The 72,089-nt window shown below is 38.9% G+C and overlaps 1 protein-coding gene across 6 annotated transcripts; it reads right to left on the bottom strand.

The window, feature by feature from the left end:
- Positions 1 to 16,008: 16,008 nt before the first annotated feature.
- On the bottom strand, positions 16,009 to 33,558 carry AADAT (aminoadipate aminotransferase). 6 transcript variants are annotated; one of them, XM_065837478.2, is made up of 14 exons: positions 33,471 to 33,558; positions 31,994 to 32,062; positions 30,187 to 30,355; positions 28,997 to 29,129; positions 28,285 to 28,359; positions 26,673 to 26,882; positions 26,235 to 26,300; positions 24,978 to 25,060; positions 23,638 to 23,734; positions 22,169 to 22,230; positions 19,768 to 19,832; positions 18,159 to 18,265; positions 17,389 to 17,490; positions 16,009 to 16,231 (listed from the first exon to the last, which is right to left on the bottom strand). In XM_065837478.2, the coding sequence occupies exons 2-14, from the start codon at positions 32,058 to 32,060 to the stop codon at positions 16,190 to 16,192; spliced, it is 1,278 nt and encodes a 425-aa protein (XP_065693550.2). In that variant the 5' UTR covers positions 32,061 to 32,062; positions 33,471 to 33,558; the 3' UTR covers positions 16,009 to 16,189. The 6 variants fall into 6 exon arrangements, with proteins under 6 accessions (XP_065693550.2, XP_065693546.2, XP_065693547.2 ...); XM_065837474.2 differs by lacking the exon at positions 33,471 to 33,558 and adding an exon at positions 33,270 to 33,463 and having other exon boundaries at positions 31,994 to 32,095; XM_065837475.2 differs by lacking the exon at positions 33,471 to 33,558 and adding an exon at positions 33,270 to 33,463.
- Positions 33,559 to 72,089: the final 38,531 nt, after the last annotated feature.

Raw genomic sequence — 72,089 nt, 5'->3', positions numbered from 1 at the left:
GTTGTCCATTACCTGTGTTCCGTAAGTGTCAGTAATGGTAGACTTTGGTCTATAATGCACCACTCTGATTACATGGAGAGGATGGTCTTGTTGCTGAATAAAGTCAAATGGTCTAGGTTGCCATGTCTATCACAGGCTGCCTCAGGAACCCTGGACAAGTTGTTATTTTTGTGTCTCAATATTCCAAACTACAGAATAAAAATATTTAAACTATGAGGTAAATGTACCATTTTTTGGTAAAGAGCCCACATGTTGCATACCTACATCCATCTGGGCTTGTGAGCCCAGGCATGATACAGTTCACTTTCTTACCTGAAAATAGGTACTTTTCCTTACTTTTGCTTTGAAGTCGTGCCTAGAGAAAAAGAAAAAGCATCAAAACATATGTGTATAATCTACAGCAGTTTATATTTGACTGAGGTTTTGCTTTGTTAGAATCTGTCAGATAGATTTCATCATATTTTGGGAAGCTGATGAGCCACTGCACTTGCAGTGTTCTTTGTGGGTTAAATTATTGTTTCCTATTATCTTATACACATTGCATATTATGTGAAGTAGCTCTGCCTTAATTTACTCTACCATCAATCACTACAAGTAAAAATTAAATATAGAAGGAGTTTGTGCACATGGTGTTTAAGGTTTTATTGATAGACTCAGGAGTGATTCCTGTTTGATGTTTGCCTTTGCTAAGTAATATAAAGGCTGCTTGCCAAAGATGAGCCCCAAAGGAATCACAGAACTACAGATTTGTGTTTTTAGAGTGTAATCAGTAAGAGACCACTCTGTGGTCACTCATGGGTGAGTCAAGAGAGAACAGTACTTGATTCCTCAAGGACGTGGCAAGGTGAAGGACTGTCACAATCAGCCATGCTGTTTGAAGCACTGCAAAGGGCATAATGCATGGGAGTGTGGCATCAGGGAGAGAAGGAAGATGTTCTTAGACCTGTGCAATGAAGTACTGCTCCTCCACTGGCCTCGACTATGTAACTAGAGGTTTGCTTCATATAGGACTTTATGTCCCAGCTTTAAAACATTTTTTCAGCAATGACTATTGAAGACTTGAGGTTCTCTGTTCATGTGAATAGCACAGAAATCATCAACACATTCTGGAAGGTGGTAATATGAGAAAACATTGTGAAGTTGGCTTGCCCAGCAAAGATGATTTTGGGAAAGAACCTAAACCCAACCACTTTGCCATCAGTGCTCATGGAAAGAAAAGATAGTGTCTTAGGCTTTTAATATTATATTAAAAAAGCCTGGATGGCTTTTCTGGGATAGAATAAGGAGGCAACCTCTTTGACTTTGTATCTCTGTGGAGGGTTGGGTGAAGCTTAGAAGAACCTCACTGTGCTGAGTTAGTGTCTGTGGGAGCAGAGGTTTGGGGAAGCTGAATTCTAAGGCAAGTTCAGTGATGACTCTATGGAAATTCTCCTTCTCCAGCTAACGTGACGAACTCCACCTGCTGGGATCTTTGAGGAAGGGAGTGGTGCATTCAGCATCCCTTACAGTGTGTGTTACCGACCTCCCTGCTGTCAAGTGCACTACTCGGTCCACAGGAGGCCCTCAAGGTGAGTATTGTGGTAACCAGCAGACCTGTCAAGGCAGTCTGATAGGATCAACACCCACCACCTACTTTTCTTTGCACAGGTCCATGCAGTGGTTCTCCTTCCCAAACATCAGTGAGTACAAGTGGCTCTTGAGTTTCCATATATACAATTGCATACATTTCACTCTTGCAATAATGTAAGTGGGTTTCATGGCACAAATTTGACCACAGGTGAATGACAGCTTGTGTGGCCTCCAACTGAAAATATATTTAAAACAAAGGATTCTTTCAATGTGTTTTACTATTTGCACGGTTTAACTAGGGCAGATGAAAATACACTGCTCCTTGTGAAAGAAAAGTTGTTCATGACAGGAATGCTAAAAACCACAAGCAAGTACTTACCTATTCCTACTGAAGAATATAATATGGTTCACCCTCTGTCGTAAGGAAATCAAAGTCTTGCAGACAAAAAGGAAACTGTATTTTAAAAGGAGCTATACTCTACATTTTTTTCATATCACCGAAGCATACTGACAGAGAAGAGGTAGTGTGATCTGTGATAGTGCAACAAGAACCAGTTGAATTAAATTATATTACTCCTGGAGTTGTTTTATTCCTCCCACTATAGAGCCACTAGGGAAACTGAGGCAAGCTTACAAGCTGGGCGAACTGGAGGGTTTTCTAACACCTGCATGTGCAGAATCAATGTTTGTTTCTCTTGGAGTTATATTCTGGCTATATTTCCCCACAGGAGGGACAGAAAAGAAACTGAAGTCTGGTCAAAGTTGCATTGCAAATTTATCATTGACAAAAGGTGCCTTTCATTTACACAGACTTATCACTGCAAGTTTTCTGTAACTCAGCAAACTGACAGGTTTGGCTGTCAGAATAAAATAGTGTCTCGTGGTGCAATGCCGGAGTTCAGTGTGCGTTCACTTAGTGTTATCAGATACTGAAAGTCAATAAAATTTACAGCAGCAAAATTTTCCAGCACATCCACAACCTTGCTGGAGAAAGTTGTGCATTCAGCAGTGCCAGCAACCGTCTCTTTTTCGGAGGTTGAGTCCTTGCTGTAGTTTTTATCTAGAATACCTTTGTAGGGGAGGAAAAGGATGGAGTCTCAGGACATTTTAAATTCTAGTCTTATGATGTGGTGCAATTTAAAATAGATTATATATTATAAAAACATTGCGTGTGGAATTGGTCTCTGCATCTTGCTTTATCAAGAAGTGCAAGACAGCACTTGCCCATAAGAACTTTAAAAAGGGATGATTTTCCTTTCTGCTGGGGGAAGAAAAAGCTTCGTGGGGCAGAAATTTGGCTTATATTTCTGGACATCCTGTGTGTTGCTTTCTAGCTAGAATAAGTTCCATTACTTCATTATGAGCCCAGTCCCTCGGTTCATGAAACTGTTTGATTAATTTTCTGAAATTATTCTGGAGAATTAAAACCAAAATGTGAATTCAAGAAATCCCATTCACAGGTTACACAGCCTAGAGAGTGTATCCCTTTTCATTTCAACAGGCTGATGAAAAAGACCCTGCATGGCCTCGCTTCAGCTTCATGCTATTGGCCTTGGCTATGGTGGGGTTTCTAAAGTTTCCCATCATCTGGATGCTCTGTGCTCTCAGTATTCCATTCTTTTTCGATCTCTTCTCAATAGGATGATTCCTCTTTCTTGTTAATAGGATGATGATGATTCCTTTGTCTTCAATAAATCTAATACATTGCTCACAAATCAAGTGGCGAAAAACATCATACCCATTTCTGCTGTAGAAATATTGAAATGATGCTGGTGTTCTGCTCTATGTTTTTGGAACATTTCCCATAAAGCATTTAATTATGTTTTCTCTTTCTCTGATTATCTTCACCTTTATCTTGATCATTTTTTTGGCTGCTTCATCTGGTTGTATAAACTAGATAGCAAAGCAGCATAATCCTTGGGCTGGCAACAGTGTTCTATGTTGTTAAGGGACCACTTGTTTTGTAAATGTTGGACTTAGGTCCTGTCCTGGTTTTGTTAAAAAACAAGTTTCTCTTTTAGTGAATTTGCCTGTCAGCTAAAGCCTTCATATTAGCTGCATTTTCCTGGAGAACCAGACACGTTTTGGTAAACCTAGCAATGGAATGCAAACTTATTGATAAGCATGGATGGACATCTCGCGAGAGGGGCAATGAGAAACTGGTGACCGAGAGACTGACCAATGGTGTATAACATTCCATTCACGTGAATACTTCATATAAAAGTGGGAGATCACGAGGATCTCGGCCTTTTTCCCTTTTTCCTCATGGCTGACATTAGGAGAGGACCTTGCTGGTCGTCTCTGCGAACTGAGGCCTAGTGACAGACTGAATCCAGCTCCGGTTGGCTACAGAGTCTAATCCAGGACTTTGGGTGCTGGCTCTGCAGTTGCTGAGACTTACAAGATTGGTTTTGTATATTTTGTATTATTTTCTCTATTCTTATTAGTAGCATTAGTAAAACATCTTTAACTTTTCCAACTCTCTTCTCTCTGTCCTTCTTTCCCTCCCGATCGCCTGTCCTGAGTGGGAAGGGGGGAGAGGGAGGGGCAAAAGGGGGAAGTGGTGGGGAGAGGAGGTTAACAATACATCTGCCACGGTTTGATTGTCACCCCACAATCTTAACCCTTGACAGGTCCTGAAATGCATTCTGATTAAAAACTGTGCTGTTGGATATTAACAGATGATACTTGCCAGAGATTGGCATCAATAGGCAGACAAAGGCAAGAACTTAAAAAGTGCTAACTGCTTGTAAATTCTCTTGAAAAGCCTCCGAAATGAGGTGGCCCCTCAAGTAGATGAGCACATAATTTCAGTGAATAATAAAGGCAATTAATATACAAGTGCAAAACCACCTTCCTTAAGCTATAGCTGTTGCAGCAATTGCCTAATTTACTACCTCAAAGCAAAGCAAACCAGACTTGGTTTGATGCTGTCTGTGGAGAAAATAAAATCTTATTTTGCAGATAAGACTGAGTGAAAAAATAGGACCCCAGAACACAGTGTAAACATAAACACCTTCTCCTGAATGACATTATCAAACACATCTGTTCACCCAGAGCTATTCCTATTCAGCAATATTATGCTTGCTTGGTCCATCTGGTCTAGAGATGCACTCTGAAAGAAGATTATGCAGAATAAATGGGATGTGTGCTACCACTAAATGCATGACCAGAGAACAACAGTACTTCAGAGTTAAGATACTGCAACAGTTTTCTTAAGATGTACCTTAATTTGAGATGATTTGCTTTATAAAATGAGTTGTGAAAATAACTTGTGAGGTATAAATTTAAAAGCATCGAAGTATATTGTTCATTGACAGCATACATACAATGAGTTATTTTTTCTTATTTGCTGCTCTTTCCAATACCTCTTCTGATAAGATGCTTTCTGAAAACTTGAGTTTTCTTCTTACGCAGCCAGGAAGAAACCATGTAAGAACAGAATTCTTTATCTGTGATTGCAGTGGGACTGGGCTGATTCAAGACAAGGGAAATTTTAAGCATGTGATTAAAACACGTGAGACAAAATATAAAACAGTTTCTTAGAAATGCTGTCAAGTAATTCCTGATGTAATTTTCATTTTTAAATGACAGGCAGTGTTCCAAGCAGCAGATGTTTAGAGACCTCCCCACTGGGAAGTTTACATCGAAATCCATGTTTATTGTTACTTCACCTTTTATGTAACTAATGCCAGTTTCAGCAATGGAAAAGGAAAATGCTATATAGTGTTATAATACAAACACATCACATACCTACATACTTCAGGAAGCTTCATTTTCCTGTCTAAAGAAGTTGGGATAATTGTACCCAAGAAAGAAGTATCATTATTACTGCTTAATAATTTGAGTGCTGCTTTGTCAGACAGTGATCTTGTCGACATTTTGAGTGGTAGGACAGCAGTTCTGTGTGCTGAGCTCTATCTAAATATTGCCACCTGGAGACTTACTAAACTGTCTTTCTGCTTCTTCACTGGTGTGGTGAGTGATACTTCAGTTTAAAACCACTCATTGCTTTCCAGCCTGTTTTATCTTTCAATGTGAACACCCCAAAGCTCTACATATTCATGTTCTTCTAACACAGGTGTTGTAGATCATATGCTTAATTCTTAAAGGCTTCACAGAAAAAGCTTTTTTCCTTTAAAATTTTCCTTTACTAGCACAATATTTTTTTTCCACATGTCCTGCCCTTTTGACAGCTCTGTAACCCTGCTCCTGTTTAACCTCGTGCAAGAAAGCAGAGCTGGCATGCATAAAAAGGAAAGGCATTTCTTTTTGATTCACACACTGGTATCATCTATGTGAAAGTGCCAAGATATGCTCTCAGATGTGCATTCGTAGAACTGTGCTGACAATAAGAGCGTGGGATCACTTAAAAGGCCCAATTATATTTTTAATAAAGCTCAACTAAGTAGAAAAGTGAACTCTTTAGGACTGCTATGAAAAGATACCTTGAATTGCAAAGATGAGTGTACGGACTGAACAATATGACCAGAATAGAGTTTTATCTGTTCCAAGGTTTTGATTGCAGGGTGACAATAAAACCGTGGCAGATGTATTGTTAACCCCCTATCCTTCTCTTTCCCCCTTCAGCCCCTCCCTCTCCCCCTTTCCCACCAAGGACAGGCAATTGGGAGGCAAAGAAGGACAGAGAGAAGAGAGTTGGAAAAATTAAAAATGTTTTACTAATGCTACTGATAAACTAGAGGAAAATAATACAAAATATACAAAACCAATCTTGAGAGTCCCGGCAACTGCTGCGGCAGATTGTAGGGCTGGCACCCGAAGTCCCAGATTGGACTCTGCAGCCAACTGGAACTGGATTCAGTCTGTCACTAGGCCTCAGTTCGCACGGATGACTTGCAAGGTCCTCTCCTAATGTTGGCCATAAGGAAAAGGGACGAGATCCTCGTGATCTCCCACTTTTATATGAAGTATGATGTGAATGGGCTGCCCAGGGAGGTTGTGGAGTCTCCTACTCTGGAGGCATTCAAGACCTGCCTGGACGCCTTCCTGTGTAACCTCATCTAGGTGTTCCTGCTCTGGCAGGGGGATTGGACTAGGTGATCTTTGAGGTCCCTTCCAATCCCTAACATTCTGTGATTCTGTGTGATACTCCAGTTGGTCAGTTTTTGGTCACCTGTTTCTCATTGTCCCTCTCATGAGATCTGTATCCATGCCTATCAATGACCTTGCATACCATTGCTATGTTTACCAAAACATGTATCTGGTTCTCCAGGAAAACACAGCTAATATGAAGGCTTTAGCTGACAGGCAAATTCACTAAAAGAGAAACTTGTTTTTAACAAAACCAGTACAATCTGTGAGAAGAAAAATACTGGGAAGTGCTGGGAACCACAGCTGTCTGCACATTGGAGAGTTATGTCCTGATCACTGTTCTGGAGCAGCGCTACTTGGGAGAAAAAATAGCAGATGTACCAGGCCCTCAGCTTCCACTAACAAAAATATTGGTGGCTAAGACATGCTTTCATTAACCAAGAAAACAAAAAATATCGCAATAATTTCTAAAAGCTTTCATTAGGCTGTCACTAATACACATCTCTAACAGGAGATCCAGTGTGACATTGAACAGCAAAAACGTAATGTCATGAAAAGAACTATGGAAGATGATATTCTTCTCATAGAGCTTTTGATAGCTAAAATATAGTCCTCTGTAATGAAGCAAGTCACTGTCTACAGAAGGAAAAATAAACCTTAGAAATATGATTCATCTGACCGATTTTACACCTCAGCTATACAAAAGATGAATTGATTATGTGAATAATTCAGATGCTTATGAGGGGATCTACAGATGACAGGCACTGTGGTTCAGCAACACCGCTGATGCTCTGCCAAGGTGAGACTTGAGCAAATGCTGCTTCAAAATCAGTCTGCTTAAGAATGTGAGAACCACTACGGCAAGTTGAGAGTCATGTATACGACCCTGTAGTACCCAACTGCCTCATTTAACACAGGTTTACCTCAAATGCATCTCACTTTCTGCATTCAGAACTGCATGTTATGGGAAAGCTGGGTTAGGAGACCATCTTCATGAGCCCCCGTGTACGTGGTGGAGAGGGATGGGCTAATGACCTTCAGTGCAGCTGGAGTGACTCAGAGCACTGAAGCCTCCGCATCTGGACATGCCTCTCTTCCTCTGTTGCCTTCAGAGTTACCAGAGAGATGACCCTCCTGGCATGGAAGTGATACAAGAGCTACTAGTTTAGATTGTTGAAGACAGGGTGTATGCTCTTACCTTTCTGCTGTCTTCTTCCCCTCCCCTGAACACTAGTAAATTCAGAAAAGGACTTTTACCCCTTTGAATTGCAAAAGATGATATAGGTCATCCTCTTCCATAAGCAAATCATAATACTTTGCAGCTGTGAATAAAAAGAATCTCAAATAAATCTGCATTCTTTGTCAGGTTCTACTAAGTAATTAGATGATGTAAGTACCTGAGAATGTCAATAGCACCACTGCATATCAAAGTTCTTCACAAAGGATGATAGCTCTTCTTATCCCCATGGGGATACAGAGAATGAAGGTACTTGTTCAAAGTTACTCAGAAAGGAGCAGGAAATCTGGGTCAAACCCATTTACGATGCTTTGCCCACTTGGCAGCACCATTAGGATTTTTTTCCCTTTTTCTTCACATAACCAACATGTTATTCCAATGCAGCTATTCATTCCATCCATACTCAACTGCAGTTAGAAACTGGAAATAAGATACTGTATACAGACTCTACATTATAATGTAGCCACTGGCTTAAGTTGAGCACACAGAGGCCAAGACAAGGCTGGAAAAAAATGTGACCTAAAGAAAAGCTTGAACTTACTCAGCAGCAAAGTGACTTGGTGCCCATGTCTGAATTGATGATTACTTCTAAGCCTTGTTCCTAGACTTTAATTCTCACTGTCACTAACTTCATACACAATAATCTGTCTTACTAGAATCATCCTTGCTAAAAGCAGAGACACAAGGTAACACTAATATCTGTATTGCCATTCTAGTTTAGACAAGGTTTTTTAGTCCAAAATAATGTCTCTGACAATTGCCAAAGCAAGAGCATAAGAAATGGGGAAATATTTAGAGATCCTTCGAGCTCTTCCCTCATTCAGGCAATCATTGGATTAGGAACTCCTGATCTGGACCATGTAGGTCATTGTGTTTAATAATCTTATATGGAGTTGTTCCCAGTTGTGTTTAATCCCTTTTCCAAACCCGTTTGTATATTTGGCCTGCACAAAGTCCTGTGTGAAGTTATGGTGCAGATAACACTTTCTTCCCCTGTCCCTCCCTTCTGCTGATTAAATCTCCCCCTACTTCTTTTGTGGTGAGAACAGTGCACACCACTCCCTACGTGTTTTGCTTATGCTGTTGCTGGTCTTACAAAGCTGTCTTGCACACCTTCAAGCTCTTTCCAAACTGCAGGGCCTGGCCCATTTTGTGCATCCTTTAGGGAAGCTGCGTTATACCTCTGTATGCTGTGATGCTGGCTGCATGCATAAAACAATTCTGATTTTCTGAATGAAGAGTGCTGCATAAAAGCGAGAGAACAGGTTTTGTTGCAGGTTTTGGTTTTTGGCAGGGACAAAACATTTGTGTAGCTCATTCATCACAGGATATTGTACTCTCTGTGCTCTGTGAATCTGTTACTGGCAGCAAGCTGTGGCAGCTATCAAATCTCTAGTTTGGTAGTAAATATGTTAGCAAAGTTATTAGAAAAATTCTGTTATAGCCTGGGAAAAAACAGAGCAAGTAGTATTTTCCATGAGGTTCCTCAGTGTCAGATAGTCATATATGATTGTTTGGGCCTGATGTTTATTATCCTTAGTAGCAAAATAAATTTTAGGGAAATAAAATATTAATCTTCTTGTCCCTTGAGAAAGAAGGCCATTTCACAATCAGAAAGTGTGGTTAGCACTGTGAATGAGTATTAGAAACATCCCTGAGAGTAAGTCTCAACAATGTGCATGTGGCCTTGGGGAAGATTTCTTCTCTGTTATGGCTGCACTTTTCTCATATGCTTTGTCCTACTCTCCTCCTCTGCTGTTGGACTTCTCTCCAGTGTCATCCTTCTCACTTCGTTTGTTCTGAGTATCACCAATACTTTATTTTGAACAGTCAGATAAAGGTCAGGGCATGCTACTAAGCTGTTTGCAAAGATCTTTCCCACTCTCATTAGACCTCAGAGGCAATGGATGGGTATATGCGTGGTCATGGTGTTGCAACATTTCATTCAGGAGGCTCACAAAAATGTGCCTAAAATTCCCTCTTGCCCTTATAGTTCTGCGTAATGAAACTTTTCTATGGGATTTTACTAAAGGGGACATCAAAACCACATAACTGTCTTAGAAATTTTAGTTCCATTTTAAAAACTAACTTGATCATTCAGGAGTATAATGCACAAAAATAAGTTGTAGGACTTCACCTTCCTAAATACTTCGCTTACTTTGAAAATCAGTTTTCATTTAAAAACACTTAGGTGACTCTAGCAACTTTTTACCCCAGTCCACCTTCATTGCTTTGGTACCACAGTTAAGCAATTCCAAATATTTTTTTTCTGAATATCACTTACAAAATAGAGCAAGGCCTAAACTGCCAGGATGCAAAATAGTCACATCCAATGGCCTTTCAAAATAAAATGCTACTGACATCAGATGTCCTTGTTTTTTGTAATATGATTATCACAAAAGGCTCCAAATCAATTTCCTTATTTCTGACACTGGACAGGAAAGGACAATTTGCCAGTACAGAAACTATTTCCAGTGGTGTTTTTCCCACCTGCTCTCTTTTCTACTTTACAAAACCTTTCTGTCTAAAAGGGAAATTTCATATTTCTCTGCTTACGATAGGTTTTGAGAAGACTATGGAGACTCTTTGGAAAACTAATTAATTAGGGAATCAGCTCGAGACTTCTGAAATACATCTTTTTTATCCCTTACTTTTGGCTTGAGGGAGTTAGCTGAATTCATACAAGTGACATGACTGGAGAGAACCCCATGTAATAACGGGCTCTTTAATCTGATAGATTATTCTGGTGGTTTTTCTATCATTTTAAGATGTAAAGCCAAGAGAAGATATCTTTCTCAGGGATAATGAAAACGTGTGGCCTTCATTATAAAGCTGCTGATGATTTCCTCTGGCTTTGAAACTCATGAGTCACTGGGATTCTTGTTCACAGCAAACACCACTTGCAAACACGACTGATACCCACAGAGTTCAGCCCCTGAATCATCTGCGCATGTTGCTTTGTAAAAGCCCTCTCTGCGGTGATATGTTTTGTGGGAACTAATTTAATGTCTAAGAGTTATTGTGGAATTGCTACAGAGAGAGTTAAACTTGGCCATAGAATATTTCTATTATAATAGCCTTCATGAAAATACTGTTGCTGAGTAACCTAATTCATCTTGAGAGTAAAAATAAAGAGTTCCTAAAGGTATAAAAAAGTTTAAACAGAGCAACATACAGTAGTCAGTTTCTTGATGAATATATCTAGTTCCTAATTTATATGACTGATAATAAATAACAGTAATGAAACAGCAAGGAGTAAGAAAGATAAAAAATGGGAAAAATTTTATTATGCCAATTAAGAATAATATACTTACTCATTTGGTATAACCGCTGTTATATAGGCAATATTGTGTTCCTGAAAGTTACCCTTCAGAGATCCATCTCCCCAAAGTCAATGGTGGTCTCCTATAGTGATACTGATTGCTTTAAATGAAAAACTTCCCACCATACAGAGATTAACTACAGATGGGATTACAAATGATGTGACCTACAAGAAGTGTAGAAGGTAATAACATACTAGGTCATCAAATTAACAAAAGAAAATAAATAGGCCAGAATCACTGGCTTTGATTATTGAAAAAAATACGTTACCTGGGGGGCTTGTGGAGGGAATGATTAGAGAGATCCTTAATAAGATATGGAAAAACAGATAAAAAAAAGATGCATGGAGATGCAAAAGTGTGGGTTAAATACTTAGGGCAGAAAAGGTATGAAAAACTTGGACACTGAATAACACATCTGTAAGTACATGGCTATTCTCTTTTGGTTTAGGTTTGTGATAAAGTATTTCTTTTCTTAGGTGTTTCTAAAGGGCCCTTGCTATTTTCCTTCATGTTTGTGGGATGCCTAAAATGGCTAAAACGGGCTATGCCTGTATTAAGACAGCAACAGTCTTTCTCAGAGATGCAGGAACTTGTTTATTCGCTTATTAAATAATGTCTTCCAGCACTGCGCTGGAAATGGTACTTTACATAATCTACTAGGAGGATTTTAAGGCTGACATCACAAGCTGGATTTAGTTACAAATTTCAGCAAACAACATTCAGGAGCCAAAATTTTGGGCCAGGCCAATAGTATTCTACCTCTGTTAATGCCCAATTTTCTTTAGGAAAATATTTTTAATCTTTTGAACCTTCTAGGTCCAAAGTTCATCATTAGCCAAACATAGAGAAAGATACAATTCAAAGTTCTATACAACTCAAGAAACGATAATACCTTCACACTGATTTTTTCCAGATCACATCCTGGCAAATTCACTTGCTGTATCAATCCAGATCTGATTTCATGTAAGTTGAAAATAAAAAGAAAATATAATTTTGAGATATTCTCCAAATTCTGTACAGCTAGAGTGGAATCTTCCAGCAGCAGTCAGATTTGTTAACACATTCCTGGGATATTTGTTCTTGAAAAGAATCAGCAAGACCTTTATACTTCTCCCATAATAATATCCTAGCTTTGCAGGGCTACACAGTGAGAAAAGTGAGGTACCAGTATTCCTGGTAGCAATGTTGGAAGAATGAAAATGTATGTTGCTTTGTATTCACAGAGAACCTTCCATTCAGAATGATTACAGTTCACACACTGCAATCGTTCTGTTCGCGTCTAAGACACAGCCTACAGTGGGCTGCTCAAGAACTGTTATTAAATAATAAAGAAAACAAGACAGATTAGGGCATACATCAGCACAGCTCAATGCAGTTCTTTTAAATATTTACCCCAGGGTATCACAATCCAGATTGTAAATGCAGAACTGTAAGTACTGCAGATCTGTAGGCCACAAGGTTTTAAAATACAAAGTTCCACACAAAGGAAATTATTTTTAAAGAATGAAGTTTAAAATGAAACTTCCATTTAGAATTTAGGGGAAACCCCCTCAAAACTGAATGAAGTATTTTCCTCAAAACCGCTATAAATTCTTGGACACTACCACTGGTGCTTGGGGAACTGACATTCAATTAGACAAAATAATTCTCTGCATGCTCACAGCTTAATGTAGTAACTGTCCTATTGTATATACATATACATTCTCTCTTCTAATGAATTCCCCATATATATATTTTCTCAATAATTCATTAATCACAGCGGTGCTGAAGGGCTCTTGTTTGAAAGTAAGAGGGGATATTTTCTTTCAGATCAATGACCTGCGTGGACCTAAAATTTCTAAATGTATTTTATGTGGAAGATGAATTTAAAGTTAATATTTCCATTCTTCCAGGAAAAAAACTGCTCCCTCTTGCTACATCTGTACCATTCCCAAAGGAAAAGCGGGATGCGTTGCACAGTGAATCTTAATGTGTGTGACGACACAGGCACACATAATGTATGTAGGATGGGTTGTGAGTTATATCCCTTGTATGGCAGAATTGTTTGGGTCATGTACAGTGGTGATTAGTCCAGAATTTCTAGGTGGTTTCTGTCAACCAAAAGCCTGGAAATCCAGTGGAATCGAAGTGTAGGTACACCAGAAAGGGCAGTTAATTGCCACTCAGAAGCAAGTCTGGAGACCCAGCCTGGCCAGAGCTGCCCAAATGTGGGGCAGCTCTGCAGCGCTGCTGTCAGCTCTCCCACAGCTGCCCATATTTTGGTATCATCAGAGGATGTGTCTACCACACCAAGTCCTTTCCTTCCTGTGTCCTCTCATCCCCAAAGATGGATGGTGTCGCTTGTACCAGATGGCTTAAATCCAGCTATGAATGAGAGAGGTTATTTGGTCTTAGATAGATGAAACCGAAAGGGAAAACTAAACTTTAATTTGCCAGATCATTTCTTCCTATGTGAACATGTTGCCCAGTCTTTTCCTTTTGTCTTGAAGTAGGTTCCTCCAGGAATGTTTAATCACAGCAAATGCTCTGCCCCAGAAGACCAGACACTGTGCTTTAGGAGGTTCAGGGAACCACTATGTGCATATGAGATTTCACTGCCATTGTTCAGTTTGCATTGTTCAGTATGTTAATTTAATTTTAGATGCTTCACTACAGTCAGGGAAAAAAACAAAATCTCTCTAAATTAAATTAGCTGATAGCAAAAGTGTCTAATGTGCAGCAGATGGAATTACATTTTGCTTACATTGAACTAAATTAATATTTAGAACTCTGGAAGTTAAGAGATGTATTATTCAACACATTAGCAATATAAAGCTTGCTTAATAATTATATTTTGAATATATTTTACTAATTCAGGTCTGGCTGAATGACAATATGACAATAGCATTTGACAATGACAATAGTATTTGCATGAGAACTAAAATCAGTCTTAAATGATGTTTACATTTATTCCTGTGTAAAAATATATTAATTAAACAGACATGTTAAGTCATTCTGTTGGATAAAATGATTTTCTAAACTGAGCCCAAGATAAAAATTGCCTTACTGATGACAGTGAAGAGCTTCCAAAACATCTATACGTGGTTAAGAAACTGAGTTGAAACATGAAAACTTGCTGTTAAGCAGCACTGCACAGAGGACACTGCTAGTTTAGACCCTTCCTTAGCACCATCAAACAGTGTAAAAAGGGACCGGTTCATCTTCAAAGACAGTGTCGGTGCCCTGAAAGCAACATGGGGACTGTGGGCTCTCCCACACCATGTCACCCTGTGGGTCCGGGCTGCCCAGGCCCAGCGCAGCTCCACAGTGGGGCTTGTCTTGTCCACAGCACCAGCTCACCCGCCAGCGGCAGTCCCAGCCCTGCTGCTGACAGGGCACCTTGGAGGGGAATGTGGAGATGCAGGTTGGGTTGCAGTTGAGGTGTGCTGGGACAACAGACCCAGACCCATGTTTGCAGAAGGAGGGCGGAAGTGACAAACTAGCTGGGACCATAGTTTGAATGGGCGTGAGAGGAAAGGCATTATATACTGATACCACGTTGGAGAAAATTAATCCGAAAATTATGTGGACTTGACTAAAAGTGGCAGTAATCTGGGAAGAGGGGAAACAACTGAGCTTGGATATGCTGCAAAGAGCAGGGATGGCTCACATGTGTGACTAAATTAAAAAGCTTGAGATAAATAGCAATACTGACTGAAGGCACTGGAATGATCCTGAGCATACATGCTGGGAAGGCAGGCATCTGTGCTAGTTTGTTATAGCACATGCTATTTATAACTAAGGGGGAAAGAGGTAGTTGAAATACTGTTACTACTAAAACCATGACTCTTGTGAAACTTCCAATTAAGCAAGGTTTTACCCAGCCCATATTTGGTTGGGTCACCCAAGCTGCCGACGGTTTGGCTGTATCCTTGAACACATATTTTCACTTAAAATTTCTGAACACTTGCATATAAAGAAACAAACATCTACTATCGGTGGAAAACTACAGCGCTTTCATGAAACAGTAAATAAAACTGAAGTCACTAAACAAAATGGAGAATCTGAACAGTTAAAACTTACTGAAAGTTTTGTACATGCTGCCAAGTATCAAATGTTTCTGATCACAATGATCAGGGATTAGAGATCAAAACATTTCTTAATTTTTTTCATTTTGCTTGCTTTGTACATCTGGCAGTGTCAGGGTATTGTCCATCTGCTACATCCCCTGTTCAGTTACTTATGCTCATGGTTCAAAACCACATCTGATGAACTAAGAGCACAGAGCAGTTCTATTAGCACATCTACTCTACATGCATTTGCACACCAGGGATTTTCTAACACAGGTACTGACATGGATGCCAGCAACCAGAAAACCTTTTACAAATTAGAGAAAGAGCTGCAAAACCCATGCAAACTGCAAGGGACCTTAGGCCAAAGAGTTTCATTTGTAACCATAACCTAATTTTGCTCAATCAGTTTCTGTTTCTTTAACATCCTTACATCAGTTTTATCTTAAAAAAAGCTTCAGTAAAATTAAATACTGATCTTCAAATATTCCTGATGCCATACAGCAAATCAAGAAGGAAAGTGGCACACAAAACCAATTCCAACATAGTATGTTGGAGGAATGTATCAGTTGGCATCAAGTGACAATCCCTAAGATCACCTCAGGTGCAACTTCCTAGGTAACTGATTTACCTGTTTCCCAACCCAAACGGAAAACAAAAGCCACAACAAAAATAAAGTCAAATCTAACAAAACCATTAATTTGATGGGAAACAGAAATTTCTGGTTTTGAGTGTTTAAACATTTCTGAATTGGAATAAATTTAGGAATGCAATGTTTTGTCAAAAAATAAGCAAATTGTTTTTCAGTCTTTAATTTTTTGTCTTTTTGGCTGAAACGATCAAAAGAAACATCCACTGTATTGTGCTTGCTTTTAAAGTGTTCTGATGAAATCCAAATGTTAACTACTATTTTTTGGAGATGATTTTGATTGTTGCAAGAGCTCTGTTTAGGTTTTTCACAAAGCTTCTCTTATAAGGTCAGCCAGTCTCTTGAAGGCCTGCAAGGACACAAATACAGTTCACATTTATATTCAAGCATCACTTAAATAGGCAACACACCAAACCTGTAAAGCTACGAAAATGACCCTAACCATATACGAACTCAGTATTTTATACTGCAAAATTCTACTGATACTCTTTGTTTTCCTTTTATAACAACAGGTATGGGCTTTGACCGGACAAGGCTTCCACTTCTCTGATACAGAACAAAAGTTTTCTGAAACAGTAAAATATATATATTAATGGTCAAAGGTTATTTGGGGTTCAGATGCAACTAAGCAGCTGTTACTTTTAATACAAATAGTGATCTCTGCAAGAGTGTCTCTTTTAACTTAATATAAGGGCCTAGAGACTCACAAGGTGAAAGAAAAGGAAGAACAGTTGAATGAGGCATAGAAAAGATACAATTTGACTGTCAACAGTGTGGTTGTGAGTTACTTTTACAAAAAAGAAGGAAGAAATAGAGAGGCAATAGAAGTGCTTATCTGTTACAATCCTTCACAACTGAACGATAGTACAACTACAAATTCTGAATTGTTTCAAGCATCTGAGTCAAATTAGTATTAAATCTGCACAAATAAATGTGTCCTATCTTTCTTCCCAGTGATTTTACAGATATAGCAAAATAACATTCAAAATGTTCCCAAGTTACATAAAATATTTGTTCCTGAGAAAATAAATACAACATATGTGTCAATTGTATGACAGAAAAGCAACATTCTTTCTCATAAAGGACTGAGAACACATATACACAAAAGAAAACAGGTAATTCAGTCTCAGGAATGGGAAGTCTGGAAAATAAAAGATACATGACACCTGCTAATGCTAAAACAAATAGCAAAACTTACTCTGACTTCAGTAAAGCCTTTATGAATAAAGTCTGTTAGGATTAAGCATTACACTCCACATGTATGAGATACACAGAAAAATTTTAAGTGGTCCTAAAAATTTGGTACCTTCCAGGTCATTTGTATATGAGTATATTGTCTAAGAAATAGATAAGACTGCTTCAAAAGTACTGCTTAATCACCTACGTACTAGAAAAAAACTGCGCTAACATTCAAGAAAACACATAAGGAGAAATAAGTAAAAATAAGGGAGCATTATTATGTGAGAAACTGTCTTCATAAGATGTAAGAAGAAAAATCTCACTTACAAGATCCATCTGGGCTGGAGAAGCCAGAGAGAAGGAGGCTCTGACATATGAACTAGGTTCTGAGCTATCAATATTGAATGCTCCTCCAGGAACCAGTAACACCTAAGAAAAATTGATGAGCCACCCAGTTATCACAACTTCTACAGTTTTAAAACACTATGTTAAATTAAACTTCAGAAGGCTCACTGCTGAAACACTGGTGTCAGAACATGGCTTAATATATTCCTTTTCTTCAAAGTGAAAAGCCAGAAATATGCAACCTGGAATTGGACTTTTCATAACAAAATCAAAGGGCTTGTAGGTTTTGGTTACAGAGGCTGGTGGGTTACCAGGTCTGCCTTATGATCACAATGTTTAGAAGCACCAGTGAGGTAGTCTACTCAGTACACAGTACTGGCTCTTATAAATTGTAAAAATAAAACCACACTTATTCTTTTCTCGTTGAAAAGATATAGTGGACAGCCATCATTCATATATTTACATATATTAAAATTATATATATATATATATGTTATATACATGACACCGTTCTATAGATTATAATGGCTTAAATCTAACTAAGCTGATTACATATCAACATCTGAATATAGACATTAAAATATTATGAGTCACTACGCAACAATGCCTGACTTGCAGATTCAATGATGGTGCACAGCAAGTTCCCCTGCTTTTTTTAAGTGTGTGCATATGTGTAGATAGATATGGTAAATTAACTTTATCCTTCCTTCATTTCATTTTAACATTGAAAGCCATTAAACCATAGGTCATACTTCTTTCTGCAAAGCTTTTTCCATGATCAACTGCTGTGTATCAGAAACATCCTTAATTTTGATCCACAAGAACATGCCAGCAGCAGGAGGGTACCATTCTGCCAAGTCTGGAGAAAGAGAGAGAGAGAAAAAAAGGGAGTAAAGAAAAAAACTTCTGCCCAACCTTTAACTGATACATCATAGATTCAGTGACGTAGAGTTGTTGCTCCAATGAACTCAAAGGGAATGTGGGCCACAGAGCCAGGATGCCACTTGCCAAGCTTAATGTACTCCTAATCAAATCTGTGTGGGCTCACTGTACTTGTGTTGGTATACTCAGTTCTTTTACTGAAGTGATTGTTCTGGATTACATAAATCCCAGGCACTAACAAACTATATTTGTTGATTAGTTTCAGATCAAGTAAACAATCTAAAATAGTTTTTCTGATGCAGTTTCTCCTAATGTCATATTGACTATCAATATGATTTAAAGTGTAGCAAAGAGCAAAACTGTTTTCCTTTAAGTTACGATTATAGATTTTTCCCCAAAGAAAAGGAGAGCCTGGGAGTTATGAGGAGGATGGAAAGGCTTGGAGAAGATTTGTCTTAAATTATATATGCAGACTTACTGATACCTTTTGTTTACGCTGATTTCTTTATCTGGTTTTGGACATATTTTACGAGAAACTATTTATTTGACTTGATATCTTCTCCAGCTGTTCCTTGATGAATTTAACCATTGCATAGCTACAAAATAAAGGTCTGACTTCCATAATATTATGGCTCCTATTACTAGAGAACATGAAAATCCTATAGTCTTTTACATAAGAGTATATTGTCACAATACACTTTAAGGTTGCCCAGTGCTATCACATTGTTTTGATACTTCAGGAATTCAGACAAAGAGGGACTACCTAGGTCAACAACCCATGGTTGTCCACAGTCATGTAGAAAAAGAAGAAATACCTCATATCTAAAAACCTGGAATTAGCAGGAGTAAGTACCTTAATGACTGTGTGGTGCCCACATACCCATGTCCCATGGAAGGATCACCTGAGGTAGGTGGGCAGTTCTTAAGCAGTTATTGCTGATTCCACTTAGACTGACAAAATTGAGTGAAGTCATTAACTGTAACTGCATTATTGTTCATAAAATTATTTCTATGCTCCATGAGTGACACAAAAGAGGACATTTAAAATTGATTTCTGACAAAAAAATAGTATCACTACTGCTATATTAATTGGTTCTATCCTCTTTTAGATTAAGGCCACTAAATTGCTATTTCAGACAGAGATTTTAAAGACAGAGATCTTAAAGATAAAAAGTAAAAGAAAATAGTGGAGGGAAATATATGCCCTTTGTAAAATTGTTTTATACAGTAATGTGGTGAGCTTTTTTCTCATTACCATCCCATCAAAATGGGATGAATCATCCCATCAGAAAAGCAAGAAAACAGCAGCACTAGATAATTTGTCCTAAGCTTAATATTTAATGTCATTGATTTGCTTATAGTGCTTATCTGTCACTTCAGTCAAGAGATGAAGAGAGATTTAGTGATTTTTCTTGAACACAAAGATGATAAATAGCTAGAAAAAAAAATTGAGTTATTAGCTGTGTTGCACTTACTGACCTTTTAACCACTTGTCAGCAGCAACGAGCATTGCATTCCGCTGGGTCCTGTAGAACTCCACCACTCTGAAAGTAAATTATCAATTCAAAGTCATGATCCTGTAGCATTTCAGAGTCCATTTGTTTCCAAAGCTTTTCTACTTGAACAACCTAAGTGCACATTTAATGGAAATATGAGCATATCCTAGACGGGCACAAAACAGTGTGTATGAAACTTTGTGTACGTATCAGGGAATCTTGAATGCTTCAGCATGTCTCCAACAAAGTGCTGATCAACTAGACAGAGGAAATACCTGTGTGGCTGCTTTTTAAGCCTCACATATGCCACGGAAACTCTATATTATATCTATTCTGTCTATTATAGCACTGGATACAAGTCCTGCTAGCAATATTTACCACACAAAACAGACATACTGAAGGAAATGAAGGACATACATATGCAAAAGCACAGACTCAATATTTGTGCATTTGGGTTGAATTTGCGTAATAGGTACACAAGGAAATGGTATTTCACATGGTAAAAAGCAAATCATATGACAAACATGTCATGACTATTTGACAGCTTCCCCTTTTCTAAACTTCTGAACCTATGTCCTTCACACTTTAAGTAAAACTTCCAAATAATTCAATGTCTTAGTGGGGAAAATGATCCTAACCCAATTTTCAACATGGACAAGTCTTGTGCAGTGACTTTTGGTGACATGAAATGAGACACCTGTGATTCTGCAGTGGGAGACACAAGAGAAATGCCCGATTCAGAGTTCATCAGTCAGATGCAAATGTGTTCCCTTCTCTGTAGATAAACCATAGTCAGTAATTTAGGTTTTTTTTTTTTTATAGTCTCTGAACCAATAGCTTTGATTTCTGGATGTATTTTACTACATCTGATAGACAAACACTAACACCACTGAAGTTTCATATAGTTTTGGGACTCAGCCTATACCAGTTGCTACATTCTGCATGCAGTGGTAAATCTCACGCAGTTTTCACCAAATCATAAATTCTGTTGCCAGTTTTTTGCCTGTTATCATTTTACTTTCGCATTGGAACAAAATTTTAAGTGTTAGTGAGACAAGACTTCCACAAAAATGTAGCTGCTCCAAACAGGCTATCTCCTACTCAAAAGCATGATCTACCAAGTCAACTTTGTCCAAATCCAATCACCTGGAAGAGACTGCAGTCAGCTGTTGGGTCTCATCAGTAAGTCACCTGATAAGGGTCTAGAAGGTTATGAAGGGTTGTGGCTACCCTACCACAGGACTGTTTTCATTAGCTCAAGAGGAAGAATGGTCTTCCGGTTTGAGCAAGGACGGCTTCTGGCCTACAAGACAGTAAGTTAAGAGATGCACTTAGGATATGTTTTTCTAACTGCTGGAAGTTAAGCTGAAGTGTGGTCTGAGTGTCCCTGTAAAACTTATTTTTATGGTTCTGTTTCTTAGAACAAGGCAAAGCCAGGGCTGGTGTGTTTGCTGTTTTTTGGTGTGGTACTTTTTTGTTGTTGGGTGTTTTTTTTGTGGGGTATTGGGCTTTTTGTTTGTATTTGTTTGGCGTTTTGTTTTAATATGCTGGTGTTTATGGTATGGACACCAGGCAGGTGCTCAGGGGATAGAAGTGGCTGTTATAGTCAGATGTAAGAATTTTTTCCGTACTTTGCTCATGTTCCAGTTATAGGGCTAGGCAGTGTCACACACTGTTCACTGAAGCAGGAAGCTTGGGGTTCTAATGGGATCCTAGTATGGCATCTGAAATAAAGCAAAAGTACTCAAGAGAAACTATGCTTGTCTAGCATAATAAATGAAAACCAAACGTGTGTCAGTCAGTATGTAAAAATGCTTACTGAGTTAGACCTTAGCTCAGGGCTTTGTCTCCAAGTGTGGTAACAGACGTAATGTTCAGCAGATGTAGGTGAACCTCACTGCTCTCTGTAGATCCTTCCATCAGCACCCACAATCATTAGATTAAGGATGTTAGAGGGTGCATCCTGGCTGAGTTAGTGAGGCAAGAACTCCCTTTATAGAAGCTATGCTGACTCTTAACAGATTACATACTCAATGATGTTAGTCTTTGCTCTAGACCCTACCACTTTAGCAGGGATGAAAATTTTATTCACTGACTTGGAGCTCTCAGGCTCCTCTTGAGCTCCCTTCAGATGGGAGCTGCACAATGACTGTGCCAGTGGACTGGCGGGTTGTCAGTCAGTAGTGGTAGGTTATGTACACTGACCTGCCTGTCTGCGACTTCCCACTGAGATCCTGTGGGACCCTTGTGTGAATACTGTCAGTCTGGGTAACCTGGCTTATCTGACACACCTACTCTGACCTCTTTACTGAAAATAATGTTTTATGTAGGTAACAAGAAGCAGAATGACAGACGATGGGATTCAGCATTTGACATGACCCTACCTGTCTACATGCTCCAAGAAACCCTTTTCTCCCCATTGCTGAAGCAGTTGTGATATCATAATCTAAAGAAATAAAACACATCATCAATACCATATTTTAAACAAGGCTATTCTGCAAACTTCAAAAGATACATAGTGTGATGCATTATTCAAGATTCCACACAGGCAAGAAATTGCATGCAGGGTCTCTTGGAGCTCTTTATAAACAGAGGTGGCAGCAACAACAGGCCATGTAGTCCATGTTCCTGCTGTCTCTGAGGATCATGGCAGTGTTTGGGAGTTGGGGTGAGAGGAGGGAAGAATGAATGGAGAGCTAAATATGGTAATCAAGGAGAAAAAGGAAGGCAATGTTTATTGGTTTGCCTTCCTGCCCATTATCAGCCTCTCTGCTTTAATACTGCCTCTATGATGAACTAATACAGCTGGAAGACGGAAGCCATGTCTGCATGTGCTCAATGTCTGCTTTCCTTATTACTAACTATAAAGGGGCTGTAGTTGGCAGCCTGCTTTGTAACGTCTCTGTGAGCTGCCAGTATTGTTCTAATTACAAAGTACAATGAAAATTATCACAGAATGTTAAAGATTGTAAGGGACCTCAAAAAAATAATCTAGTCCAATCCCCCTGCCGGAGCAGCAACACCTAGATGAGGCTACACAGGAAGGTGTCCAGGCGGGTTTTGAATGTCTCCAGAGTAGGAGACTCTACAACCCCCCTGGGCAGTCTGTTCCAGTGCTCTGTTACCCTCACTGAGAAGAAGTTTCATCTCAAATTTAAGGGGAACCTCTTATCCTACCATCGTTTGTCACTGAGAAGAGCCTGGTTCCATCCTCCTGACACTCACCCTTTATAAATTTATAAACATTAATGAGGTCATCCCTCAGCCTCCTCTTCTCCAAGCTAAAGAGTCCCAGCTCCCTCAGCCTTTCCTCACAAGGGAGATGCTCCACTCCCTTAATCATCTTTGTTGCCCTGCGCTGGACTCTCTCCAGCAGTTCCCTGTCCTTCTTGAGCTGAGGGGCCCAGAACTGGACACAATATTCCAGATGTGGTCTCACCAGGGCAGAGTAGAGGGGAAGGAGAACGTCTCTCGACCTACTAACCACATCCCTTATAATATGCCCCAGGAAAAAGAAGCCCTAAGTGCTTCCAATGTATGCTTTACACTGAGGTTTTTCAAGTGAATATACTAGCAAGAGACACAAAGTATTTTAAATCTTGATTCTTGAAACCTGAGGGTAAAGTGCATACTCGTGCTTTCCGTGTACTGAGATACCCTCCAGCTCTGACTGTAATTTCTATGCTGGTGTCTCTTCTTTTGGCAGAACTGACATTCTTTTGTGCTTATCATAAACAAAAGTACAAAAATGCAGAGCAACTGCAAAAGTGCAAAGCTGTTCATTTGTTGTTTCTTACAACTTGGAACATGTTATCTTTTCTAAATACAATTGAGCTGGCAGTTCGGTACTTGCCTGTGTGAAAGTGCTGGTGTGCATTGTTGAAACCTGAATGTGTAGAACAACTCTGTCGATAAGAGGTTTGGGACCTGTCAGAAAACCTATTCTTAAACTAGAGAAAAAAAGAGAAAAATTATTAGAGAAATGCAATGTGTTAATACTTTGTGTGAGTTATGGTTTAACTTAAAACTGGAAAAATGTGTTACTGTTGCATTAATACTGTAAGGATCTTTTATGCATTTATCTGTGTCGTAATACTGCCCTAAGCCCTAGGCTTATGCGACTTATGAGCTGAGTATCAAAGTCATGAAATAGAAACATTTAAGGATCTTTAATGCTTATAGTAGCTTCTTAGTTCTGAGACTTTGGGCCATAACCCACACTTCTAAGCAACCATAAAGATTACATGAATTGAAGGCAAGAAAGATAGGTTTTCACATAATGAAAAATCACAAATGCTCAGGCTTTATGAAAAACAGATGGCAAGTGGCAAACAGCTTTACTTTTTTACTCCCTTTCATTACTCCAGAATAAATAGAATTTAGACTGATAAATCAGATTCTTATTCATGCTTCAATTCTTATGACTGATCTTTAGATTTGCTGAAGTTTTTCTTTGGAGAAAAATAGAACCAGTAAGCTCATTTGCATCTCTGACATAATGCATTTTTGCAGTGTCACTTCTGAAAGTGCAATCACATTTAGCATCATGTTGTCTCTTCACTTTCTCAGGGATGCGGGTATAATCCACTAGCTGACAGTGCAGAATTCACATTACTTTCTTATGTCTATTAGGATAATACACAAAAGCAAGTTAAAAATCAAATGTGTTGCCTTGTGCGAAATGGAAAGTGGTCAGCTTATTTTTTCAGGCAGGTGAAAAAAACCTGAAAGAACTGTAAGGCAAGAAGATGAGATCACTATAACCCTATGAATACTTTGTGGAGAATGATGCCATCTTTTATCTTCTGTCTAACAAGTTCAGGGAGTCTGTGGGAATGGTAAGAGATAGAAGGAGAAATGGAAGAAGAAGAGAGAAAAGCTCCTGGGAGTTCCAGGAACAGAGCTGGAATCCAGCATCTGTCTTTCTGCCTATGTGGTGTCTGTGACAATAGGCTGCCTGGGGAGAGTGGCTTAACTATCAGTATTAAAAGAGAAACAGAATCTGGAGTTAAATGACTGCCAAGAAATGACATGAAAAGTGAGCAGACTGAGAAAAGCTGTGGATCCAAAAGTACAGAAATTGATAGGTATTAGATGAAGAAACACTATGACATGACTGATTGTTTTGTATGAAGGATTAGCCTTGTGCATTAGCTGAACAGGCAATGCTGAGCAGTCTGATGCTGGCCTTACCCAGATGAGAGGACTTTAGAAAAAGAGTCAGTTCTGATAACTCGGCCGTCCACATCCATTGAGAGGAAAGTTGGAGCCCATGGCTTGGAAGAAAAGAAAAAATTCAAGGTGCTAGTAAGGGTTATGATGGAATTATTTTATTTACAATGAAAACATAATTCCTTAAAGAAAGACTCTGGTAGTAAATATTTTACATTCCAAGGAGAAATGCAGTAACTTGCTGACAAGTAATGGTTTAGGCAACCTGTCTGAGATGTGATTACAATATTCTATGAAAGTCATGATGAAATCAGTCTTATTTTTTTGATGCTTAGCCCACTCTTCAGCATATCAATGTTCTGTTCCAGTTTTGGTATGATGCCATAAGTAGGAGACAGAAATAATTATTTCCTGCCAAGATATTTTTTTTAATGGAATAAAGAGAAATACAGTGTAGTTTCTAAGAAGAGGCCCTTTAACTTTTAGGTTTATCTTAAAGGAAATCAGAAGATATAACTAAGTTTTGATGATCTGAGTTCAGTACACTTTTTCCTTATCAGGAATTCTACTTTCATACCTTCTCTCCTTTACACTCTGTAACAAAGCTACACAATGCTATTCAATGTGAAGCGGTTTTATTGCTTCCACAAAAACATACTTCAAAACAGAAAATACCTGAACTTCTATCAGTGTTTTACTGCTTTATAATACCAGCTTTTATTCCTGAAGGTAGGTACTTTTGCAGACTGTGCAACTGTAGATCCCTGTGTGAAGACAGGTCAACACTGTATTGTCACACGCTCTGGGGAAAATTTACATGGAGGGAAGCTGCCCATCCAATACTTCTTCCTGTGGTATCTGAGAGAACTCTCTTCTCCAAAAGGCAAAGGGGTAAAAATAGGAGATAGAGTGGATTGGGAGTAGGCAATCTTCCACTGACTGTAAGAGACTGGGCTGAAAGGAACACTGAGACTGCTGTTTTCAAGCGCTGCTTCAGTGGCAGACTTGTTTTGCCCTGGGAGGCAGTCTTTGCCATTTTCTGACTTCTGAAGGAAATTCTGTCCTGTATAAGGCTTGAGGAACTTGAACTACTGCTTAATGGGACTGATGCAATAAAGCGTCATAAAGGGGACAACAACTGAAAGAAGCATAGACTTGAGGCCTGTAACTACCTTGGCAGGACATGAAGAAGCTGCTATGCAGGAAGACTCATAACTCAAACCTTAGTTCTTCCTGGACAAGAAGAGGTGATACTAAGGAGTATGGAAGACAAATTACCTTTTCAAACTGAAGAAAATAGTAAGGATCATCTTCTATTATGAGGAAATCATATTTTCTTGCAAGCTAAATAAATGATTAAAAAGGAAAGATTTGTTAAAATGTAAAGACACTGTAAATTCAGTTCTTCCTGTACCCTGGACCTATTACCAGTTCCACGTAGTGTTCCAACTGTGCAGAAAACTTGCAGTAAGTCCAGTTTGAAGCCCATGGCAAAGATACCAGCCAGTAATGGGCTACTATTGCAAAAGCTATCTAATGCATAATCCACCTCAGAGGAGTTGTCATGAAACAGGTTCTGCTAGAAACAAGTTCTAGGAGGAATGCCTACTGGACAACTAATGGATTCAAACACTGCACATGGGGTATCCTCAACTGAAATAGGATTGACATTTATCAATTTCCACCTATGAGATTCACAAGGCCCCAACTACATACCTGGTAAATCTCATTTTTGCGCTCTCTGGTCAGAGAGTTTCCAGTTGGATTGCAGCCATTTGGAATAGTGTACAGGAATTTGGGGAGGTGGTGGCTATGAGTTTTTACATCTTCTGAGCTCCAAGCAGACAGAACTTCTTTTAGAGCTTTTGGAATAATGCCGTGTTGGTCACTAGGAACATTAATTATGTTACAACCCAAAGGTCTCAGCTGTTAATAGAAGGAACAAAACTGTCATAATCCCCTAAATCAAAGGTCTACTTTTTCTCATTGTATCAATGACATTTTACAATGCCCAAGTATTTCTAACTTTATAGCTATCTCAAACTCAATTTGCTCCTGATTCAAAAGAAAGTTTGCCTGAATTTCCTGTGAAGCTTGTCAAACTTACCACATTACTCTGTCTGCCCTGTGAAGCCAATTGAGAGCAATGGGTAGCTCCCATGTCCAGTTGCTGCTCTTCTCTAGGAAAACACACATGGTTTTGCAAGCAGAAAGGGATTGTGTGAATTTGAGCTGTATTCTCTCAGGACACCTCATGCTCTCGCCACACATAGTAAGTTCATAGCACCTTCATTTCCTACTGACAATTTACACTCTACTTCAGTGGATGTGCCAGAACTGTAAGCTACTCTTCACTGACAAAGGGCAAAGAATCTGTTCTCAAAAGATTTATTCAGCAATACATGGGAGAATGAAATGATGCTATTGCAATGACATATTGACAGCAGTATGAAAAAATACAGGTAAAATACTTATGAAAAAGCATGCTGTCTCCCCTCTGTGGAATTTCAATTTGCACCATGCAGTGCTCTGCATTTTTAAGTAAAAATGCAGGTTGCTGCACTGTCAAAATATATGCCTAACAAAGTATATTTGGTTAGACAGATATACTCAAACTTAGCCAATGAAACCAAAAAACAAAATTCCTTTTGATGCAGAGGGAGATTAGACTGACATTTTGGTATATTATCTATCCTAACCCTACTTACAGTTCTTACACATTTTGAACTGATATTTAATTATATACTGATTAAATTACTTTTCAGAAGCGAACTTTGCTATTTTTGTACAGTTCTTACTAATTCACATCTTTATACTCGTACATGGAAGTTTCAGTCCTATTTCAAGTCTATACTATTGCGAAAAGTATGTAAGTATATATAAGTATCCATTCTTATAGGTATATATAAGTATAATCAGACCACAAAATCCTTCAGTTGCATGTGCTGACATGTTGAAATACCCACTTATAAATTTACTTCAACCCAACTTGGTTGTGATGGCTTTCTTTCCAATGCCAAATGTGTCCTTAGCCCTTGAATGAACTAGGATTTGGAAGAGGAACTTCTGTCCTGGGAATAGCTTTTATTGAACATCTAGCAGAAAAGCTTATGTGAATTACTATTTATGAACTGAACTGGACTAACATGAAGAACCCAATTCTTAAATATGTTTTTACAGTGTATATACATTGCAATATATATTATATAATGCATCTAATACAGTATATATTATACAGACAGTGTATACAAGCCTGCAGATCAGGTACTAAATTGCTATTTAGGTCAAATGTAACATCCACAATATTTTGTAGCCAAAAAATACTTACAGCTGCTAGTGTCCCAGGGTATGTAGGTGCATCCAAAAGGATGTTGTCCCCAGGATTAATGAGCATTTCAAACACCTGCAAAAGAAAATAGTCCATATTAGAAAGATTGTGCCATTCTTGTACACATGCTTCATACTTCTGACTTCTTAGTGGGATTAAAATTCTTGCTTAGACATTGATAATTTCCTAGCTGTTTAATTATGCTGTCTGTGAGAAGAGCAATTACGAGATGAAAAAAAACCTGTTTTCAAGCCAAATGAAGCTAGGTAATCAGCTAGAGAATATCAATTTGAAATGGAAAGACAGATATTGTAGAAGAGAAATGGTCTTTCAGTTACAGAAAGGATCAAATAAGCAGTGGTGAGAGTGGAGTACAAAGGGTAATTATTTAAGAAATCTAATATAATCAGAATTGAGTTATGGTAAAGCACATAATGCTATGTATTTATTACTGCACTACCTGAGTAACATGAAAGGTTACCTTATAGCATATTTTCTGACAGGCTCTTTGGTTTACCCAACCACTTATGAAGTCCTGACAGATTAGACTGCTGCACCAGTTTTACTTCAGTTCTATCATCGTGTACTGATAATATCCTGAGACATATATTTAACAAACTACAGTGGCACATAATGTTGAGTATAACTGAACTGATGGAAGAAAAAATATCTCTCTGAAAGAAGTGCTTTTAACACATGAAGTTGGTCTTACTTTACACAAGCCTTCCTGGCTGCCAGTTGTGACACACACTTCCATTTGTCCTTGTTCAGGACTGTAGTTGGCTGTGGGAGGATTATGTAGATTCTGCTGGAAATTCTTTAGCCAAGACAACAGCTCTGGAATCCTGAAACATTAATAAAATAAGGTGTATCTAACTTCTTATACAGACCAAGTCTAGGCTGTTCCGCTAACTCACTGCCAAATCTAGCACACAGTCTTGAGTCTGATTTCAATTGCCATACAGATACATTTAGATGCTGATTTTTATGACTGGTTTATCAAATGATGAAAATGAGAGAAATGCTTCTTGTTGAAAAGCAGAGCAGGTGGGCATCTGTGGTCCATACACCAAATAATCATACTGAAATCTGGGTGGAAATAGTTCATCAAGGATGGAATACGGGCTGGATGCTGAACAGTATCTACTCCTAGGAGTCATCTTTCCACACTCAAATATGTTGCAATGTGACAAAGCTTGAAATACTGTTAGTAACAGGCTGCAGATAAGGATTTATGAAACAATTTTTTCCAAAAGTGTGTCTTACGATCTTGTAGCATGTTCACAAATGGCTAGGCTCACTTAAATATTAAGAAAAGTCTTAACTTCACTGATTAATGAATGTCCTGTATGTCTCTGTAGGTACCTAAATATTTTTGCCAACCTGTCACAAGCCTGACTCATTGCTGTCTGCTGGGGAGTTCACATAAGTGCTAGAGTAACTTAATGATATGCAATTTTCGTACTAAAAATAACAAAACTATAAATACCTCCATTCAACTACCACAAGTAGTACATACCAACTTTAATTTATGGAACCGCATCAGAGCAAAACATCCTCCACAATGGCGAAATTAGGTATTGCAATGCAGTATATTTCAATGAATATCTTATTGTAAAACACAAAATGATGCCTCCTAGTGATTTGGGAGTCTGGATTCCCAAATATTAACAGCCAGAAAATGTCCTGGTTTGAGAATTACTAGTATTAGAGGAGTTCTTAATTACTCATATGCTCAAAACTTTCCACTTAAACTGAAATGTAAATAGGGAGGAAAACAAAGAAGTTAAACCTGGTTAGGTAAAATAGGTTTTAAAAATAAGTTTTAAAAGCATAGATGAATTAGTGCAATATGATCTTTTGATTCTGGTATCTTGAAGTGCAAGCAGCTGTGATAGATACCCTGCTGAGGCCGAGTACTGGAGAGCTCTCTTCATCAGATCTTCCCCAATCTCAACAGTAGTTCCATGTCCAATGGCAATAGTAGCCCTCTTAAATGGAAAAACGTTAGGGTTTGGTGCTCCTCCAGCCAGAGAGATGAGAGATGGTGGAGACTTCTGCATCAGTTCAGCTAGAGGAAAAGGAAAATACCTTGGTTGCAATTTGGTTATTTTAACACCAATCGCATCCTTTAATCAGTGTATAATAATTGTCCAGAGAAGTTTGTTCCATTTTTCATTTTATTTTTCACCTGAATTCAAAAGGATAATTATTTTAAACTCACCTTTCTACTTGGATTAAATAGGGGTGTGTGTGGAGTGGGGAAGGAAACATGGATGGGGCAGACCAAAACATGAAATCATCTTTGTTTTAAAATAAATGACAAATAGCTTTATAAATCTTATCTAGACTGTTCTACTATTGTAAATACTTTTTATATGTTTGTCCTTTAAGCTTCAAGAATTTAAAATCTTAATGAACTTCCGATTAGACTGACTTGAAATGATAGGCTTTTTCAGCCTCATTTTAGCTGGTGTGGCAGCAGTAGTAGAGCTACACTCAGTGGGAATGTTTCTGGCAGCCCAGCTCTAGTGGCGGAGGCACTGTGTAAATAATTCAGTATGAAGGAAATGTTAACAACTCTTGCTTTGAAGTCAGTTTTGCAATCATTCAGATCCAATCTATGCAGTGCAGACTGGACTTTAATCCAGTAAGGGCACTTGCACTGCATTAAATCTAAGAGCCCACAATATGGCATCCAGGCTGGCTTGACGGTTTTACATCAGATATGAAAGGACAGGTGACACCAGATCTGGCTTAGAGACTCCTGTTATTGAGTTTATTCTCCTACTACCTATTAGTAAATATGAGCATGGAGAGTTAATTATTATCAGCTCAGCTCTATGGGTCATGTCTGTGACTTTTGGTCTGGTAAAGAGAAATTTACTTTCTCATCAAAACTGCAGCCTCAATATATCTTTTTGCACAAAGTGTGCTAATTAATATTTGTATTATAATGCATATCAATGTATCACTTGACAAAGTATGAAGACCGACTAGAGTGAATTAGTTGACTTAGCTGTACCTGTATGAAGCATTTTAAGCAGAACAGCAAATACCAACCCCATACCCAGAGAGGAAATTGACCCCGGAAGGCTTAACAAGTGATGGATGTCTTGTGCTCTGATTCTGTCAGGTCTCTATAGGTTTCAACTGAGTAATCAAGTAGGCAGTTAACCTTTTCTATCTGTCACACAGAAGACTGTGTAACATGGTAGCATAAAGACAGTGTAATATAGAAAAGGAAAGTGTAGTAACACTGAGGGGGTGGGTGGGGTGAGGAATTTATGGATGTTAACAGGATACAGGAAAGCTAAGTGGAAAGAAACATGCTGTGACTGAATCTCAAGCCATTAGTAGTTGCTTGTTCCTGGTCAACCAGCGTAAATTCAGTAGCAAACTGTGCCAAAATCCCTGCTTCAGCAGCGGTAGCAGAGATTTTTTCAGACACATGTTGAAGTGACAATTCTACTTCTTCTGTCTGGATGGGTTTCTGAAATGGTTCGAGGCTATTCACTTTATTCTTCTTTATACCTGTTTGACATCTCAACTTGACAAAAGTCAAACAAGTTAACTGACTTTGCTTGTCAGCTTACAGCATGGCTGTCTTTCAAGCACTTTCAAGTCTTTAGCCATGATACCCCAACAAAATCCAGAACATGGAATGATACCCCTCTAGAGAACCTGGGAAGAACAGGCGCATACTCACTCAGAAGTCTTATTGGAGATGCTTTTCTTGCTGCACTCACAGTGGTGATGAACTGAGAGTAATTCATATCTACGGAGAAGAAGCAATTCATTGGACATCAAGCTGAAAAAGTGAATAGGAACCCCAGTGCTTTTTGGTATATGCGTCTCCTACAAAGTAATGCTTCCAAACTGTCATTTTTGTAGATGTGTTCACTCATAAATTGTCAACTTATTCATGTAAAAATCAGTGCTGGGATTTATTTTCCTTTCTGAATTCAGGAAAATGTTTCCCCTTCATACAGGTTCTGTCACAGCCTCTCAATGACACTGGCACAGTGTGCTTATGCCAGATGCTGCTGTTCTGATAAACACAAACAGTAGTACAGCTTTGATGTGGGGCATTTGTTGGTCTGCCAGTGACCGGGAAAAAGCCTTTTCCCCGCTCCTTTGCTGCCAGCTGTGGAGTTCTAAATGCAGATTACAAATTTGAAGGTCTGACAGAACTTGAACACCCATCAGTTCTTTTCTAATGATAATCTGGCTTTATTTAACTGTATTAAGTATTGCATTTAAAGTACTGTAACAATTGCAAGCCATCATTACAAGTCACAACACTTGTTAAGTTAGAGACTTTTTTTTTAGGAAGGATAATTAACAATGTCTTTCAAAATGCTTCAGATTAGTGTGTTCTCCCTTTTCCTTGGTGCCCACAGAGATTCAGTGGATGGTGAACTGCATTCCTGTGGGAAGCCTGGAGGCCTGTTGCCGCAGGAAAGCTGTCTGCTCTCTCCGAAGGACGACGGGACGCACAGGAATCCAACGACAGGCAAAGGGACCCCGACATTTTGACTGCCATTTACAAGTGTGTTTCTACGGAATTCACAAATGTAATCCTGCAGCAACCACAGCAATGTGCATGTGGTGACGGCTATTAAAAGCTATTTGTTGAGCAAGACTTCTTAAAAATATCACATATGCATTCTAAAAACGTTCTTAGCTCTCCTCACCCTCAAGAGCGCTTCCCCAGCAGCAGCGCACCGCGGGCCTGCCTGTACACCCAGGCTTGCTCAAGCGTTTCAGACACGTCTGCTCCTCCTACCGGGGCGACCAGGCTGGCTCCGGTTCTCTTTTAGGGAACACCCGAGACACCCCACCGCTGCACCCGTGGACGCAGCTCTCAGGGCTACCCCGAGAGACGCAACCGCTCGCTGCGGATCCCCACACCGCCCCCTCCCGCTGCCGCTCAGGGCCCGGGGCAGGGAGGCGGCCGTGGGCCGGGCCGCCCGCGCACCTACCGGCGGGACGGCGCGGAGCCGGCGGTGGCGGCCGGGCGGCCTGCTGGGCCTGTGCGGGCCCGCCCGCTCCGTGTGTGCGCACAGCCGGCAGCTGGGGCGGTCTCTGAGCCCTGGGCGGGGCGGTGAGCGCTGCTGTGGGTGCCGGGGCGCTGGACAGCGGCCGGGCCTGGCTGGCGCGGGGGTCGGCAGCCGGTCCAGTACCTGCGGGGCGTGACGGCAGCTCGGCTGCGTTTCGCTGAGCAGGTCTGGACGCCGATCTTGCGTAGATTCGTCCAAGAGCCGTAAGCCGCACGGCTCCCCCGTCGGTTCCTTTTGTGTAGTGCCCTGAAAACAAGGGTTGAAGCCTGAGGAGTGCGGGGCGAGGGGAGGTTGTGGGCAGTCCGGGGTGAATCAAAGCTCGGTGGTGGGCGAAAACAGGAGAAAGCGAAACCTCTTGTCACTTTCCTTTCTTCTGGAAGATTAGGACTAGTGAAGCTGGCACGTTGGGTCAACGCAGCAGGTTTTCAATAAAATTTTAAACAGATGAAAAGAGGCAGCGCTGTGCATCAGAATTGAACCCGATGATCCTTGCAGATCTTGCTAGGGCGCTGATATTGGAGTAACCGGGGGTACGTTTTATCTTGTGCTCTAGGTTGCATAAAGCAGCAGTGCAGACAGTGTGTGCTCCCACCACTTGTTGGGGCTTGTGCTTTGGAGCCACACGGGGTGAAGGAACTCGCTTCTGTTAAAGCACAGCAAAAATATTCTCGTTTTTCGACTGAATCATGCGTAGTCCACTTTCCCATTGTGTGGCAGTTGCACCCTCTCCAATGAGATCCGGAGCTTTTGATAGGCCAGTTAATGGATCTTTAGCACCTTTTGTGCCCCCTGTGCCTGTCCCCAGGGTGCTGCAGTCACATCCCCCCTTCCCGGGGCTAACTAGGAAAACCTACAGGTTGCAAAGCATGCTTGATTTTAGATGTCCTTGCCTTGTTTTTTCAGACCACATTTTTATACCCTGTTGCGATTGGGACGGATAAATGACATAGACGAAGCTCTTTATGTACAAACAGCACTCTCCATTTATTGCCACAAACGACTTTTTATGCAGTCTTTACCAGTTCATGTGTGTTTTTGCTATTGGTTACAGGCTGCAATAGTAACATATCATTGGCTAATTTTGCTGACATCAATGTTACTCTTTTACTCCTTTCTTTCTCACGGGTACACCTTGATATCTCCAGATACTCCTTTACTCCTGTCTTTCTCACGGGTAGGCCTTAATATCTTCAAGGCTAATTTCTGTTCCCATACCCTCTGTGAGGGAATTCACAGACCCACCGTAGTTTCCCACAATACCCAGACCTGTGTCTCTTCCATTTTGCACTTGGGAGCAAGGACCACGGGAGTCCTGGAGTGCTGAAGCCCAAAGCCAGGACTAGAAATGACACTGTGTCTCCAGACCTAAGTAGCAGCAACTACAGTCACATGTGTGGCCCAAGCAACAGCAGCACCCAGAGAGGAGGGGACATGTCACAACGTGCTTGATCCTGCTTTTCCTTGCACCGATCCTGTTCATGTGTGAAAAAAATCCACTTTCAAATGTCATGTAGGTTTACCTAGTTAGTTTTGAGGCAGGAAAGTAATGATGCTGGAAGGGTTGAGCACTGGAACATTTCTAGGCTTTAAATAAGGATATCGCTAGGCTTGAAGGTATCCAGTGCCTAAAGCACTTTTTAACTGGTACTTTCAAAAACCTGTTCAAGACAAAGTGGAGATATGAGAGTAAAATGGTTCTAGAAAAAAGAGGAGTTGCCATAGCAAGATAGGAAAAAAAGATTAGAAAGACTGGAGGAAAGCAAGTGTCACTCCAGTTTTCAAAAAGGGCAAGAAGGGGGACCTGGGTAACTATAGACAGGTCAACTTCACCTCCATCCCTGGAAAGGTGATGGAACAACTTATCCTCGATGCCATCTGAAGGCACATCAAGGATAAAAGGATCATTAGGGGCAGTCAACATGACTTGACCAAGAGGAAGTCATGCCTAACCAACCTCTTAGCCTTTTATGAGGACATAACTAGGTGGATAGATGATGGATAGATGATCCACTGCAAAGCAGTGGATGTGGTCTATCTCTATTGCAGTAAAGCATTTGACACAGTCTCCCACAGCATCCTCGCTGCTAAACTGAGGAAGTGTTGTCTGGATGATCCAGGTAGTGAGGTGGACTGCAAACTGGCTGAAGGGAAGAAGCCAGAGAGTCATGGTCAATGGAGCAGAGTCTAGTTGGAGGCCTGTATCTAGTGGAGTGCCTCAAGGGTCAGTACTGGGACCAGCACTATTCAATATATGTCTTCAAGCAAACACAAATGGAAAGATACTAAACTTGGGTGGGGAGTTTGCTGTGAAAACATGGAATGAATCTGAGCTGCTTTTTGTTTAATCTTGTGTGGTTTTTTGTGGTTTTATTTTGCATTTATTTATTTATTTTTCCGTTTCCAGGCTGTCAGTGTTGCAGTTCATGGCACAGACCAAAGCCCAGAGAAGTGAAATGGAAGATTTCTGTTGATTTCTGTGGGCTTTGTCTGGTCTCCTAGCTGATTAAGGTGTCATCCTATCAAAAAAAATTTAAAAGAAAATTAGAAAATCTACAAATGTTTGGATGCTTACCGCTGCTGGATTCAAATGGCAGATCTCTGCATCACTGTTTATATTCCCTAGCAACCACAAGTTGAGTGCTCTATTTTCCTACTGTGTAAGAGTAGTTATTTCTCTGCTGTCTTTGTGTATTACGTGCACACTTAGAGCAATGGCTGTTCAGTGCGAGTCTTAGATAATTCATGAAGCACTGGTAAGGCATGCATGTGGTTGTTTATAGTGAAATATATTTCCTGTTGTCTTAAAATGCATATACCTCTCTCCAAAACCTCTACATGCTGAGGCTAAGCTTGGTCCAGTCATGTGTTAAAAAAACAACCAATAAACAAACAAAAACCAAGAATCCCTGAAGCAATTTGATTTAAGAGAACAAAAAGATTAGGGAAATAATGTGTCTGCACTACTTCCTTTTCCCTTAAGGACTTGAAGAAATACCAAGACAGTATTCCTTTTGAGAGGACCAAGAGGAGAGCAAAAAATTGAGACAGTAAATGCCAAAATTCAACTGAGATGCTGTTTTTGCAACTGTATCAATTTTAGTGTAAAGTGCAAATAACCTTAAGAAAACTGCAGGGTAGCCTGGGATACTATAATTTTTATAGTTGTAAAGCATGTTTATTTTGTGATATTTATTGAGTGCCCTATTTAAAGTGATAATTTCACATCTGTTAAACGTGAGTCTACGGAAAATATGATACTGTCTATAGGGGTCCAAGTCGGGAGCAAAGCTACTAGAAATGTTAAAACCTCAGCGGTGCTTGAAAAACGCGGTTTGTGGGCTCGCACCGGCTGTCGTTTGCCATAAGATGGCGCATTCGCCCTTCATTTCCAAGTAGTGAGCTCGAACTAAATGAAAGTTTCAGGTAAAATCGTATCGGCATATTTCATTTGACTGTAATTGCTTCACTGCAGGCAGTTTCTGAAACTCGAAATTAAGAGTCCCACCTGAACAGCTTGGCTATCTGCATTTCAATTCATGGGTTAAATGCTGGCCAATGATGTTTGTTACTAGTTGGAGACAACAGGATTAAAAAGTGGCACTGTCAAAATAGCATTATGATGTGAAGGTAGAAATTTAAACGTGACAAATTGGAATGGCTTCCTGTGAGAAAATCGCATAAGACCAGAAAATGGATTAAGTGTGAGATCAGTCATTTTAAACATCAGAAGCAGATTTTTACTGCCAAGGGCTACCTTCCACAGGAAAATTGCTGACTCGGGCAGTACCTTTGTGTTTGCAGAACACCCTGTCTGCAGCAAACCATCACAGGTGTGCAGCGGCCACGAAGATATCAGCAGTGCAGAACGGTTTGAATCTGGGATGTGAACATCTGCTGACGCAGTTACTGTAAAGATCAGAGGTACCTCTTTTTCCTGTGGGAAGCCAAAACTTGTAGGAGAGTGCTGGCTCTGTGTTCAGAGAGAATTAGTAGAGAAAATGTGATGTTTCTTGTCCTTTGGCTTGCAGATTAATTCAGTAATTTCCTGACTCCTTGTCTGTCTTCACTGCAAGCTCTTGGGAAAGTAACTCTTTTAGTTATTCTTTGTGTTGTTCCTTTTTCAGTGGGACCCTGATCTTACTACCCCCTAATCAGAGCTATTGCAAAACAAGTAGAATGCTATCACTTGCTCCTCTCCCCCTCTTTTGAGAGAACTGCATAGTAAAACCTGCTTGTAGTGTCCTTATCCATGGTTTTAGAACTTGATGCATCCCCAAAATAGGGGAGGTCTTGGGGAACAGTGAAGAAAGATTCTCAAATGGTTACAAATCTAGCTGCTTATCCAAATAAAATTAAACAGTGGCCTAGGCTCACTTATATGCTGGTACTGCTTGTTGGCCACCTCAGAGTTAGGACTTGTTATGTCAGTGTGCTTTCTGCTGGTGCTCATTTTACTACTTTTTTTTCTTTTTAAGAAATATATATATGTATATTTTTTTAACTGCTGGGTCCTTATTATGCTTTAGAGACTGTCAAACGAAAGTAATGGGACCTCCACGGTATTCAGTACAATTTGACAGCTGTTATAAATATTATGTCTTCAAGCAAAAGACTTATGATTCTGCAGAGTGACAGCTGCGGCTTGTATGTGTTTGAAGCAGCCCTCTGCTTGAAAGATGGTTGCACCCAGATATGTGGCAGTATTATTATCTGATTGGCAACCTTTTTTTTCTGTACCAGGGCTGTCATTATTGCTTCCATCTTTGCCCTTTTCCAATCAAGCAGAGTGTAAAGAACTGTCTCTAGAAAATCATGATTTTCTAGAAATTTTAGTATAGATTTAAAAAAATCTGGCCTTCGCAGTAACTTACTCCTCCAGAGCAGCTGCTTGTTCCAGAACGTATTCCTCTGATAGGATGTCTAATATGATGAAATGTTTTCCTTAGACATGTGTCAGACACTCCTATGTTTAAAAAAAAAAAAAAAAACAGGCTGGGAGTGGTATTTTTCAGATCGCTGCTGTAGAAACCGAAATTGGATGGAGCAGAGATCAATAATGTATCCAGTTAATACACTAACCTACAAATGAAATGAATCATAAGAAATGAAATTACTTTCCTGACAATCTTGAGATAAATGCTGTTCCCTAATACCTCAGTCTTGTCAATTTGAATTTATATTATAGGGAAACAGTGGCTGACATGTGAACTCTATTGTGTAAATCTCTCAGGAAGCAGGTACTCACTGTTGCTTGCAACATACGTTATTCCCTGGGCTCAGCCTTTATTGCCTGTTTTCATTTAGTAGGCGAGACTTTTTCCTCCCCTGACCTTGTATGTTCTTCTGTTCCTAGCAAGGTCATGCGCTTTAGTCTGAAGCAAGTGCAGCATGGAATAAGGAATGATCCGAAAGGCAGAGTGAGATAATGCAAAAGTGAAATTGTTGCTTCTTTCTTGTTGTTGCCTGGAGAAATTTCTCTGGTCTGGTGACAACTAGTACTAGAGATGTGTTTCTTTGTGTATTTTGAAGTTCTGTCTACTCTATTCACCATAGAATATATTGCTGCTTTTACATCTAGTCATCTACTATTCTTCAAACTGCTGAAGATAATCTTTTCCTTTTGTTAATTTTTGATTAGAATCTGTCATCTTGTCATGAGTCAGTTTATCTTGGATTGGACCTTTATCTTCACTTGAATGTTTATTCAATTTTAATGTTTGGGGTTTGCTTCTGTAAACATCAAAAATAGTTCAGACTATTTCTCTGTATCCTACTGCAAGCCAAACTTTACATTCTGCAGTTGTGATAGAATTATGCTTCAGTTCCATTAGGTTTTGTTCCTAAGTTGTTTCAGTTCATGTTCAAATTACATCTGTAGTAAAAAGAAAATCATGTCATTTCTGAAAACAGACGTCCACATGTGTTATCAGAGCAGGGTGTGGATAAGCAAGATCCTCATATCAGTCAGTCTTATTTGTTATCTGCCTGCAGTCATTGCATGACTCCAGAGATGATACAGAATTCCTGAAGCAGCCTGAAGGTGCTTCTGTCGCTCTGAATATGCAGGGAACCCAGGGAGATTGCCTGATGCAGCTATTGCCTTTGAAGCATGCAAATTCTCTCCTGTGTTGTATACCCCATAATATCCAGTCTTAGCTTGGTATACTTCACAATTATTGCATGTAACTAGGACTCTAAAGATCCTGGAAAACCATGTTGTATATTAGAACTGTATTAAATGGACCAGCTCCATCTCCTGCTTTGCTTCATCATTGTTCTAGTATGTTTGTTTTGACTTATTGTTTTACCACATTTGACTTATCATACTTACTTTGCTGTTGGCCAGTTCCTTTGAGATTCAAACCTAAAATAAATGAGAAGCTTCAGAAGCTGCAGGGTCTGTCCTTTGACATAAAAAAGTTTCTGTAATGTTAACAAGTAAACCTCTAATGAAGGCTAAATATCCTTCAACATACTTGAAGAAATGGAAAAAAAAAAAGAACTAGACAGGAATGAGGAGGACTGAGGTGGTGAGTGTGAACTATTTATAGCTTTGCTTTACGGGTACTCTGTAATCTAACCTTTTATTTTTTTAAATTTTTTTTTCTTAGGCCATCTCTTGTTTTGTCCTCATTGTCTCTCATATTTGGAGAACATCACCTCTGTCAGAACATGCTTAAAGCATTGGTTTTCTCTTTTGTGGACAATTGCTACATGTGGCTGCTCCTTTCCTAATGGAATTTCTAAATGCACCGTTGTTCTGATAATGCTAATATATTAGTTCAGGTTGAAGCAAGGTCTGTTTTAATTATGGCATCTTTTTCTACTTGTTAATCCTTATTCAAACAAAATGCTGAGCCCTGCAATTCCAAGAGTGAAAAATATGCATTGTTGCTCAGATTCTCAGGCTTCTATCCTTGGAGGTGGTCAAGGTGAACCTTCTTCATGAAGTATATTCATGTCTGCCTGAATTCTGCAATGTTGCAACATCTTTCAGAATCTTTTAAATTTTTTCTACCTTTTGGACTCTTCATCCTCGGTTCCTTTTTTCTCTGCCCTGCTTTTCTCTTGTACTTATAGCTCTGTCCTCGGTTCCTTTAACTTCCTTCTCATTTTGCTGTCTTTTGTATCATGTTCTTTCAAATTACATGAAACAGTTCTCTAGTTAAAGCAAATCCAATTTCTTCTCTCATTGCAGAAGAGATCCTTAACCAACCTGTTTGGATTATAACCAAAGTCCATTTTGTTGTCTATATGCTACTTTGTACCAAATGGGGTGTTATGTCTGTTTTTTTAACTTAACATTTCCTTAGACAGTGACAAACTGTGTTGCTGCTGCTGTGTCTAACGCTGTGATGCACAATGTAGCTTCCGTAGGACAATCAGAATGATGTACTGTCTGTTAGAATAACATGACAGATGGAAGCAAAATTGTGAGTTCTACATGACTGGTAGATCTTGGAAATGCTTCTTTAGTGGTGATAGGTGCAGATTGAGTAAGGTTATATTAGTTCATCATCAAATAATAGAAAGTTCTAGGTGGGATAGTTTTATTCCATTTTTAAATAGTACATTTAGTTTCTTCTGATGTTGAACTCCTCGCTCTCACTTTGTAGAACAGCTTTATTCATGTGTCAAGTCAGTCTTGATTGTGCTCTCATTGTTGAATGTATTTTGTACTTCAGTGTTTGTGTCCCAGACGAGTTTCTCATCCTTTTTCCTTCTGGCTTATCTGGGGCATGATTCAAAATCCTTGAAGAGACAGGCTCAGCCAAGTTCATTTTTATGATCTTGATTTGTAAAGCACGCTAGCTTTCTGTGTTTTTTTTTCATACACCACTGAATTTAAAAAATGATAAGCAGTTCTGCAAGCATCAACAATCTGTGGACTTGTAGCTCTCTGTCAGCGTATTCAGAAGAAGCACTTACTTTCGCGGGAAGAATGATAAAATTGACTGTATCATATAGACTATGAACAGCATTTTAATGACATTTTAGCATTCATCAAAAGCTCTTGGCTCTGCAGTTGCTTTTGTTTTACTCCCTGTTTGCATTCATGTTATAAATCACTGCTTTTAAAATGGATTTAGAAAGTGCTTTTCTAACACAGCAATTAACTGTGAAAGTTAAATCCTCAGGAATTAAGTTATAAATTAGTCCAATTAATTAATAAAAATAAAACAGATTGGTACAAGTAAGATGAACTGTAGAATGATTGAAGTAAACACAGAAAACAAGAATATTCACAAACCAAATTCAATAGATGGCATAATGAAACAGTTTATCTTCAAGTGTAGAATATGTATGAATTTACTTCATTTTTCTGAAGCACTGAGTATAAGTACTTTTCTATGCAACCAGGCCATGTTTTTAGGGCAGTTATGGCTAATGCCATGTCAGTTGTGTCATGAAGCTGAGGGTAAAGACAGAGGGAACAGGAATAAGCAGATGCTTATAGGTAGATGATATTGTACTTCTATATTATCTATACATAGTTGTGCTTGTGAGTGTGTCCTTGGCATCCTGGGAATTATGGGTCAAAATTCTAAGCTACATGGGTTTCGAGAAGTTCCTTGTTTCTGTGGTGTGCAGGAATTCTTAGAAGGGATTATCTCATTGATGTGAGACTGGTAGTCTGTTGGAAAGATTGATGCATCTTCTGGGATTCCCTGAAGTAGCTGGGGTCAGGATCTGACTGAATATGCTTTTGCTTATAAGATGGCTGCATATTGCCCATGGAGGTAGTTCAGGCTGAAACTTGCAGTAATGTTTTAGAAAACTCTCCTTCTGTTAGCACTCTCACCTTGTGCCTAACATAATGAGATGCCAGCTTTGCTCTGACTACACCTGCCATAGGCAGATGTGGAGGTGATACAAATATTTAAAACTATTTAGAAAACTAATCACTTCTTGAGTGTTCTTGGAATTTGCCCACGTTCTATGGTACAGTGTATTACCTGTGAGGCTTAAGCATTGATTTTTATCTAAAAATCAGTAGAAAACTAAATTGTCAGACTGAAGAAGCTTTGAAGTTTTTTCTACCTTATGCTGCAAGAAATACATGATTCCAGAAGGGAAGCATGTGTCTGATTCCTGGCTTACCTGTTCATAAAAGACTGTTGAGGTGCTGTGCTGGATAGTTTCTGTTGGACCTTAGACTTGTCAAGCTTGGTAAAACATCAGGGTTTTTATTCTTTTTGCTGTCTTGATACAGTTGCAGGTTCTGAGGCTGCCAGGGCTGAGATGTGTTAGATAAATTTTGAGGTTTGCCTCTTGAATGGCATATTCAAACCTTCTCCAACTGTCAGTTACCTGGTCTGTTCTGACTTCTGTGACATGAGTCTCATGGCACTAAAGCATCTAGAGGTGGCAAAAGGCTCTTGAAGATTCCGTAGCTGAGCTTTGGGGGAAGAAAACCATTATGTATACAAAGCTGTGAGCCTGTAAGTGTCGAAGGAGTGAGACTCAAATGCAAGAGTCATGGAAGAGGAGCCATACACATCTCCTTTTAGATGGCTGGGTTGAGGCCAATAGTGAGTGGAAATAAATGTGAGTGTAGGAGGCGAGAGGAATAAGATGTATGAGATGTTTTTACATTTGTTTCTTAAATGAGTTCCACTGTCAAATACTTTCAAATATTTTTCTCTCTCAAAAGGAAAATTAACATCAGTTTCAAGCTAGAAATATTACCATACATTGATTTGTTTGAGAAGACATTGCATGCCCTGTCTTCAAACTTATTTATTTGGATGTTGCTGGAATTTTGTAAAGGTTTTTTGAATTACCTATATGAAGAATTATTATTACTAAACTTCTTCTGTAATCTAGCAGTGGCATGTCAAAAGTCTTTAATTTGGATAAAGCTGCGTCAGCTTCAGAAATTCAAAATTTTTGACTTAGTTTTGTACCATGTGAAACAGAAAATTTAACATCACCCACTGCACCCCCAAGCCCCACTTTTTGGTTTAAAGCAGACTCTCTGTATCTTATTCAGTTTAATATTAAGTGATCATAGATTTTGATTAATTTATGGTTTTGTTTTCTCTTATTAGACAAGTGAAAGTGAAAGATTTTGTCACATCGTATTTCAGCATGATTCTAGGCATTTACAGATATGCGTGGATGCCATCAAGACAACCTGAAAGCCTGACCAGCTCTCCTAATTATTCTTTGTCTCTTTCAGGACTGATGAACATGCTCTAATTCTGGGACTTCATATAATGCAAATCTTGCAGAAAGTAGCAGAAAGGCCTTGAAATCCATGGAGTATCCAACTATATATGGGCTTAATGAGAGAGTTTAAAGCCTGAAACTAAGCTGTGGAGTGCTGGGCAGTTTGGAGGGAAGCTGCTTACATAGCAAAAGCTATTGTATTGAAGCAGAAGTGGGAAAAGTCTTAACTAACTGGCATATTCCTCAGATCTCTATGCAGCTTTGATTATTTACCAATTTACAGAATAACTGGAACAATGCAGTATTTATAATAATATTCTTTAAAAGACTTTTTGCATAACTGGTCACTTCAAAGGTCTTTTTTCAGCTTTAAAGAGTACCTTTTGAAGCTGTGGAAGGTGTAAGCCAGCTAACAGGATTTCCACCACTGCTCTAAGGACTGATACGACTGATATGACTAGCCCTGGTGGCAGCAGTTCTTTTAGTGTTCCAGTCACCCTTAAGGGAATCTTCCTGCACTTTAAGGCAGAAGCTTATTTCCCAAACCTGCAAATAACAGTTTGAAGGCAGAGAACATTATGGTGCTAAATATTCAGAGAGCTGAGGTCTAATCTACTCATTTTCTCCCTGTAATTTGTATCCACAGCATTTCATCCTATCAAAAAAGTTGCAGAAAATGCAAACTCAAGCCTCTTGAAACGCTGAGATTTGCATTGGAAACTAAATTGCAGGTTAAAAATCAGTTGTCATTGAAAGAAGTTGCTTTGAAAATTTGATCTGATAACTCATGAAGATTTTTGATTGCTAAATAGTATGCATACAGAGTGTAGGAATAATATATTCTTCTAGGTTTGAGAATCACTTGTAAACTGATTACAGATCTATGAAGACGCTTGTGTCAGAGTGAAGGAATTTAGAAACTGATTGTACTTCCAGCATTTTAGACAAGACTTGCTCTGGGTATTTCAGACTCTTCTGCTCAAAAAGCACCATTGACAAAACTAATATTAGTTTTGTGACTCTTTAATATAACTGCTTCTCTTGACAAAGACCTACTCTAAGTTTTGCCATTTATCTCTATTGCATTTGTCTGCTTTAGGGACTGACTTTCCTAACAAAGTCCTGGTTTAGGAAAAGTTACTTAAGAAGCTGTTGTTCCAATGAATTTTTGGAATAGTCTGGACAGGGTTTTTTTCCCTCTTTCTTTTATGCTAATACTAACTTTACTGTATCTTGTAGTTAAAATTTAACACAACTTGAGGAATGTTTCTTTTCATCCCCCAGGACAGTTTACATTGCTGTCATTCACCAGGTAGTTGTTGGCTGTATGGTGCTCATAGACATGATATTTGTCAACTCCAAGACTAGACTGAACTGAAAGTGCTGAGTTTTCAGGTTTGAAGTTCTTTCACTATTTTATAAATTGTACTGCTGTCCATGCAAGAATAACTTTGAAAGATCCTGTAAGCTGCTTCAATCTTCAGAACTTGTCAAAAATCTGAGTGATGGCCTTATGCCACCTTTCTGTCTAGGAGGGAATGGTGTCTACAGTAGCTAGAACAACAGAGAGGAGACAGAATACAAAGTATTTGTTGGAATGCATATACTAACTACTTGTTTTGTATTTGTTGTGGTATCTGAAGTACGAAATGCTGATGACTGTTGATGACCACATGCCAGAGGCTGAATATCAGTTCTTATGTTGAAGCCATGCTTTGTAGTTCATTTTCTGTTTAAATTATTGAGACCTCCTACTCTATTTCTAGTCTGTCTTATAAGACCTGAGTAATAATCCAACAAGAATGATTAAAATCTGCTTAAGCTGCAAAGGCTGTATTTCATAGTTGTTTGGACTCCAGTGTTTGCTTCCAATTATAAACCATAAAATGAGAAGGCTTGGTTTTTAAACTCGTGAAATCAGAGTAGTTTAACATTGAGTTCTCTCATCCCTAACTTCAGTGAAGCAGTGTGGTTCAGTGAACAGAAAACAATTTTTAAGGTAATCTTTAAACAGATTAACAAAGGCTTTAGATGCACAAAAAAACTTATTTTCTTTTCTAGCTTTTTTGTGCACACTTAAAATTAAATTTCTGAGGTAGAACTTGCACAGAAATACTAAATGGAGGAGAAATCATTCTTTTATTATACTTTACATCCAGATCACACTTCATGTCATCTGAAGATGCAGCTGTTCTTTCAGATAGTTGATTCATGTCACCCACAATTAAAATGTCCTTGCTATTTAAAAAATGTTTCTCAGCATGTCAAGGAAGATTGTTGAAACAATGGCTCATTCAGTTAAAGAAAGGCTCATAATGCTTTATAGAAGACTGATGCAGTGAATTGATTAGAAAAATCTGGTTTTGTCTGATTTTGGATGAAGTAATGTATTTTCTTGTATCTTGGCAGTTAATTTAAAACCAGATCTTCCGGATTTGGAACTAGAGATGGTAAATTACATTGTTGTGATTTCTGGGTTACACACCGTATTTACAATCATACTGATCTCATTCAACATTACCGTTTCTGTCAATCACTGTATTTCTAGCAATGAATGTGTCACTTCACTTGTTATAGGTACTCAGGGATATGCAGTCCAAACTTTCTAAACTCCAGAACTTCGATTATTGATAAAGGAAGTTGCATTCTTTCTGAAATTAATGGATCCTTTGAGGAAAGCAACATCATGAGGCTTCTTCTTGCTTTGTATTGGTTGGGCATTTCTAAAACATTGAAAAAAAACAAAACAAACCACAAAAAACTTCTGTTAATTGAAACTGATGAGAATATTGAGTTGTCACAACTGTTAACATCATAATAAAATATTAACAACATAATTTTAAACTTCTTGCTGCCTTGTAGAATTCACCATCGCAACTTAGAAACTTAGGTATCCTGTATGTTGTGTGTGGGGGGTTCCCCTGCTTGTGAGTATGGGATCCTGGTGTACAAACCTTTGACTAAATGGCTAGTGGCCATATTTCTGCCCTTGGTATTTGCTGGGATCCTTACCTTGTAGGCTTGCCTAGCTCCAGATTGTGGCAGCCTTTTCTTGGCTGCGGAGTGTTTGGCAAGCAGTGGGTAGGCCACTTGCTGGAATACTGGAGAACAGAATCCTATTCTTAGTGAAAGGTCCTGACTGCAAAGTTAGAGATGTTTGTGAGGTCTTTTCAGTCTGAAGCTGTTCCTCTCTTGTCAGTATAATTTGGCGTTCACAGATTGGATGTCTGTTATTTTTGTGGATGGAGGGTTATGTAGGTCCTTCTTCAGTGAAACCGAAGCATGCAGTGGTGCAGGAATTGGAACCCAGTTTGCTGCCTTAATTGGCAGGACTGTGATGTGTACTTCTAGGTTTAGGCTTGCAGAAGCTGTTATTCCCTTCTGAACTGCAACAGCTTCAACTGAAGTGTTTCGAGTTTTGTAGAACTGGTAGGTAAGAAAGATCCCTGCAGGCTGGACTGTTGTAGCAGTTGAGTAGCTAGAGCACCCACCAGCCATACATCAAATAAAGAGACTTGCATGGTTGGTTTGTTTTCTGAACTGTTTCAGAGCATAATTCACAATTAAAGGTTGTGAATTTAAAGTAGGGGAGGCCACCTTTTTTTTTTTTTCTTTTTTCCCAATACAAAAACAAGATATCTGAATTACACTGCTAGGTTGACTTTAGAGTAAAGGTGTCTATTTTGCATTTTTTGTGGTCTAGTCAGTGTGAAGAGGTTTGTTAATCCTTCCTATATATTTGTAATTATGACCTGTGTTACTAAGGGAGAAACAGAAAAAGCCTGCAGGGCTAGTGTGATTTGTTGCAGTTTCAAGATGCTTAAAAAGTACCACGGTTCTAATCATTGCTGTGTCTTGGTCCTGTGAAAAGACCAGAGTACCTAAATTCAATTAACATTTGATCTGGTGCACCTGTGCCACTTAAGCCTGAAGGTTTTTTTTTTTTTTCTGCTTAGAAAGGGCTAAGCCATTCATCCCTTTCCCATTATCTTTTCTGTGCACAGATGTGCTCAGTGTGATTGTCATTGTATTCCTTGGAGATGGCTGCAAGTCAGTGTGGCAAAGGGATTATGACATTGATGTGAGTTTTACATGAGGACTTCTAACAGTCGAATGCTCTTGCTACTCTCTGAGTCCCAGTAACTCTTCCACTTTCATGTTGCACGTGGAACACTACTAAATAGTCACTATTTATCTTTTCCCTTTCCATCTCAATCTTCTCCTTTTGAAAAATACATGATATGCCTGTAGTTTGGCCACTTTTTGTGTCTGGCATCATGGTGATAGTATCCCCACCCTAATGAAACAGATAGGAATTGGTTTAAGATTTCATGTTAACCCAGCATATGTTTTTAATAATATCTGTTACCTTTGGAAGAATATGCAACTCATCTAGGAAGATCTATTTGCATGGCAATCTTTATGCACATTTTCCACAGCTATTTTTTCACCTCATTCAAAACCAAGATGTTCATAACCTCATTATATTAAATGTCTAAATCGATCACTTACCTATCTAACTTGTAATGTGCAATAGCAACAAAAAGTATCCCTGTTCATGCAAGCAATACTTTGAAGCATAATACAGGCTGCTACAGGCAAAAGGAATTTTCATTGTAGAGCAGTAAATGTGGTATGGTCACGAAAACAATGGAGATGTTTCTCCTCCTTCAGAGAGTACTTTCTATAAAATATATGAAATAAACCAGCATGAATTTAGTCAGGCTTGTCTCGCCATATCCTAGGATGCCAGTTTCTTGGTCTCCTGTACTTCATTTCTGTCACAAGATTAAGGAAGGAAGGAAGGATCACAGGAGAAACACAAAATCAACATCTAGTAGGGCAAGTAACAATCTATTCAGAGCTCATCACTGTACAAATTAAGATCCATTACATTTTGCTACTATCTTTAATTTAGTGAGAGTAGCAGCTGCTTGACTACTTCTTATAGGAGTCACAATATTGCAACACTACGCAGAGGGGCTTTGTTTATTTTTATCAGCACAGAAGAAGGCAGTATATTCAGCAAGTAGTATTTCAGGGGAAAAAACTGTCTGTATCAAGAGACTCTTAAAATATTCCCTCCGCTCCATATGCCTTCCCCTCTCAGTCTCTACTAGGCTTCATTATTCAAAAACTCATTTTACCATTAAATTATAAGAAAATATTTTCCACAGGTAACAGAAATTAAGTGAAGTCAGGGACAAGTCAGTAAACCGTTATGATAATCACAAACAAAATAATTTCACAAAAATGACACATAGCTTGCTCAGAGCTACAGTTGTGTCACTGTGGTTTATGAGAAGACTAATGATTTAGCAGTTATCTGATTTTTTTCATTTTGAAGGACAGTAACTTAACATTTCCAGTTAATTTTGAAGCACTCCACAAGAGAGGTTCAGGCTGGTCAGATTGAGTCTGAGCTGACTAGACTTTGTTAATTCTCAATTGCTAAGGAAGAGGCAAGTTCCTTCCAGTAATAATTGAAAGTGCCTAAGCACAACTTCTGTTCTGAACTGACTCCTGGGGAAGGATGTTCTGTCTTTTCGTAAGTGGAACCATTTGAGCATTTGTAAACACAAGTGAGTTTTGAAACTTAAAGTTTGAGGCTCCTTAGTACTGAGATTCCTGACTTGAATGTCAAACACATCACTGTTACCAGGGGAATAACACCAACAATAGTGTAACTGTGGGAATAATTGGGTTTTGGAGTTTTGACAGTGTTGGAATTTGACAGGTAACATTTGGATCAAATGGAAAATTTCCTCCAAGTTTGAGCAAGTCAGTATGAAAACCAAATCATGTGAAGTTGACTTCAGTGTTTCATTAACATCATGTTTAAGGATTTTGTTTTGGTGCCAGATGTTTCTTAAAGTGTAATTTATATATATTACAAATAATACATGTATATGTATATTTTAAATACTAAAGGTTAGGGGGAATTACAGCACTTTCAAAATTCTGGAATGTTCTGCTAAAGGTTTTTATAGTATGAAAAAGTCAATGTAGTTGACAAATTTGCAAAGCATTTTATATTCCAGTCAAGATGCATGTTTTGCTAAAAGCTTGGGCAATTTATTTCCTATGTTGTCTAATATTTTATTAGGTTTGTGTGTCTCAGTCTTTAGTCTATATATAGTGCCAAGATAGTGTAGATATATTTCTATACTGTGAAAGAAAGGCATATTATTTTGATATCTGCTTATTTTATTTGTATACATAGTTATAAAATGTATCAAGTGAAGGTTGTAGAGGACATGGCTGAGGAGCGACTACTTCAAAAAGAGCTCTCTCCACAAGCTGAGAATAAGAAAAAGAGAAAGTCCATTTGGCTGGCTGTTGTCTCAGAAAGATGCGCTCTGAAATGGGCAGAAATTGTAACGACAGGAGTTACAATATTGCATTTCTGTGCATTAAGACTTTCAGCCTGACCTGGCTACCCTGTTGCAGGTATTGTTTCTGCTTGGAAAGGTTATAATGCATTATTTGAATTCACTCGTATGAGTAGTTTCTTGTATCAAAAGAAGCCAGTGGCGGGGCTGGAGTCCAGGCCATGGCTTGCACAGTCCAGAAAAGCCCAGATGCAGCCTGGGCAGATAGTTTGAGGCTGGGAGTTTTGCTGCTTTACCCTGTAGTGTGTACTTATGTTGTAGTAAAAACCCACAAAAAGAGGTGAGTTATCAATTCAGCATGAGGTTGTCAGGCATCAGAGGAAGCTGCATTTTCAAAATCTGTTTCTTTGCTTCACAGACCATAGTAAAAGTCCAGCCTGGAGGGGTGGGTTTGTTGGCCAACATGCTTTTCAGTCCTGATTTCTCCAGTCTCTCACTTTAGGGATGTGGCTGATTAATACTGTTTCTGCTCTGCATGCTCATGTTTCTTTCCTGTGAAACCATGAGGGTAGAAGCAGTGTGCCAGGTAAGGTCTGCGTGTGGGGAAACACTCCAAGGACCTTCACTCGATTTGTAGTCAGAAGGAAGTGATTGGTGGGCCTGAAGATCCCAGTATGTGTGAAGATTTGTTATTCAATATGTAGGAATGCTATCATTGTGCATGAGACTATGTTTTGGATGAAATTAAGATAGCAATTGAGCCCAGACGCAGGTAAAATACGCTGGTATCCACCATTGAGGAAAGAAATTACTTCAGTATTGGATGAAAAAATGCATGCTTAAGTAGAACAGAATAGGAATTTAATGTTTTTCACTTGATCAAAACTCAAGTGTGGGTTACATTTCCACTTGCTTCTCTTTTGTTAAGCAAGTAACTGTTTCGATCATTTGTTTAACTGTAGATTTTTAAGTCTGAGATGGACCATAACACAGACCGCTGACCCCTGGAGTAGCTTCAGTCTCTTCTTGAAAATAAGTCTCTTGTATTTTACACTGTTGCATTGACCATAATAGCACTTGTATTCAGATCGTAGTCCTTGTAGCTAATCACACTGTCAAGTGAGTCTTCTCTGTCCCTGGAATTAAAATGTCAGCATACTCCAAGTGCTCTTTTCCTACTTGAATTAGAAATAGTAGTTTGCTTCTTGAATATTTTCTTTTTCTATGGAAATCTTTGGGGTTTTTAAATGTAACTGTATGTTGTGGGATTGCACCTCCTGAAAATTCTCATCACGCTTGAGGCGTGTCCTGAAACTTCTCCAGGCAATTAGTTTTTCAAGATGGCGTGTAACTAGGACAGAGAGATCTTCTTTTGTAATAGGGGAAAAACCAAAACAAATAAGCACCCCCCCCCACCAAAAAAACCCCAACCAACCACCAACAAAAAAACCCCAACCAAACATGTAATGAGTTTTGAATTGGTATGATTGTATTTGCATTTATAATACATACAGTTCTGTTTACATACTTTGTTTTATGATCATACTTGCTTGACCAGGAATGGACTTCATGCATGGATTTTGCAAGTCTTATGGGTTCCCTCTTAATTTTTTTAACTCTCCAAAAATAAGAATGTCATGCATAAAATTTGTTTTATGTGACTTAAATAGTTACCTTAAACATGGTTTTCTGTTAAATATTTTTGAAATTGTGCAGGGATCTGCATGTTATCCCTTGTTAATTTTGGTTCCAAGGGAATTAAATAACTAAGAATGGTGAGCCTTACGCTGCACTGTTGAAGTTAATGGGAGGTTTGTAGTTTATAGCAATGGACTTGCAGGATCAGTAGTCACCCAAGTACTTTTAAATAAGGACCTAATTACAAATAGAAACATATTGACTATGTGTAGAAACGTTCATCTCTGCTGGAGTAGAACATCAGTGCCTATTCATTTTACTAGATAACCGTCCTCCCACCCTGTCATCTTGTATCAGTGTAATAACAGCACTGCAGAGAAGGATTCAATTTCTGGCCAGTGAAATTAATCAGGGAGTTCCTATCTTTTTAAAATAATGAAATTAAGGACAATTTTTACTAAAGAAGCAGCTGTTAAAACACTTTTTCTCCAGTGGTGGGAGAGAGAAGGCTAGCTTTGAACATTCTTTGTGCCATTCTCTGGAGGCCACTTGTCTGTACAATGCTGTGTCTATTTTCCAGGAGCTGTGAAGAACATATCTCTTTCAAAGAGTTTGCAACCTAATGCCTTAAACCTGCATTGGAATTCAATGAGCAGAAGACTGCAGACTTAGAATCATAGAATCTTTTCAGTTGGAAGAGACCCTCAGGATCATCGAGTCCAACCATAACCTAACCTAACTCTAGCACTAAACCATGTCCCTAAGAACCTTGCCTAAATGCCTTTTAAACATCTCCAGGGATGATGACCCCACCACTTCCCTAGGCAGTGGGTTCCAGTGCCTGACAACCCTTTATATTAAGAAATCTTTCCCAATGTCCAATCTAAATCTCCCCTGGCTCAACTTGAGGCAATTTCCCCTTCTCTTAACACTTGCTACTTGGGAGAAGAGACCAACACCCTCCATGCTGCAACCTCCTTTCAGGTAGTTATAGACAGCAATAAGGTCTCGCCTCAGTCTCCTTTCCTCCAGGCTAAACAGCCCCAGTTGCCTCAGCCACTTCTCATAGACTTGTGCTCCAGGCCCCTCACCAGCTTTGTCACCTTCCTCTGCACTGTCTCCAGCACCTCAATGTCTGTCTCGTATTGAGGGGCTCAAAATTGAGCACAGGATTCAAGGTGTGGCCTCACCAGAGCTGAGTACAGGGAGATGATCACTTCTTGTCCTGCTGGCCACACTATTCCTGATACAAGCCAGGATGCTGTTGGCCTTTTTGGCCACCTGGGCACACTGCTGGCTCATATTCAGCCAGCTTTCAATCAACAACCCCAGATCCATTTCTGCCAGGCAGCTTTCCAGCCACTCTTCCCCCAGCCTGTAGCGCTGCCTGGGGTTGTTGTGACCCAAGTGCAGGACTCAGCACTTGGCCTTGTTAAACCTCATACAATTGGCCTCAGCCCAACCATCCAGCTGGTCCAGATCCCTCTGTATGGCCTTCCTACCCTCCAGCAGATCAACACTCCCACCCAATTTGTTTCTTATTATTTTGGTACATGTCTGCGAAGATGTCTGTATAGGTCAGGCTTTCCACATTGATCACAGTATAAGGTGGGAGGTGGAAAACAGAGGAAATATTAGTGCTTTTAAAGGTTATGTATGTTTGTTTGTTTGTTTGTTTGTTTGTTTAATACTACAAGTAGCATTGTGACTCCTTCCTTCACGGTTTCTTCCAGTAGACGAAGGGTTGGTGATCTGGCTTTGTCGTTTCCTCCAAAGGTGGGATGGTTCAAAATTAGGTAAATTGGTAAAAAATTTGTAACAAATTTCACATCCTTGTGTGAAGGCATGGGACCTGAGGCTATACTTAATGGTATGTAGTTATGCAGTGACTATGTTCTGAGAAATACTGATGCTCACCTGGTTTAGGTGACCACCTGAAGGTTCTGTGGTTTTGATCAGCTTTCCCAAGCAGCTGACATCTGTTAAGTCCTCAGAGTGACTACTTAGGAAAGGCTGCACTGTGTGCTTGAAATCAGAAATCTGTATATGACTTCTTGTCAAGGACTTGCAGCAAAAATGGCTAGTCATTTTATTTTTTGGTATTAAGTAGTTCCAGAAGTTAAGTTAGTCAAATCTGCAGTTTATTTCCAATCACAAGAAATAAGAGCTGTCGTCACAGTAGGAAGAAATAGTTAAACAGGTTAAGTGAATTCTTAAAAGAATTGGAATTGGCTGACAAACCAGTAGATGTATTTGGTTCTTCGCCTTGGACTTGCTAGTACTTTCCTGACTTGTAGGTGAATGAGAATAGCAGATACAGATAAAAACCCCACAAAACCAAAAACATTATATGCAGCTGTTATATTTGACTCAGCTGGTTGGAAAGAAATTTTAACCGAAAGAGAAGTCAGTGAAAGATCTGCTGACATAATGTAATTCTGTTACTGTTCAATAACATTACTAATTCATGCAAGTAAGTCCCACTCAGCTGAAGCATCTTAGTTGCAGTGAAGCTGGGTAACAGAGCTGTGCTTTTTAAAAAAGGAGTTCATTTGGTGATGTTTAAAATGCTATTCCTGTTATGACTAAGGATTTTGGTGATGACACTATCTATGACACTAGTATGTGACGCTGGATATTTTTGAGTAATGCTGTTAACACAAATGTTGACTGAATCTTTGAATATGATGTGAAAGGTGCTGTAACATACATGGTGAGATTGTGTATAACCCGTTATTTGTTTTATAGCTTATATCCAATATGTTGGTAGCTTCAGCCCTGGGAGGAAAAGTCTGTTTGGCAAGGAGTAGGAAAGGTGCTCAGTTTGCCCATATAACCTTGGAAAACTGCATTTAGCCTCTTGTGACACAGCATCACTACTTAAGCTGAATGTAAAATTATATGTGAATGTTACTTAGTTTTCAGATACCTGACATTCAGGGTAGATTTTCAAGCTCGTCTATTATGTTTCAGTAAATCTTCTGACCTGCTGCTCTCTAACCTTTTGTTTTACCCAAAGGCATACTTGCTACTGCTTTTCTTCTGTTTTTCCTATGTGAACAAATCGCCCTATGTATGAATAACCCCAGCCATGCAGAAATCAAGATAGAGACCTGCTTTTTTCTTCACTCTCTGTCCCCTTGGGCAAATCAGATACAGAAAGGCTCACCATCATTTTTATATACCTGTAGGGAAAGTGCATGAAGAAATTGTGCTGGGAGGATAACAATTCAAGCACAATAAACTGCTGAAAAACAAATTTTTCTCTTCCAGTTACACCTGCTTTCCCTTCCCTCTTCATTTCTGGAGAAGTTAAATGGTGAAAAGACTGTGTGTTCCCACTTCCCAAGTCCCATTAACATTGGGGAAGATGGTTTCTGTGTTTTGCCTTTCAGTGTTCTTTGTAAAACAATTATGAATAGTAAGCCCATCAGAAAAGAGAGTAGCAGACCTTCTCTGGTGGACAGTGCTTAACAATTACTTATTATAGGAGCTTGTAAGGAAAGTGTCTTTACCTGTGACCATTTAGTTGTATACTTACAATGAAGCTCATAAGGAAAAAGATGTGGATTTCCTAAGTTTTTGATCTGAGACTTAAACCATCTGACTTAATAGTTCTCATAACTTAATTCTGCCAACTATGAGTAGAGTCAGTGTTATTCTTGGATGAAATATGTTATCCTTGCATGAATTTTATAGAGGGTCTCTGAAGACATTTAATCACATTCATATAATTTTTTTCTTGGAATTTTACTAAATTATTCACTGAACTGCTGTGGCAGTAAGTCTCATGAATTTATTTTACAGGACATAAAAATAGAGCCATTTTTATATCTCTAATATATATTGTAATTTTGTTTCACTAGTTGAGATTGTACAGTACCCTAGCTGGCCACCATTTACCCAGTGAGCGTCAATAAGTTTTCCAGTATTTTCTATCTGCATGTTGTGTGTGTGGACTCCTTGTTTGGCATCACTACGGAGCTTAACAAGTTTGAAGTAGACACGTTTCAGAACAACGTGGGGTTTTTTTGTGTGGGTGCTGTGTAGTTTTGTTTTTGTTGTTTGGTTTCTTTTCCCTTTGATAAGCTAAAATTTTACATTATTATGTTCTCTAGTTTTTTGTTTTGTTAGGGTTTTTTTGTTTGTTTTTGTTATGTTATAGTTTTTAATTATATTTATATACATTCTTACATCTGTTTATTTATATTCCATAAATCTTCATAGGTAATCTGTGCATGTTTCTAGGATAATGCATATTCAGTAAAAAATCTGTCCTAACACAATTTTGGTGTCTATTTTACAAGTAGATAGAGTTGGAAACACCATGATGTCTACTTGATATGTGCGTGAAGAGTGCTCAGACTAAAGTAGAAAACCCTCTAACAGAGTTGGGGAACTGTTTTATTTTCAGAGGCTTAAATCTCAGCACATAAAATATGGGTGGAATCCAACTGTAGATTTATCAAGGTCTGTTTGACAATGTACATGGAGGTAGATATATTCCAAAATCATAGGGTCATTTTGATTGGAAGAGACCCTTAAGATCATCTTTAGCACTAAACCACGTCCTTAAGAACCTCATCTAAATGCCTAAATGTTTAAAACACCTCCAGGGATAGTGACTCTACCACTTCCCACATTTGCTTTAAAATGCTGGTTTTGGGGAAATGGTTGTCAACCAGAGTTGCATTGAACAGCAGTGTCATATCTCTAATTGTTTTGCCTTTCAAACGGCTTACTTTTTACCTATCTGACCACTTACTTAGGATAACGTTTGTTGCAAATGAAAGAAAAAACAACAAAAAAAAAAAACCCCAAACAAACAAAAAAACCCCAAACCAAAACAAACCCTAACAAGCAAAAAACCCAACAAACCAACATTTTATACATAGATTAGGGAAGGAAGGGGCCCAACTGATTAAATCACATTCCAGAGAAGTTAACTTAGATATTTAAGGGGACCACTTTGGGTAAGTCATTTTAGAAGCTTGAACTCTTGAATAAGGTGATTATTTTAGGAAATGAACAGATGTATTTCAGTATTGATTACAGGTTATCCCTTATTTATCTGTTCACTAATAACAGTCACTTTGAGTGACACAGGACTCAAATTGAAAGACAGTTCTCTTAAGAGTCTCTATGCAACCAGGGTGTTCTTGGAAGCTTCACTACTTATTATGACTCTGACATTGTACATACCAGGAATGACAAGTCCAGCAATATAGTTTGGACAGATAATGTTATTTGACAGTAAACCTCTGTCTTCCTCAAGAACACCCCTTTCCCAACAAAGCTTTCAGTGTTCACTTGGCTAAGAATTATGAGGGTTCCTGTGATCACAATTAGCATAAAACCCCTATGATATTAGAAGGATGTATCTATAAACACCATGCATAGTATCTGCTACTTACCTACATTTGGCTTGTGACGTAGCCACTGCTACTAATGATATCCATCATTAGGGATACATATATTAAGTGATGCATGTTCGCATGTTCTGCTCTACATTTGGAGTCCAGCTAAGGTAGACATGCACATGGAAGCATCAAAAGCGTGGCAGAAGTGCATTAATTTGGCACTGGTTTTCAGTGAGTTGTGTTGATGGGCTCCTTGTGTTTGGTGCTTATGGCTCACAGTCAGTGCATGTTGGGGATTTTTGTTTGTTTGTGCAGGGCGTGTGTGTTTTTTTCTGTGTGTGTGGTTTTTTTTTTTTTTTTTTTTTTCCTTCTTCTGCTCATTCCCTGTTTACAAACTCTGTCACTGCTACTGATTTTACACCTGTGCCTCAGTTTGTTCTGCAGGTAGACACATACATGTGCTTTTGTTCCATATATGTGTACCAATTCATGTCTGTGGCCATTGCTTATAGATCTGTGTGCAGGGGTAGAAGCAGCAGCTGTCTGTGCTTGTAAGGGGAGTAGGCAAGAAAAGCAACTGAGGTAGCTGGAGACTTATGTGGGGAGTGGATGATTAAGAAAGGAAAAGTAAGAAGACAGCAGAATTGATCATGACACACGTGCCCTTGACCCATAAGCTGTTGCTTGTCCCCTCAAACTTCAGCAGATTTATCCAGGAGCCCCAGAACAGTGGCTGGCTTGGCCAGTCTGTTTCCCTGCCCAAAGTGAAAATGCTCGCTGCAGCACAGTTTAAAAACTTTTATCTGTGATGACCTGAAACATGAAGTGGTTTCACAGTATAATTATTTCACTGATGGAACATCTGAATAAAGAAGTTCTTACCAAAATTTCTCTTTTCTGGTCCTCATCGTTTTGCTTCTAATCCTTGTGTGTCACACTAGATAGATCTCTTCCTCTTTGGAAGTTACATCTATAAAATATTAATGGATTGTCATGCTCGTTCTTCACTGTTACTTAGCAGAGATCCATGTGTTTAACTCTTAATCTTTCCCCATAAATCAGTTTCTCAGTCTTGTAATTCCTGCTGCCCTTCACAGCCTGGTGGTGAATATTGCCAGATCTTGCACACAGTGTTTCAAGTGGGATCACAGCTAACAGAAGCAATGATTATTGGTTTTTGCAGTGTGGTTTCCTCTCTAGTAGCACATTATTTATTTCAGGTGTTTCTTCCTTCATTGTCTAGTTGGATTTTTTGGTTTTGTTTTTATTTAACAACTTATATCTTAGCAAGAAACAAAATTTTTGTCTTTGAACTCCATCTTTGCATAAGTGATTTTGCTAATAGTGATCCCCAGCCTACAGCTCTGAGGTGACACATTGACTGCAAGATCCTAAGGGGTTCGTTACAGCAACAAAGAACTAGCACTTTTATTGTTCAAAATGGCAGTAAATACCCCCAAATCAAAGTATTCTGTATCAAGTTTCAAGAGACAGTGATTGTTATCAGCTGGGAAGGTTTTCCTGTAGATTTTGCAGCTTATGAATGAAAAATACTATATTAAATTTTGTCAGTTTTACTGCAGTTTTGTATTGGTGTGGTTTATAGTTGGAAAAAACTCACTTAGGCGTTCAGTGTTCCAGGTGTTCAGAGCTGTTGTGGTTGTGATAATTTTACATGGCATTATGCTCATACAACTGTCCTTCTATCATTCCCACTGGTATTTGCAGATATGCATCTTAGAAGCAGTGATTCCTGCTTGTGTAACATTCCAAGGCAAGTAAAGAATGACTCAAATTGAAATGCATTGTCAATTTGCTTAGTACGTATTTTGCCGCTGATAGTTTGTGCTTTTAACCTTGATATGGCAAGGGGTAGAAGAACTCAAGGCCATATTCACAGCAACTCCACCAGTCATGAAATAAGTCAGTAAGATACATCCTTCTCTTTGCACACTGCTTTTCACTTTTAATGCTCAACAAATATCCTGTAATTTTAAATATTTAACAGTTTGAATAACACTTCGCAGTGCACAAAAACTTGGTAGTAATTTTTACCTTTCTATAGGTGTTTTGTTTAGCCCCAGTTTTTGACAAGGAATAAAATTGTAAAACATTGGGGCCAAAGAGTGAATCTTTGAGAGAACTTGTTTCTGGCTTGAACAGGTCAAAATCTCTACTGAAAAGTAGGGAGCAGAGAAAGTTTATTTGGTCAAGGAAGAGGTGTAGAATCTGAATGACTGTTGGACTAAAATCCATGTCTTTCTGCAGACCTTTCATAAAGGAAAGCAATTCCTTTTTAGGATCTCATAAATCATATGTGTAGTAGCAAAAGTAGCATGCCACTAAGAAAAGATAAAATACTTAACGAAAAGCCATAATACTGCAGAATGCAGAGTGCTGCGGTATTATTAATAGTGCTCTAGAAGTTGTTGAAGTATCACAGTACAATTGTTTAGTGTTGGGAAGAACTCTTTGTACCATGTGTTGAGAAAATTATTTAATGGAACAAGGAGGCTGTGTTTTTGCTTGCTACTCAAGCCTTACATGTACCATGTAGTGAGAAATTTAATGAGAAAGTGCTTTCTAGAGTAAAGTGCTTCATAACTACCAGAATGGTGTATAGAAATATGCCAATTTCAGTATCTAGAGCACATCAAATTGACATGGTGCCTCATGGATTGGCAACATGAATGTGTATTGCTGACACCTTCCTCTTGGGAGATGCTCACACAAATGCTGATAAGCAATTCTGGTTAGGAGACAGAATGGAGGAAGTCTTGTGCAGTGGTGACTGGGATCTAAACTTTGTCTCTGTTTATTTATTAAGAAAAAAAAATGTGTGAAGTGAACAGATTACTGTGTAAATATCCAAGGAGCTGGGACAATTCACTTGCTGACAGTTGCTGAATTTGAAAGTTACTGCTGCTTAACAGTACAACAATGCCTAAATATTGCATCTGTTTTTTCTTGTAGGACATTGAGTCTCTGTAGGAAAATCTTGAATCTTCAGTAGCATGTGGTAAAGATGAGTGGGAGTTCATCTGGCTGTCTAAATGTGGAAAAACAAGCTGGCCTGCTCATTCTTCTTGATCTAACCTTAGCATTATAAGAAATTTGCTTTGCATTATGGAGCTTGCTGATGTCAGAAGAAGGAAAAAATTAGTCCCAGATGGCATGATGCTAAATAGAGCTGAGTACGAAGTGGCGTGTAAAAAGAGGCCAATCAGTTTTTGCTGATCCTTTATAAGTGTGAGGAGAGGAGGAAAAAAATATTTGCTTTCCGATTTATCTCCCTTAAAGAGAACCAAACTCTGTACATGTTATAGCTGAGCAGAAACCTGCATGACAAAAGTCTCTCACTGCTTTTAGCTGGACAGTTTTGTTGTCAGTTCTCAGATTTTGTGTCTCCATCATGTTTTAAAACTGGCTGTTACCTGGAAGCTTCATTTCACAGGTAAACAAAGATCATCCCTCTAAAGATGGGAAAAATGATCAGTTGATAGCAAGTGTAGTAATTGCCGTTGATTTGTTAAAATTTTCAGTTAACTTTCAGCTATCCTGCTAATTAAAATTGCCCTAAAATATTTTGTCTATAAGGTCACTGCTTGTAAAGGTCATTGCTTCTTAATAAGAGGTATTTTATCTTTACCAGACATGGAGAAGGAAATAAAAAAAATAAAATAAAATAAAAAAAACCCCACCAAAACAAAACAAAAAACCCACAACCAACCAACACCTCAAAACAACCACCACCACCACAACAGCAAAAAACCCCAACAAACAAAAAAACCCCACCTTTCAACTGCTTTATCATAATCTTTTAGTGTGCCTTTTTATATCACTCTGGTGTGATATGGATCTTTCTGGTGATACTTATGTGCAGATACTTGTGTTAGATAGGTTCTATTTTTTCATAGAGTACCTTGTATAAAGACGGTTGTGGGCTGAGAATTCCCCTGTCCCCACCCCAAAGAAGATACTGAATCACAGTCCATGTCAAATGTGTATTAAAGGATGAGGGGAGGAGGAAGCCTCTACGAAAATGAAGATGACAGAAGGTCTTTCATACGTCCTGTACATCAGCTTTTTGGCTTTATTTAGTGTTTTATAATGTGTCTGAAACTTGGGGAAGTAAATGGAAGCAAGAAGGTAAACTTCACAAGATGTCTGTGAACTGGAAGGATTCAAAGAGCTTCTCCATCCATTTTCATGTCTAAAATCTGACTGCAGCCCTAATACTCACTAAGTTGCATTGATATAGTATTTTGTGGGTGACAACCTTATCAAAAGCACTAGGGAAAAAAGTGTGGGAAAAGGATTTATCCTATATCTTCCTCTTCAGTAGCCACAGATGATAACATTGCTCTCTGCAATAAAGGTTTATGCTTTCTTACTCAGTAGAAAACCTTTAAAATACCACTGTTCTAATAATTCTACTCTTGACTTTGTTACTAAGAATTGACCCCAAAGGAACAAAAACAGAACAAAGGAATAGGCTGCACCTGACACCCAAGTGCTCTTTTAAATGAATAGCTGAAAAAGTCTGTTTTTTGTCTGATATAGTGTTTGCATATGCATCTGGAAATTCATTTAGACCTGGAAACAGATGATGCAATAAGCCCTTTTATTAGCATTTATTGTTTTTACTAAGAATAGTCCAAGCAGTGATATAAGAATTGCTTCCTGAAGCTTTTAAAGTCAGGACAGCTGACTTTCACAGGTATTAATTCAGTTTGCTGTAGCATTTAGCATCCTTAAGTCTTCTTGTACTTTTCCATCCAAATTTTGAGTTAAGTTTTGCTTCCTCCTTACCCCCACTCCCTTCCCCTCCCTTCTGTCCCCTCTCCCTGAAATGACAGTGTTCAGAAAATGGCATGTACAATGTGTTGCTTAGGTTCATTTTGAAAGCTACTCAGTCTGTTGTAGGATGGAATATGACTCTAAGGAAATACTCTGTATAATATAGTGGAGAAAAATAGCTTTTGTTGTGACCTTTAAGTTGAGCCTTTCTGTTCTGAACCACATTATTTTGTTAAATACAAGGGAACTGGAGCCAGCCTGTGACCTTTTGTTATCATGCAGCTTTGAGAAATGGCAAAAGTCATTTGATGCTCAGAAGTTGTATAACAGAGATACTGTTCTTTTTTTTCCTTTTGTTTGTTTAAAGAAAAAAAAACCCCACACCCTTGAAAAGACTTAGAATTTTAGTCCTATACCAGCACAATGTAACCATTTTTAATATTGGCATAAATTAAAGCTGCTTCTACAGAAACAGTAAGGTCAAGGCAATTGCAATATGTGTTGTCCTCAGCCTTTTTTTGACCTCAGAGGTGCTCAGTACCTCTGGATTTTCACCTCATCAGTCCTTTCAAGTAAGGAAGCTGTACCAGAGAAGTGATTAAATGATTTATCCTGAATTTTCTAGGACTTCTGTGAATTTGAATTCATAACCCTGTATCTTTGCTGTCATAGGATAGTTCACTTTCAACTGGTGTCTCATTCATTGCTTGCTAATTAAGAGATACAGCGTCCAGAGGAAGCAGAGGTGTGCTTTATTTTAAATATTGATGTTGCAATTTAATCTTCTTCCTTTAATCCCTTTTCCCACTTTGCTGCTCAGTGCTAAAGGAGACTAATTTGTTCCTGTTGCTGAAAAATGTCTTTGATCTTTACAGTGCAGGGTTACTGCTGGATAGTGAGGACCTCAGCTAGCCCTGTATCTCTTTGGTGTAAAACCACAATGTATTCACCCTGTACCTCCATTTCTGATAAGAAAGGCATTCTGGATATCACTGAGTTTAAATATATTTTTCTGGGTCATGTACAGAATTATAATTAGTTGTACACACCTGTTAAGAGAACAGGGAAGCTAGTCGTTAGTATCTCTTCCAAACTACACCCAATGAAAACCAGATGTTTTTGATGATAGTGTTAGAAGTGGAGCTGTGGAGCTATATTAGTGATTGATGGTTCTGAGTGGTATGTTTCAAGTGCATTTGGACCATGAGAGACTGATTGCTTTATTCTGATTGATGTGGGTGTGCTTTGTAGAAGGAAAGGACTTCAGAAACACTAATCTTTTTAAAGCACAGTCTAAAGACTGAAGCCTTCTGGATAGGCAAATGGTACTGGGTAGTTTGGATCTGGATCCAGTTTCCTACTTGGGCCTACTGCAATGTTTCCAGCAGATGGGCTCTGAGAGTTTGTAGATGATGAAGATAAATAATGGGCATCCACTGTGTCAGTGACAACTGGTGCTGTTCTGTTTTTAAGCCTCGGTTCCCTCCATTACTACTGCAGTTCTCTCATCTCTCTATGCCTTCCTTTTTTGCCCTGGGCTCTCAGGAGGAGTGAAGCCCTGCAAATCTCTAGGCAGATACCGGAGGCCCAGTTGAGTTGTTAATCTAGGATCAGATAGATCAAGGGATTGGGGAAGAAAAGCAGTCCTAGGCTATCAAGTCTCCTCATACAGTACTGACTGGGCAAAATATGAAACAGGTTGGCTGGCCAACCAGTTCTCCCAGTTAGGGTACACACAACACTCAATTAATGTTAGTTTCATAAAGCTGTATCCTGAAAATGCCCACGAGATGATGGGGCAAGACAGCCTCATAGCAATTGTGAAAGGATTATGTTTTCGGTTAACATGGTGGCTTTGCAGTTCTTTTGTTCACTTTTTGGGAAGTGAACAGGAATGGAGCAGCACTAGGAAAGCTGGGAGACTCTTTCCTGTATGGGACAGTGTACTGCTAAAGGTGGGGAAATAATCTCTAATGGTTAACGCTGTGTCTGTATTGAGGCAGTGGCAATACGAATAAAGTAAGGAAGAGTAGTAGTGAAGTGGCAATGGTGCATGGTGACTAGGCAATAAAGTAAAATTTAAGGACAGGGTTACAAATGTAGATCCATTAGTTGGAGCCTTCTAGTTTGCTGGATAAAGGGAGCAATATATTAGAGAATGCATCTGAAACTTGTGGATGTGGGAATACTTTCTAAGCAAGAAAACTGAGAGGCCTTTCTGGCAAGATCCACCATCTATATGATGAAGGAAGCAGCACATTTGGTATGTTGTGGAGACCAGCTCCCTATTTTTATTAGGCAGAGTTGGCTAGTAGCAATAGTGATGTGTTGCACTTACACAAAACCTAGCAGGCCTCAAACTGTCTGAGCTTCTAGTTAATCAGTTATCAGAGATGCTTCAGTCTGGTCTCATTTACCTGTTCATTTGGTTGAAACATTTTATGAGGACAGGAGATGCCTGTCTATTGATCTGCTTGAATCTGTATGATGTGGAGAGGAGACCTGATTTTTATTAGTTGCTATTTTCAGCTCTAAATATGGCATTAAAAATTGCGTGAGATGTGTAGTCCTGAAACACATGTGAAAGGCCAGCAAACTGTTTTTCACTCATCCCTTTTTGTTTTGCTTGCTTTCTTGATGACCTTTCCTGTGATGACAGGAAAAACCCAAAACTGTTTACATTGTCACAATGTTTTGCTTTGGGATTGTGTAAGATGGATAGGACAAAGGAAGGTAAGTGAGACCCTGAATAACACCCTGAATGATGAAGACCTTTTTGCGTAACTGGATTCTTGTCCATAATTTGGAATTTTCTTGCTTTTTTTGTGTGACCACTGGAGGTACCAGGCAGTCCTGTTTCAACACAAGGTGACGCATAAATTCCTGTCAAGTGGCAGAAGAGTATGTACTGCAATAACTACAGCAATTTGTTTTTATAGCTGAAGTATAAATACAGGAGCTGCAGCTCGTATTTCACATAATTAATAGCGCCTCACTCTGTTTTTCTTTTGTTTGTTTTAATTTTGTTTAACACCCAACAGCAAATTGAACTCTGAATTGTTTGTTTAATTTGTGTGAAAGAAGTGAGGCAAGGATAAGTCCTGTGTTCAACTGAAGGTTAGCTAAAGTTCTGGAAAAACACAGATGATACAGGTTCCACTGCACGTAAAAACAAAGCTGATCTTTGGAACATTTTTAGAAAGGATGTTTCATGTTTTAGTTCTAAGATTTTCAGTCCTGTTTGAAAAACTTGGATAAAATTTTTTCCACTTACCATGATTTGGTGAAAGTGCATGTAATCTGACCACCAAAAGTGGATATCAGATAAACAGTGGTGTTGCTTTTCATCTTGCTGCCAAAGTTCTTTGTAAATCTAAGTTGTTGTCTGCCTTTTGTATATACAGACTTGTTTGGTACCAGAGCTTCTGTTTTTCTTTCAACCCTAAATATCAACTCGTGTTCACTGGTATTTTTGCCTTTATTAATTGTTTCATCCCCTGTTGACACCCTTTGGTTCTTCCAAGACTTTTCTTCTTGTTTGTGATTTGACAGGAGGATTGTTACGTTTGTCCCAGTATCTACTGATGATAGTTAAGTCTACATCATTAAAAGATAAAGGGAAACAAATGCCATTTCCAGCTTCTCTGAAGTTAGGTATTCTAAGGAGAAATCTACCTATTTGCTGCTGTTTGCTTGATCCAGCTGTCAGCATTGGAAATCACACTGAAATTTTTCACATACTTTTATCCTTGTACGATCATGCTGCAGCTTCCCCATTTATCTCACATTGTGCTCTGCAGACATACCTGTTCTCACAGTCTGCAGTCATGAAGATAAGGCAGACTCTGTTCAAGAGTACTAAGGTTTGAATTTCGTTACTAAAGTCAATAACTGTCTGGCACTGAAAGGGTTTCCCCATTTTATTAGAGCAGGCAGTTAGTCACTCATGGACAACAGGGGCTGGTTTTGCTGTTTGTTTGCTCCATTTCCACTTCCCCTCGTTTGGGTTGTTTCAGCGTATTGCATCATCCTGTCCAGAGCTCATGCAGAAATGTTAGCAATTCATCTTAGCATTTTCTCTGTGTCAGCTGAGGTTGCAAACAAAACTAACATCATTTTTCAAAATGCCACTTTAGGTGGCAAAGAACTGAATTCTCTAGCCCTTAGCCAGCCAGGGGAAAAAAAAAAAAATCACATTTGCTGATTTAGCATAACAGAATCAATGTTCTGAAGTTTACCACTGATATTAGTTATTTTTTTTTTTACCAATATTAAGAACAAACTGCATTACACTGTAGATTGTTTTGTACGTGTTTGCAAAGCCTGATGGTAATTTGAGATGTGAAATCTTACATGCTTAGATACAGATCCTAATTCCACAGTTGACTCAGAGATGTTACAAACAGTAAAAATTTTGACTTATGTCAGTGGTAATAAATCTAGTTTTGAGTACTTTTCCCTGTCTGTCTGGGGATTGTATGGGATTTTTTTTTTTTTGACCTGTAGTCCTAAGGTAGCCAGAATTTTGACTGAATTATTTGACAGGGTGAGGAACTAGAAGATAATGATTGTCTTCAAAATTCATGAAAGAAAGTAGCTAAGCAAAGCAAACATTGTTTTATGTTCCAGTTAACTGGGGGTTTGCGGTGTCAACTTGACCCTATCATTTACCATAGAATTCTCAAAGAAGAATTGTTAATAATGAAAAACTTTTTAGATAATGTACTGTATTAGAAGTCAAATATTGCAATCCCCAGTAAAGCATGTTTTTATCATTGGATTCTCTAGTTGTCTAAGGGGTGAACTTCTGTTCGTAGAAGAGCTTATAGCTGTTAGAGTTGCTATTAAAATTGTAACTGACATGACTGAAGCAGTCATACTTATTGAAAAGTACTGCAACTTCATAGTTTTCCTAATGAAAGGAAAAGCTATGAGAAGGCAGGAATTGCCCTCAGATCTGTGGATAAAAGAAATGTCTTTTTAGATTTGTTTCCCACTTCCATAGTTTCGCAAGCATTAAGTAATCTTTCCTTGTAGGTTTGTAGAATGGCTGTCCTTGTTTTATAGATGGGTAAAACCTGAAAGGTCGAAGTGCGGGAGCTAATTTTGGCAGGCTGTACTGCAATAGCATTTTTATTTGGAGAGAAAGTGGTTTTGAGTGAATCCTCTCGCTGTGTCCCCACTTACTGTTATGGGCTTAGTTTGAAGGGCAGTTTTGGGGTGCATGACTAGATACCTTCCAGTACAGCCTCTTCTGAAAAAGGAGTCTATTGTCTGTCATCTCAGTGAAATCATGGCTTACTATATGATTGAATATCTTATTGAAATGGGTTGAAACAGCCAGATCCCTAGATATTTTTGGTCAGAGTCCATCAGTCAAGTGCTATTGCTTGGCTGCTATCTCACCCTGTAGGTTACTGTGTTTCTGCTGTCAGTCATGACTAGAGGGCTGATTGATCATCTCAGGCTTTTGCACTCCTGTAGTTCAGACTGAAGCCTGAGGTTCCCTGAGGAATGATTCTTGAACTCTGGGTTTATTTTGGCCAAATCAGCTACTGTAAGGTAGTTTAAAGATTGTAACAATCACAACTAATACGTGACCCTGTGGTTTGATGGGGGGTCAAAACCAGCTACGTAAGATATGAAGCAGAAACTTGTAGTGGATTTTCTGCATTCCAGATAAGTGCGTTAAACATGAATGAAAGATGTGTTATGGAACACACTTTCTCATTATCTATCAGCTTTCCTTTGTTTTAAATACATAGGGAAGGGTCTTGAGCCTGTTTTTGTGCCTTTGGGGAGCTGCTGTCTATAAAACCAGTGTGACAGAGTCCCCTTGGCTACCATATATGGGTCAGAGGCCATACTTTGCAACCAGTTTTGTGACAGATGTTTCTTTTGTTTGGTCTCTGTTTAGCTGTAGGGAAAGTTGGTTACTTAATTGTCCTCCTCAACAGTTGCAACAGACGAAAAAACTTTTCTGATTTTGGTTGTTTTTCAAGCAAAGCTGAATGGGCTGTGGTGGTGGTTTTGTGTTGCTTTTTTTTTTTTTTTTCTTTTAAAGTGCAAAATTAAAGGGAAGATCTTCTGCATTTGAACTGAAAGCAGAATGTTAGATGAAACCAGTCCAGGTTTGTGGAGGTTTGTGTGAGTGACAGTAGATTTTGAGTTTTCCTCAAGTGTGTGATAGGCAGAGCTTTTCTGCTGCACTAAAATAAACATTCAAAGGGCTCAGTAGTCTGAAAGTCCCTGTACTCAGTGAATGTTCCCTTCCATTTTAGGGACAAGGGGTGGTTAGCCATCCTTAAGTTTTACTGTTGTATATGCTATAGTTCTTTCTATAGTACATCTGGGAAAAATGCTTATTTGAGGATCATAAGTGATTGACTCCAGTTTTGTATTGATGGCATTATTAAATTGTGATGGCTAGAATAATTGAATATCTGTTGCTGACATTTTCCAAAGATATTTAATGTGTATGACCTCAGCTATTGGAATAATTTATTGATTAATACCATGTAGATGTTGAAATTGTTTGATGTGAATCAGGGCCTAAGGGAGATGTTTAGGAACTAATCAGGAGGTGTGCATCAGCCTCAAGTTCCATTTGGAAGTTCAGTTTAGATCATTATTTGTTATCAGAAAAATGGAGAATTAGCTGGAAGCGAAATGTCTCCACATGTGGAGTGCTATTCTTGTTTGCTTGTGCCCACATTCCTCTATTGCCATTCTTGTTCTTCAGTGCTTGTGTCTCAAATTCTGCCACTTCTCCAAAGCAGAGACATTGCCCCAGTAACATGAATGGTATTTAATAAAACTTGATGTTCTATGACAATTAAATAGTGAAAATGTATAGAAATTACCCAGGGTGGTTCATCGATGTTGTTAGACGTGGGTGTCTCACTGTGTTCACCCGTGTTCTGTTTCCTTAGCCTAGGGTTACATAAATGGGGTAAATTGAAGGATAAGGATTATTTAAATCTGGTGATTCTGAAACCAGGCCAGGTTTGTGTGGGTGACAGTAGATTTTGAATTTTCTTGAAGTGTGCGGTAGGCAGAGCTTTTCCGCTGCACTAAAATAAACATTCAAAGGGCTCAGTAGTCTGAAAGTCCCTGTACTCAGTGGATGTTATAGACAAAGCTATTACTTTCTGCCTTCAGAATAGAGAAATTTTATGATTTCCTGCTTATTCCCTCCACAGGGTGGACAGATTATCTGTGCTGGCTTTACATGAACCAAGCAATGTCTTTCCCAGCTACTGCAATTGAAGCTGATCTTGGCTTTCTGCCAGTTCCAGGTCTCTTGGGATTTGATTTCATAGTGAAGAATAGAACAAAGAGTAATGATAGTCAGTCTTGCTTTAGCATGGCTGCTGCTTCTAGGTATGCTCAGAAAAATTTCAACTGTTTGAATTGCAGGAGCTGTTTCCTTTGGTGCCATATAATGGTGTGAGCTCTTCACCTGAAGATGTTGTCCTAGGTATCCCTCTGACATGAGGTCATATTCAAGGTTCTGATTCTTCTTTTGAAAGCACCTAGCAGCAATGTGTCCATGGAGGCACTTCTTTGTGGTAGCCAACTGACATAAAATTCTACAATAGATAATGACAAAACCATCAAATCTCTTAAGAGAACAGTTGATGTGTTTTATTGCTGACATGGTTTTGGGTAGCTGCAGACTCACTGCCTTAGGAACCTAGTTTAAAACTCGCTTATTTTTAAAATTATTTTTCAGTGTATAATAAAAAGTATTTCTAAATGTGAGCTCCTGTCTTACCCCTAAGAAAAAGGAATAGCAACATAACAACAGTAGTACTGATGTGTGGAGGTGCCCTAATGATGAACCTGGTGTCATACCTGAACAGATGAACTAAAATGTACAGAAATCATCCAGGATGTAAAGCAAGCCAAGACCTATATCACATCTTCCATAAGAAGGTGCAGAAAAATAATTCTGTATCTTCTGTAGATGTTGCAAAACTGAATATTCCAGGAGTTTGTTATTAACAAAAAAAAAAAAAAAAAAAAGTAAGCTTAAAATTTGCAAAGCTTTGAGGCTAAACCCATAATCCTCCACCAGATGATTTACCGCTGTTCACTGATTCCATGCTCTGTACAGCCAAAAGTGTTGTGTGCTGCAACTTGTTCTGTTCTTCCAGTCCGGTTTTGGTGCTTTTGGGAACACAACTTGGCACTCTCTCTGGGCATAGACTGTGATAAGCTGGGAAACACTGAGCAGCTTTGTGTTCCTCTTGCATAGCATTGGAATTGGGAGAGCACTCATGGAGATCAAGCACTGCTGTTCAAATGTGAGCTCAGTCAAAGTGGAACTGTTAAATATTCTTACAGTGTAAGAAACGCTAAACAGAACTTTCCCCAAACATTAGAAGTGTCCTTCCCACATATTGGTCAGCAATGAAGTAAAACTGACAAGCAAGTGGTTCTGTTGTGGTCTTTACAAAGGAGTTAGGATGTGTAATGTAGGGTCATATAATGTTAAAAATAGCCATGCAACAGATTCTGCCTCAGAACATGCCAGGGAGTAGGTTGAGGTCATTCTATGGTGAATATGTGACTCTCCTCTGTCCTAAATATAATATCAGAAAGCTTAGAAATCCTTATATTGGTTCTTGAGGTTTTGTTGGTGTGGTGTGTTGTTGGTTTAATTTTTTTATTTTTTTTTTTCTGGTGCCTTATGGATAGTTTTTTTCCCATGCATCATCTGCATTCCCTTTTATTTAAATATTTTTTTTTCTGTATATCTGACACCAAATGACTATAGCACCTTTTATGTTACATAGCCTCCTTAATTTTAATTTAATTGTCCAAGATACAAAGCGCTACAAATGACAAATATGTGAAATACAGGTAGGCAGCAAATAAGGTCAGCTTAAAAAAAAAAAGGAATTTTATCAGCAAATAGCAAGTCCCAACATATCTCTGATGACTTTTATAAAACCTGAATTTTTTGCACTTTGCTCAATATTTATCAGTTTCATCAGCCTTGAAATGGGAACTACAATTGCTTTGAAAAATGGATTCAGGTTATTTAGTTTCATTCTGCACTCTATAAGTAGCACTTTGTCTTCTGCTGAGATGCAATTTTGTAACTTCAAGGATTCCAGAATGTAATAGTGTCAAGCCTTCATTAGAGGAGCATGGAGTCAAAGTTTTAAGTGCTTTGGTCTTGCAGTGCTGAGGTTGGTACAACCTAGACCTTATTTGGTAGAAATTAAAATTTGGATGAAAACTGTCAGCTCAGGTGTAAATAATCTGTTTTCCCTTGCTCATAGTGAGCCAGTTACGTCATATTCTTCCTCTTTGTTGAGAGGTTTGTGGCGTGGGCATGGTGTGTGAATGCGGTGTGTGCTGAGCAGTATGGATGAGTGCTTAAAAAAAAAAACTGGTATGAGAACTGATACAGGCTATGCCATTTCTTGTGAAATGCTCATTGAAAACCTTCTTCCACAGACATGTAATCATGCCCGCTAAGAATTTGTCAGTTACTCAGCTTACTCTGAATTGTCTCATCCGTTGGTTCAGAACCTGTAATGTTAAGACTGAATGGTCTTACGTTGAAAGCCTGTTATTGAAGGAATACTAGACGATGTTTTAGTCTCTTTAGCTTGGAGGAGACTGAGGGGTGACCTCATTAATGTTTACAGATATGTAAAGGGTGAGTGTCACAAGGATGGAGCCAGCCTCTTCTCGGTGACAAACAATGATAGGACAAGGGGTAATGGGTACAAACTGGAACACAAGAGGTTCCACTTAAATTTGAGAAGAAAATTCTTCTCAGTGAGGGTGATAGAGCACTGAAACAGGCTGCCCAGGGGGGTTGTGGAGTCTCCTACTCTGGAGGCATTCAGGACCTGCCTGGACACATTCCTGTGTAACCTCATCTAGGTGTTCCTGCTCCAGCAGGGGGATTGGACGAGATGATCTTTCGAGGTCCCTTCCAATCCCTAACATTCTGTGATTCTGTGAGTCTTAAAATTACTAGTTTTCAATTAAACACAACTGACAATCTTGACTAGGCTCGAGGGACAGACTTTGTGCAAGAAACTTCATGTTGAGGAGATAACTTGGGGCCATGCCACAAATACGGTTCCACGCCCACCCAAGGGTAACTACAATGGAGTTAAAGAATGCAACATTGAATGTATTCTGTATGTATGTGATATTGTCTGTAAATACAACCAATCCCATTTATCATGCAAATTAAACATGTCTAAATCTGCAGGTTTCATTTCTTTTTTTGACAGGAAACTGCTCAGACTTGTTTTAATTTGTACCATCTTTACTGTTCTTTCTTTCTCTAAGTGGTTGTGTACTGACAACATAAACCTTACTGTTCTGATGAAGGACCTGTAATCTAAATATTTAAAGTTGTTTGCCTTTGGTCTGAGAATTTACCTACCCTTTCAATCAATTTTTAT

Source organism: Patagioenas fasciata, chromosome 4, assembly GCF_037038585.1.
Source record: "Patagioenas fasciata isolate bPatFas1 chromosome 4, bPatFas1.hap1, whole genome shotgun sequence".
Taxonomy (NCBI): domain Eukaryota; kingdom Metazoa; phylum Chordata; class Aves; order Columbiformes; family Columbidae; genus Patagioenas; species Patagioenas fasciata.
This window is presented reverse-complemented; position numbering and strand designations above follow the sequence as displayed.

Coding starts and splice junctions, on each gene's coding strand:
- AADAT (XM_065837474.2), bottom strand. CDS start 32,084: ATGAATTGCTTCTTCTCCGTAGATATGAATTACTCTCAGTTCATCACC. Junction 29,130..30,186: donor CAGTACTCGGCCTCAGCAGG/GTATCTATCACA, acceptor TTAATGTTTCAG/GATTCCAGAGCTGTTGTCTT. Junction 26,883..28,284: donor ACCCTGGGACACTAGCAGCT/GTAAGTATTTTT, acceptor TTCTATTAACAG/CTGAGACCTTTGGGTTGTAA.